Source organism: Muntiacus reevesi, chromosome 6 (genome assembly GCF_963930625.1).
Source record: "Muntiacus reevesi chromosome 6, mMunRee1.1, whole genome shotgun sequence".
NCBI classification, from domain to species: domain Eukaryota; kingdom Metazoa; phylum Chordata; class Mammalia; order Artiodactyla; family Cervidae; genus Muntiacus; species Muntiacus reevesi.
In genome coordinates this window covers 73,193,716-73,261,660 of record NC_089254.1, presented here as the reverse complement: position 1 = coordinate 73,261,660, position 67,945 = coordinate 73,193,716, and the positions used below count along the sequence as shown (strand labels likewise).

The 67,945-nt window shown below is 54.3% G+C and overlaps 4 protein-coding genes, 1 long non-coding RNA gene and 1 other non-coding gene across 6 annotated transcripts; 1 reads left to right on the top strand and 5 right to left on the bottom strand.

Annotated features, from left to right (window-relative positions):
- Positions 1–5,198: 5,198 nt before the first annotated feature.
- Positions 5,199–15,644, bottom strand: LOC136170446 (uncharacterized). The gene is made up of 3 exons (XR_010663635.1): positions 15,510–15,644; positions 9,142–9,307; positions 5,199–7,623 (listed from the first exon to the last, which is right to left on the bottom strand). It is a non-coding gene; the product is annotated as an uncharacterized lncRNA (long non-coding RNA).
- Positions 8,725–8,863, bottom strand: LOC136171282 (small nucleolar RNA SNORA70). The gene has a single exon (XR_010663824.1). It is a non-coding gene; the product is annotated as a small nucleolar RNA SNORA70 (small nucleolar RNA).
- A 2,220-nt stretch (positions 15,645–17,864) lies between the features above and the next one.
- AEBP1 (AE binding protein 1) lies at positions 17,865–27,285 on the top strand. The gene is made up of 21 exons (XM_065938615.1): positions 17,865–18,185; positions 19,854–20,240; positions 20,782–20,844; positions 20,972–21,043; positions 21,188–21,322; positions 21,399–21,479; positions 21,927–22,004; positions 22,125–22,208; positions 22,318–22,371; positions 22,998–23,107; positions 23,185–23,324; positions 23,641–23,725; positions 23,817–23,961; positions 24,066–24,151; positions 24,317–24,440; positions 24,715–24,911; positions 25,006–25,185; positions 25,400–25,751; positions 25,832–25,971; positions 26,121–26,220; positions 26,406–27,285. Exons 1-21 carry the CDS (start codon positions 17,933–17,935, stop codon positions 27,035–27,037), a joined length of 3,498 nt encoding a protein of 1,165 aa, XP_065794687.1. The 5' UTR covers positions 17,865–17,932; the 3' UTR covers positions 27,038–27,285.
- A 104-nt stretch (positions 27,286–27,389) lies between these two features.
- On the bottom strand, positions 27,390–35,134 carry POLD2 (DNA polymerase delta 2, accessory subunit). Its single transcript, XM_065938616.1, has 11 exons — positions 35,058–35,134; positions 33,574–33,833; positions 30,581–30,702; positions 30,254–30,377; positions 29,978–30,092; positions 29,607–29,805; positions 29,255–29,335; positions 28,949–29,106; positions 28,609–28,736; positions 28,019–28,120; positions 27,390–27,650 (listed from the first exon to the last, which is right to left on the bottom strand). The coding sequence occupies exons 2-11, from the start codon at positions 33,791–33,793 to the stop codon at positions 27,496–27,498; spliced, it is 1,404 nt and encodes a 467-aa protein (XP_065794688.1). The 5' UTR covers positions 33,794–33,833; positions 35,058–35,134; the 3' UTR covers positions 27,390–27,495.
- A 12,696-nt stretch (positions 35,135–47,830) lies between these two features.
- Positions 47,831–49,844, bottom strand: MYL7 (myosin light chain 7). The gene is made up of 6 exons (XM_065939235.1): positions 49,737–49,844; positions 49,467–49,542; positions 49,112–49,216; positions 48,614–48,692; positions 48,357–48,405; positions 47,831–47,932 (listed from the first exon to the last, which is right to left on the bottom strand). Exons 1-6 carry the CDS (start codon positions 49,770–49,772, stop codon positions 47,831–47,833), a joined length of 447 nt encoding a protein of 148 aa, XP_065795307.1. The 5' UTR covers positions 49,773–49,844.
- Positions 49,845–53,598: 3,754 nt separating this feature from the next.
- GCK (glucokinase) lies at positions 53,599–62,852 on the bottom strand. The gene is made up of 10 exons (XM_065938482.1): positions 62,810–62,852; positions 61,999–62,229; positions 61,300–61,454; positions 60,071–60,190; positions 58,413–58,508; positions 58,107–58,206; positions 55,934–56,117; positions 54,886–55,041; positions 54,020–54,253; positions 53,599–53,765 (listed from the first exon to the last, which is right to left on the bottom strand). The coding sequence occupies exons 1-10, from the start codon at positions 62,850–62,852 to the stop codon at positions 53,621–53,623; spliced, it is 1,464 nt and encodes a 487-aa protein (XP_065794554.1). The 3' UTR covers positions 53,599–53,620.
- Positions 62,853–67,945: the final 5,093 nt, after the last annotated feature.

Genomic DNA, 67,945 nt, shown 5'->3' with positions numbered 1-67,945 from the left:
CAGTCTTTTTCAATCGAACGGCGTTAGGACGACTGGCCGGCCATTTGGAAAAATAGAAGTTGGCTCCCTCCCTCACGCTTAACACCAAAATAAAATCCAGATGGATCATACTTTCAAATCTAAGAAAGAAACAACACAAAAATTGTGCTGGGGAGTCGATGAATGTTTTTTTAAGCCCTAAGTATCACAATAAACCTGGAGACACTAAAGGAAAAAAATAAGTTTGACATACATATTTTAAATTATTAAAAAATTTAAAGGCAAACGGGGGGATACTGTGACACACCTTGAATTTAATTCCTGTAATTAAGAAATTGTTCACAGATAAATAAGGAAAATACAATGAGCAAGAACACCAGTAGGCAATTTACAGAAGAAAGGCTTCTCAAAAACATACTAGGGACTTTCCTGGTGATCCAGTAGTTAAGATTCTACCTTTCCACTGGAGGGGGTGCAGGTTTCATCCTTGGTGGGAGAACTAAGATTCCCCTGTGTCCCACAGCCAAACAATTATTTTTTTTTTCCCCTTTTAAAAACAGAAAAACACATACCAGATTGCCTGATGGGTCCAATCACCACACAAGGGCAAATTTAAATGAATATTTTTACCTGTCACATTAACCAATGTTTACAAATTGATCACACATGAGGGAATTGGCAATTTGTAGGAGGGACTTTTTGGAAGCCAATTTAGCAACCATACCCAACAAAATGAAAACAGAAATCTCACCCCACAGTTCCTTTTCCAAGACTGGTATTGCATTGAATCTCTAGATCAGGTTGGGAAAGCAGACATCTTGACAACATTGAATGTTCTGTGTGTCTCTCCTATTTTCAGGCATTACATTTTGGAATCTCTTTGTTATACCATCTGATATCCTTCATCTCCCTCCCCTCCCCACACCCCACAGCCCTTCACTAGTCAGTGGGCACAGGGCTGAGGGAGGCAGGTGCCTGAGCCCAGGTCCCCTCTGGGCCTCCCCACCAGCTCCCAGTCTGCCCTCCTGGGCCCAGCACACACACTGTGAAGCTAGGAGGCCTGGGATGCAGCCCCTCTCTCATTTCCCATGCTCATTTCTCCTCCTGCCATGTGGGAAGGGGGAGCTCGCAGTTTCTTTGTAAGGGTTACTTCCCCATCTGCGGGTGCTGCCTTTCCTCAGGGAGCAGTAGCCTATCCCCTGAAACCAGTCCTGTTCCTTTTAATGGCCTCTGGCTCCATTTTGGTTACCTGAGTTCTCTCCTGGGGAGGCAGAGGCAACTTTTAATGACCCATCATACTTAAAACACTGGACAGCTTGCAAAAATGAGGAACACAGGGCTTTCCATGGGCCCAGGGAGGCTTTATGAGGGGTGATCCTTGGTAACCACCCAGTGGAGGCCTGGGAACCAATGCATTAAGGCCATGGCCTTGATGGTTGCCCTTTTCCTCTTCTCCCCTTCCTGGACCACTAGGTCACTGTCCAACCAGCTGAGAAGTGGAGACCTCAGCCCTCTCTTTCCAGTAAACCTGGCTTGGAGTTCCCAGATGTCTAAGTCCCCGGCCTCCTGCTGCCCACACTGAGACCAGCCCCGGGAAAAATCAGAGGCTGCATAAGCCCACTCAGCGGCCCTGAGGGTTGCAGTCCGCCCCCTGCTCTGCACTGTGGTATCTCATGCTGTGTTTTGGATTAGTTTTACCCAGATGTATGAGCTTGCATTTTTCCAAGATGAATCTCATTTAGCTATTTCCTGTTCCCACTTCCAGTTCAGAAAAGGCCCCTGGGGGTGATTTTTCAGGCCTTGTGACCTTCGCAAAACCTCCCCACGGAGCACCTTCTTTGAAGTTCACTTCAGTGCTGTTGGCGCCTATCCTTGGCCTGTTGGGGCCAGGACTCTGCCCTGGCTCTGAGGCCCAACCCGCCCCCTGCCGGTTCCCGTCCCCTGCCGGCGACTTGCCAGCAGCATTCCAGAGGGCGTGCGGTCAGACTGCTGATGCTGCTGCTGGACGGGAGCGCCTGCGGGCCACTGGCCCAAAGCTCTGGCCTCAAGTGCTGGCCCTGTACTTTCCTGAGCTACTCACCGCATCTCTGTGGCTTTGGCCTACCTGGTCCACTCAGGCTGACAGAACAAAATACCACTGACAGGGCAGCTTAAACAAAAGAAACATTTCTCATTGTTTTAGAGGCCACGATCTAGGATCAAGGTGTGGCAAGGCAGGTTTCATTCTGAGGCCTTCCCTCTTGGTTTGCAGGCGGCCACCATCTCCCTGTGTGCCCACGCAATCTCTCTGGGTGTTCGTGGAGAGAGAGAAAGATCTCTTCCTCTCCCTTAAGGTCACCAGTCATATCAAATTAGGACCACACCCCATGACCTCATTTAACTTTATTACTCTTAAAAGCCCTTTCTCCAAATACAGTCATTTTGAGGGTTAGGGCTTCAACAGATGAATTGGAGGGAACACAGTTCAGCCCACAACTCCTGGTGTATTTGGTCCTGTGGCTGCTATAACAAATAAGCACAAACTGGGTAGCTTAAGACAACAGAAATGCATTCTCTAGCAGTTCTGGAGACCAGAATTCTAAGCCATGTTCCCGCTGAAAGCTCTAGGGCAGCTGTCCCCAACCTTTTGGCACCAGGGACCAGTTTCGTGGAAGACAGTGATTCCACAGACCGGTTCATGGTGGCGGGGGCGGGAGAATGGTTTCTGGATGATTCAAGCATATTACATTTATTGTGTACTTTGTTTCTATTATTATTATTATTATTATTACATCAGCTCCACTTCAGATCACCAGGCATTAGGTTCCGGAAATTGGGGACCCCTGCTCTAGATGACTATCCTTCCCACCTCTTGTATCTTCTTGTGGCTCCCAGCATTCCTCGGCTTGAGGCTGCATCCCTCCAACCTCTGGCCCATCTCCAGTGGCTGTCTTCCCTCTGTCCCTTCCACTTTGCTTACATTTTTTAAGGTTTTTGAATTTTTTATATTTAAAAAATTTTTGGCTATGGGCAGGATCTGGAGTTGGAAGACCAGACCAAGGGGTGGAGAAGAATCCCTGACTCCCTCTCACCATGGGAAATTAGCCTGAGAATGATGGAGAAGAGATGTCCTTAAAATGAAGGCCCTTCGAGTTCATTAGGGGCTTTCCAGATGGTGCTAGTGGTAAAGAACCCACCTGCCAATGCGGGAGAAATAAGAGATACAGGTTCGATTCCTGGATCAGAAGATCTACTGGAGGAGGGCATGGCAACCCACTCCAGTATTATTTCCAGGAGAATCTCATGGACTGAGGAGCCTGGCGGGCCATGGTCCATAGGGTCACAAAGTCGGACACGACTGAAGAAACCTAGCACACACGCACTTAGAGTTCATTGATCCAACCAACCCTAACTCAACATGATTAGCCATGGGAGGGGAAAGGCTAAGGGGTCTGGAAGAATTACAAGAAGAGGGATGTTTGCTGGGCACTTAGGAATAAGAGCAAAGAGCTGAGTGGCCAGGCAGAGTGAGCAGGGGCGGGACAGGAAGGGAGGCCCATCAGCAACAGGCAGGACTGACTTCTACCTAGAACTTGGAGGACAGGGGAATGTGATCCCATTCACAAGAACACCCTGCCCCTGTTGCTGTCTGGAGAGCAGACTGAGAGGTAAGAGAGGAAGCCAGGAGACCCCTCTGATCCAGGTGAGGTGGAGGTGGGGTGACTGGACCAGGCTGAAGCATGTGAGTAGAACAGACCAACCTGGTAAGCGGGTCAGATCTGACGGTCAGAGACAAAGAGGAGAGACTTGCTCCATGTCCTGAGATGGGACAGCCTGTGGGGAGCTCAGGAGTGGGTCTGCAGACCAGGTCCCTGAAATTCAGTAGAAACAGAGGCAAGGGTTCCAGTCTGACAGCTGCAGCCAGCACTCCGGGAGGGGCGAGGTCTATAGCTACACATTAGGGATTGCTGGGGGCCAGGAAGTCACCAGTAGAAGATGTGCAAGCACTGAACCCCAGATTCCCCCACATTAGAGGTTAGAGACTGTCCCCCAGGGCAGGGGGTGGGGCAGGGCGAACTGGGTAAGGTGGTGTCCAAATGGAAAGGCTTTCGCAGCAGAAGGTATGAGCGATTCTATCAGATGCCTGGAGGGTCACCTGAGAAGTGACTGGGTGTCTGGGATTGACCCAGTTTTTAGTGGTGATGCCAGGTTGGTCCTGCCCTCATCTCCTCTAGATGCCCTTTGTCATCCATCCTCTTTAGGGTGGTACGTGGTTTCTGTCACCAGTTATTTAAGTCACTTAATCAACCTAAGCCCCAGTCTGCTCATCTGTAAGCGGGAGTAATAAGGTACCCTTCTTCCCAGGGCTGATGTTCAGACCAAATGCAAACTGATAGATTTAAGAAACATTGGTCAGTCACAGCACATGGGCCTCATTTGGATCTAAGTAAATGGGCCTCATTTGGATCTAAGCACATGGGCCTCATTTGGATCTAAGTAAAGTGTAAAAACTAAAACATAGGGGACTTCCCTGGAGGTCTAGTTGTTAAGACTTCCCCTTTAAGTGCAGGGGGCGCGGGTTCGATCTCTCATTGGGAAGTTAAGATTTCACATGCCTCGCAGCCAAAAAACAACAACAACAACAAATCAAAACATAAAACAGAAGCAATATTGTAACAAATTCAATACAGACTTTATAAATGATCCACATCAAAAAAAAAACCTTAAAAAAATGTATGCTGCAATCAGAAAACATGTACCCTGCTTGATATTAACATCATATATTAAAAGAAATGTGGTTGAGAGTTGTCACATGTAGCATTGGTTATGTTAGAGCAGGAGAGAGAGAATAAGAGGCAGGCAAGAAAGAACAAGAGGAGTTCTTTCATTCGTAAGTACACAGTAAAATATTTCCTGGTGAAATCACATGATGTCTGGGATATGCTTCAAAATTAAGATGGGGGAAAGGGGAGGACTTAGATGAAACAAGATGGGCCTGGAGTTGAGAATTTTGATGCCGGAGGTAGGCGGGAAGTTCGGCACATCATCTCTCCACTTCTGCATATGTTTGAAATTTCAATAATGAAATGTTTTTTAAGCACATGCGCTTACACAGGATGAGATCAGTGCCCTGCCAGGAGCAGTTCTAAGCCCTTTACACGTGTCAGCTCATTCAGGCCCAGGACATTCTTGTCCGCAGACGACATCCATGTCCCCATCTTGCTGGGGAGAAGAGAGAGACACAGAGAGGTCAAGTGACTTGCCAGAGTTTGCACAGCTGGTGAACAATAGCTTTGGGATGCTGTCTTGGAAAAACACTCCTGTGTTCTCCTTTACTCTCACATGATACTTCTGACACTTGCCATGGATTTTCCACACCCGGCAATTCTCCAGCACCAGTTGGGTGTCCTAAGTTTAACTCAGTTCTGACACTGACTGGGGTTAGTGCAGAACCACCCCCCCCCCCACACACACACAATTCAGATGCCAATCTCAGATCCAGGTTGTCACTTTGATCTTGAGTGGCCTGGCCTGCAGTGACTTGAAATGGGGGTTTTGGTTCCCAGCCAGAGATTGAGGTCAAGTCATGGCAGTAAGAGCACCGAATCCTAGCCACTAGACCTAGTGACAAGGCTCTGGCTCTTCAGCTTTGCAGAAAAGAACTGCCACAAAGACGGAAAGTAGTGAAACAAATAAAGTGTTTATTAGGAGGAAAAAGAGTACAGTCCATGTGGACAGACACACGTGCGCGCTGAGACATTCACACCCTCATGGTGGTTTGAATCACTTTTGGGGGCATTTCTTTCAGATTTCTTTTGACTGGTTTTGATTTTCCTGGTTCTGTGGCCGTATTTGGTATATCTCAGGGTCCGCTCATGTGTGTGTGCTCATCCCTCAGCCAAGATGGAGTCTAGTGAAGAGGCTCGTGGGTGGTTGACATCACTTACTATGAGGTGTCATGCCCTCCCTTTTTGACCTCCAAGGAGTCTTTCTGCACATATGTATTCAGGGAGGTCTCCTTAACTTTGAGGAGGAGGAATATGTGGTCTTCTATCTCTTATCTGGGCAGGGCCCAGCCTTCTCCATCATCTTGCTTTTATGCAGTTTCTGCTATTATGGAGCTTCTGTCCACAGGGGGAAGCTGTCCAGCCTGGGGCCCATCTATCTCCTCCCTCAACCTGTGCTTCTGACTGATAGGCTATTAGTTGGAGTTCCCACCATCCCCTCCTCCAGTTTGGTAATTTGTTACAACACTTCACATGACTCAAGACTACTAAATTACCAGCTTATTATAAAGGATATTGAAGGATATGAATGAATAGCCAGATGAAGAAATAGATAGGTTGGGGTCCAGAAGTGTCCTGAGCACAGGAGATTCTGTCTCCATGTAGCTGGGGCGAGCCCCTCATACAAATGTGTTCACCAACCAGAAGCTATCTGAACCCCATCTAGGGATTTTTATATAGGGGCCTTCATCACATGGGATGATCAATCAATAACTCATACTCCAGCCCACTCCTCTACCCAGATGATTGGGAGCAGGGCCAAAAGTGTCAAGCTCCTAATCATGGCTTGGTCTCTCTGGTGACCAGCCCTGATCCTGAAGGCATCCAGTAAGCCACTCACAGTCACTGAATTAGAACAAAAAGATCCTTCTTTCTGCCAGTAAATTCCAAGGGATTATGAGCTCTGTGTCACGAACTGGGTTCAAAGATGAAATATTAAAACAAGAAATGCTCCTAGTGTTCTTATCACTCAGGAAATTCCAAGGGATTTAGGAACTCTGCACCAGGAACCCAGGGCAGAGACCAATACATATTTTTTTCTATCATTTCACAGATGTGACCCAGGAGGCCTTAGCTCCCTCCCAGAACTCCTGGTCTTTGTGCTTCCAAAACTCCCACATGAATCTCTGTCACAAACTTACTTGTTCCCTCTGGAGGATCAGATGGTTCAAAATTCAATAAAACATATCATAGTCAGTTTGGTTATTTTGCCTACTGTGCTTTCTAGTTTTTCTACAATGAGTACACACCACTTGCATGATAAAGAGATTTGTAATAAGAAGAGTTTTTGATAGACACAAAGCCAGTAGCAAGGAGGCCAGGTGCTCTGGGTGGGCTCAGGGCTCCCACCCACTAGGGTGCAAGGGTTGCAGGGGAGTTACCCTGAGGCTTCCCAGGCCTCACCCCTGTTTCTGATGGCCCACAGCTGGCAGGATTTTAGACCTGGCCACAAGGTCAGCAGGACTGCTGGGTGTCCAGCCCAGCACACGCACTTGGGGCCCATTACAACCCTGCCCTGTGAGGGGCACAGACTAATTTTGGGGTGTGGCATCTCGAAGGGCAGGGGTAGGGTGATCCCTGAGGCTTGGTGAGAGTGCCAGGTGCAAGAACAGCTGCATGGAACTGAGGAAGTGGAACAATGAGTGTGAACAACTCCTTCAAGAAGCTTGGTTCTTAAGAGGAAGGTCAGGGTAGAGAGGGCAGCTATGAGTTCCAGCACTAAGAACTCTGGGCGCGATAGGGGCTTTGGGGAACATTCTGGCTCTTCATGCTAACGGCAGGAGCCATGGAGCTGGGGTTACAGCTGCTGACGGTCCTCTTCCTCCAAAAGAGTTTGTCACTACTTCTTGTTTTTGTTGGCGGGGCTTCTGGCTCAGGTCTGCAGACAAACATGCAAGAATGTGACTACCTTACACACAAAAAGATTATAAAATGGCTAATATGATGACGTGTTTCTTATTCTTATACTTTCTTGGAATTTCAGCTTTTACACCTTCTTCTACCAGATACTACTTTTTTTTTTTAAACACTTTTCTAAAATCTTGGTAATCTTATCAGACACAAAAGTGAAAATAATATCATCTGTAGCAAAGACTGTTCATTATTCCTCAGTGTCTATTGTCTCATTCTTATTGAATAACAGAACTCCTGACATTTAGCTGGCACATGGTCATCAGTAAAAGACTACACTTTTTGGCTTCCCTTGCAGCTGGGTGTGGCCCATGACTGAGATCTGGCCAAGGCCAATGGGATGAACTTGGAGCTTTGTGTGAGCTTCTAGAAAAAGTTCTTAAAGGAAGAAATTGTGCTCTACTATTCCTTTCTGCTGACTGGGATGATGCAATGATGGCTGGACCTCAAGCAGCTGCTGTGTACCATGACATGGAAGCCAGATGCAGAAAATGGAGGCACAACAAAATGAAAAGAAAGGGACGCTGGACTGGTCTTCATCTTGAAGACAGGACTACATCAATTATCGAGGCCTATTTGGTGCTCACCCACTGCCATGCTCCTCACAAGTTCTAGTACTACCCTCTTTCCCTAATCAGTTCTTTTTTTTTTTGAACAGGAAATAGCATTTATTGGTGAGCGTGATTAAGGAGGGAACAGAGCTGATGCTCATGAGTGCAGGGCCCGCCATTTGTCCAAGGGACCACGATTAGGGATGTATTTGACCCCACAGCCGTCCGGGATGAGTCGCTTTTCTGCCACCATGTTCTCAAATTCATCCGCATTAAACTTGGTAAATCCCCACTTCTTGGAGATGTGGATCTTCTGACGGCCAGGGAACTTGAACTTGGCCCGGCGGAGGGCTTCAATCACATGCTCCTTGTTCTGCAGCTTGGTGCGGATGGACATTATGACCTGGCCAATGTGGACCCTGGCCACTGTGCCCTGGGGCTTTCCAAAGGCACCGCGCATACCTGTCTGGAGTCTAGATTGAGAAACAGCAGGCCAGTCATGAATGCCCACTAGGAAGAGTTGTCTCCAAGGTCCCTTAGGGCTACCTGTACAGGCAACAGGTTGCATACACTACCAAGGAGGCTGCTTGCTGTTTGCAGCCATCGCACACTGGGCCCCCATGGGGAAAAGAGCACAGTCAGCTTAATTGGCTGCAAACCCTACTCAGTTCTGACTAGTTCCAGGACTGTTGTCTGTCTCACAAGATTCTGTTAAGGTATTTACCCTATATTTAGCCATTTAACAGATATTTACTCAGGACCTCTGCATGCCAGAGAGGTCATAGTAAATGTCACAGCCCCCAATCCCCTGGTCTTGTGACACTGGCAGTGCTGGTAGGGAGAATGATAATAAACATCTGAGATAAGTGTTAGCTATTGCTGAGTAACCAACCACCCAACTCAGCAGATTAAAACAATCACATTTATTAGCTCACCCGCCTGCCAGCTGCCTGGGCAACTCTTCGCATCTGAGCCCAGCTTGGCTGCTCTTGCTGGTCTCCCTCTTGTGTCCAGCCTGTGGCAGCCTGTCTTGCATGGTCCCAGCTTGGCCCCCTGTGGTCTTGTCCTTCAGCAGGACAGCCCAGGTGTGCTCACACAGTTCTGGAAGTTTGGAGGAGAGGAGAGGGGATGCCACAAGCAGTTTTTTCAAGCCTCTCCTTGGACTGAGTTTGTTCCTGCCTGACTGGCCTAAGTCATCAGAGGGCCATGCCTGTAGTCAGAGTGGGAGGCTCCTACAAAGTTACAGGGCACAGAGCAAAGGAAGGCTGCTTAGCTGGAGCCATCAGCACCATCAGTATAGCCTAATGGGTCTATGTGTCCGAAATAAAGTAGCCATGTGGGAAGCTGGATAAAGGCCCAAAGGTATGATGTCTGAGGAAAGGGCACTGCATGCAGAAAGAACAGCAATACATCCCGCATGGCAGGACGCGCTCATGGTGTTGGTGGGATTTCCTCCCACTAAATCAGGAATGTGTTGTATTGGTCTGGGGAGGAGAGCCAGGGAGGCTTTCTCAGGGGCTAAAGCAGCACGTCATTCCCAGGAGTCCCTGTGGACAGGTTGGCCATCCCAGGCTCCTCACCTCCAGAGCCACAGGCTCCTTGCGCCTAAAGGTCACAGTGCACCACAGGGCAGGAGAGTCTGTCCTCGATGTGGGGGAGGGTTGTAGATGTTGGGTCACATGCTTGTTTATAAGGCTGGCATCCAGCTTCCCAAGAAGATGAGCCCAGGGCCTACCCAGCCCTGGAATCCTCTCATGGCTCCTTGGGAGGTGGCTGGCACACGGCCAATCCCTCCAGCAGCTGATTGGAATAAGGCACAGGGTAGAGTCCCATTGCCTGGTCCGAGACCCCTCTGGCAAATGCATCAAGCTGAAGTCCAGACTGAAGTCCTGGGGTGTGGAGGGGCGCTGGGTTGCAGAGGGATTCAGAGGCCCTCTGTCCTACCAAGCACCTGTGGGATGATGGTCTGCTGGGGCTCAGCTGCTTTAGCGGGTGTATTGGTCAGGGTTTTCCCTAGAAACAGAACCCACAGGATACATACACAGAGCGTGTGTGCTAAGTTGCTTCAGTCGTGACCGATTCTGCAACAATATGGACAGTAGCACACCAGGCTCCACCAGCCACATGGATTCTCCAGACAAGTTGGGTTCTTCTCCCACAAGAGTGGGTTGCCGCGCCCTCCTCCAAGGACATATACAGAGAGAGACTTACAATGAAAGATTGGTCACATGATTAGGGAGGCTTTAGTCTGCCATCTGTGATCTGGAAGCCCAGGAGAGCCGGTGGTGCAGTTCAGCGCAAACCTAAAGGCCCAAGAACCAGGAGAGCCGATGTCCAAGGGCAGGAGATGGATGTCCCAGTTCAAGCAGAGACTGGGGCCACTCACCCTGGGGAGGGCCATCTGCTATTCTCAGTCCACTGATTTAATTCGACAACTCTCTTTCGGAAGTAGTGTCACAGACACATCCAGAAATAAAGATTCACCAGTGATCTGGACATCCCTTCCCTGATAGCTCAGAATCCACCTGCAATGCAGGAGACCCTGGTTCAATTCCTGGGTTGGGAAGATCCTCTGGAGAAGGGAAAGGCTACCCACTCTAGTATTCTGGCTTAGAGAATTCCATGGACTGTACAGTCCAGGGACTCGCAAAGAGTCAGACACAACTGAGCGACTTTCACTTTCATTAGCCCAACCAGGGGACACACAAAGTTAGCCATCATAGTGAATTTCTGTTCTTTGTAACAAATGATCCTGAATGACAGCGTTTGATTTCCCCGGTACTGCCTCTACCAGGAGGGTTTTAATCTTTGGGAATTTGATATTGGAAAATGAGTCCTCAGTGTATTTTAATTTGCATTTGTATATTTTTTTGTGTGAGGTCAACATGTTTGCATATGTTTACTGGCCACTTACGTTTCTTCTTTTGTGAACTGCTTATGTCTCGGGGCTCACTTGTGAAAATGGTAGCAAGGTTGGACTTCCCTTGCGGTCCAGTGGTTAAGACTCTACACTTCCACTCCAGAGGGTGCAAGTTTGATCCCTTGTTGAGGAACTAAGATCCCACATGCAGCTCAGCCAAAATAATAATAATAAAGGAAACAAGGTCAAATTAGCTTTAAAAATGTTAAAAAAAAAAAAACAGCGGGGGCGGGGTGGGGGGGGCGGAGGCTTCCCTAGTGGCTCAGTGGTAAAGAATCCACCTACCAGAGCAGGAGACATGAATTAGATCCCTGATCCAGGAAGATCCCACATGCCTCACAACAACTAAGCCCATGCACCACAACTATTGAGCCTGTGCTCCAGAGCCTGAAAGCTGTAACTACTGAGCCCCTGTGCTGCAATTACTGAAACCCAAGCACCCCAGAGCCTGTGCTCCACGACAGAAGAAACCACAGCAATGAGAAGCCCGAGTGTCACAAGTGGGGAATAGCCCCCACTCTCCGCAACTAGAAAAAAGCCCATGCAGCAACGAAGACCCAGCACAGCCAAAATAAAATAAAATAAAATAAGAATGGCTTCCCTTTATTGAAGAATTAGTACTTTTCAGTCACAGCTTTCTAGATTTATTTCAATGAGTACTTGTGCCCTTTTCACAAGGGAGTGATAGAGTTAATATTATCCCATTGTACAGAGGAGAGAAACTGAGGCTTGGAGAGAAATTCTGAGGCTAGGGACAGCTCCTAAAATGTTTTTCTTTCTGATCTCGGGGTTGCAGGTATATTTCCAGTGTTTTGTTTGCCTTTTAACTTCACTTTCAGGATATTTTGAACAGAAATCTAGAGCTTTTATGCAACCAAAATTCCGCATCCTCCTACAGTTTCTACTTGGAAAGACTTCCCCCACAAAAGTATAAGCACAGATTCCTATGTTTTCTTTTGCTACTGTGATGGTGTCTCTGTCAACAGCTACATCTTTAATCCATTGGGACTCAATTTAGATGAAGGTGGGAGGAACGATTCACATACTTTTTTCCACTAGAGCCCGTCTGGAACCGAACAGGCCCGGCTGATGGTCACATGACACCATCGCCCTCATCCCAGTCTGCGGGCTGCAGAATTACTCAGGCACTGGAGGCCCCCGCCTCCCGCCCCCTCGGCTCCTCAGCCCCCCTGCGGCTGTGGTGACCCCCCAGTCTCCTGGGGGCTGGGTCCTGTGGTGAGTGGAAGGAATTCTGGTGAACTCTGCTCACTCAGCAGTCCGGGCCTAGGGAGCTGGGCGGGGGCACAGGACTGTGGAAAATCACATGTGGTTTTCAAGTTGTCGGAAACCAAGAAAATCATTCGACCAGTTGTGCGGATGACTAGACACTGTCTGGGAGACCCCGGGTCCCCTGGCTCTGGGAACCAGCCTCCTGGTGAGCCTGAGCAGATTTATCCCCTGGTAACATCCAGACTGCAGACAGAGGGCGTTTCCAGGGCCCCCCTGAGAAGGAGCAGAGAGACCTGGTGGGCCTGGGTCCTTCTTCCTTGGTCCCTGGAGGCAGACTCAGGACTCCAGGAGAGTGGGAGAGCCTGGTGCCTGATCCCGGTGCCTAAGGTCCAGAGACCCAGCTTCCAGTTAAACCGCTCCAGTTACACCCCTCACTGGCCCCCATCATTCTGGCCAGCTGGGCTGCGTCTGAGCTGCTGCCTTGGGGACCCAAACCTCCCGGTGCTCTGCGGCTGCCCCAGTTAGAACTGGGACACACTGGTCCTTTTGGCAGGTGAGTTTCCCAACTCTGCCCAGGTTGAGGCACTAGGGTGGTTCCTGGTGATGCTTAGGTCTCAGCAGGATGGGCTGGTGGCCCCGTGGCCCTGTGGCCTGGTGCCAGAGACTATGGAAACTGAAGGGAAAGAGCTTTTGGTCTGGCTTCACAGACATACCATCACTGACGAGGACACATCTCTTCTCCCTGAACCCAAGTTTCCTCACATGAATATGGGGGAAGCTGCTGCATGTGCGCCACAAGAACCGAAATCATCATTACTGTCCAGTCCACTGCCCACGTGCTGGGGTCCAAGACGTGGGTGATCGGTGTGAGGAGTCTGAGCCTGGAGAAGCAGAACCTCTCCCACAAGTAACTCCCTTCCCTTTTACTCATGGGCAGAGCTCCACATCCCTGGGGGTCAATGTCTGCCCCTGTGCCCTCTGTTCTGGGGAGTCTAGTCACTCATATCCTGACCTGAACGTCTTCAGAAGAAGGCTACCTCCACAATTGTTGGGTCTCTGGGCCACACTCAGACCTGGACCTTGTTGAAAACTTTGTGGAGACCTGCCTAGTGAACACATGACTGCAGTCAGAGTCACACACCCACAGTCACGTGCTCAGATTGCTGGGGACCCAGAGTGGAGGGGCTGGTGCTGTGGTGGGGTGGGGACTGGGAGGTGGAGGGTGATGAGATCACCCACCTTCTGGCCACAGTGACTTGGGATGAGGCAGTTCTCCTGCTGACGTGGCTAGCAGTCCTGGCAGGACGGCCTGGGGACATCTTCTCAGGCACTCAGGAAGCTGAGACGTGGTGCCCCTCGGTGCAGAGACTCTGCTGAGATCGTTAGAATGGACGAGTTCCCCGAGAGGCCCATTAGAGGCTCTATTTAGGGAAAGGCACCCACGACTTGGAGCATCCTCCTCTAGGGACTCCTAACTTCCCTGGATGCGGACAGTGAGTGCTTGGATGGAGCCACTGCATCATCTCCCCATCTTGTGGGGAGGGTGTGGTCACCACGTTTGTTGGACAGGAACTCTGAGGTCTTGTGGTGGGGGGAACGGGGTCAAGGCCACCTGGGATCCACTCCAAGAAGGAACTGACCCTCACGCCTCCTGAGGCTCAGGCCAGAATTGCCTCGAGTTCCAAATTGTCTGATGTGCAAAGACAGATGCTAATCTTGCTAGACACAGACTGTCTGAATGGGAGACCCTTCCAATTGGGGTGGGGAGCCACTAGTGGTCATGGAGTCACCCCCTCAACTTACAGCCTGAGAAAATCAAGTTATTCAAGGTCATAGTTTTAATAGTGGCTTCTGAGATGAGCTGGAGGAAGCAGGAAAGCCCTCTCCCCCATGCCCCGGGTCCATCCTGGGTCCCTCTTCTCACTGGGGAAGCTGTCACATCTGAAAGATTAACAAGGCAAGCCCATTCTGCACTGATTTCTTATCCCTGTATGAGTGACCCTACCATAGTGGGAAGAGGGTGGGTTCCATTCCTTCCCATCTCTGCTCCACCTCCTCACCCCCTCCCAATGTGGGAGTTTCTGGCTCCCCCCCCTCCTGGGGGCATTACTGAAAGGGGCAAAATGGCCTTGGTGCCCCAACGTGACAGCTTTGCCTACATGTCCACCCCCCTCCTGCCCTTCACTGCAGCCCACAGGGCCTCTACACTGCACCGTTCCTCCCAGATGGACCTTGCTACACACCTCTGCAGTGTCCCTGCTCCTGACCCGAGGTGGGAGCACCCCGCGCCCCTACCCCAGTCTCTCCTGGGGCCCTCCACCCTGGCAGGCAGCCCTCCTGGCATGGTCTTTCTCAATGGCTCTCAGAGGTGAGCTCTTGGCCCATGAGTTAAACAGGACCCATCCCAGTCTGGTCAGAGCTTGGGAGCACCGGCCATGCCCCTTCCTCTCCCCACCGTGGCATCTGTGGGCTCCACCAGCCTGACCCTCACAAGGCTGCAGGAAAACTCCACGCACACTGTCTCCCTCCCTCCCCAGCCCATGTCAGCTCCCCCCAGAATGCCCCTTCCCCACTCTGGAAGCAGCAAGGATAGGTCCACCAGGGTGATAAGTCCACGTCCAGTCCTGTTGTGGCCCCTAGGGCAGGCTTCACTGTGCCGGAGGGAAAGGCCCAGGCTTCTCCTTAGGAAGCTGGAGGTAGGGGGCCCAAGATGTCCGGCAGACTCCCAGACTGGCTCAGGAGAATCCTTGGACTTGGATACAGATGCCTCACCCGCTGGCAAGGGGTGCTGGACCCCAGGAGGGTGAGTGGCAGCCACAAGAGGCATCAAGCCTCCCACCTCTTGGCCTGCCTCTTCCTGGCCTGGGCTGCTGCCCTTGGGGAGTTTGGTTTAGATGACAGGGCTCCTCAGCAGACAGGCGTCTCCTGACGGGCCCAGGTCTGCGCGACTTCCTGAGTGCAGGTCTGAAAGCTGAGTGGAATCCCAGCCCTGCTCCCTGAGGGGAGATACGGGCTTGGCAGGGACATCAGTCACCAACCCCTCACCTGCCCAGACCCTCAAGGGAGGCAGGGATGGCCCCCAGCCCCCTGCCCACCCCACTTCAGGGCCCAGCTTCCCACAAGTCCTTGCTCATGTTCCCGTTGGTGACTCACCGTGACTGAGGAAAAGTTTCTATTTCTTTTTAAATTTTCTTATGGCTTCTATTTTCCCTGGCAGAGGATGTGGAGCTCAAATCTGATCCATGTGTGAGCCAGCTGAACTTGGGAGCTGTTCCCAGGGAAGTGACGTTCTAGAGCTGCCCCCTCCCCCGAGCCTCGGGCCTCCCTACTTGACACACTCGACTGGGGGCCACAGAACAAATTCCAAGGCAGAAGTTTTGAGAGTGATGATTCAGAGGCTCGCAGAGGACATTTATGGGTAAGAGCTTGCTTCATCCTACTGCTGCCAGGACAGCAAGGGCATGGACACACAGGGACAGGGAGGCCTGACTGGGGCGGGGGTGAGGCACGCTCCGAGAGCCCAGGTGGGCGGCCTTGGTCTCCTCAGGGAAGTGACAGGAGCTGGGAGTGAAGGAAGGGCCTTGAGAGAGAGAGGGGAGAGAAGGCAGAGCCCCCTGGGTCCTGCCCCTGCCCCCAGGTCGGGGCTGAGTCAGCAGCCCCCACAGCACTCCTCGGCTGCCTCCTGTTCATCATCTCAGGGCCTCCTGAGACAGACAGCGCTGGTTCAGGGCTGAGTGCTGCTAAACTTGGCCCATAGGCTCCAGGTATACTTTTCTTGCTTCCTCATCCCATCAAGGAGGACTGTTCTGGGAGCTCTGGCCTTAGGTGTCAGGCCCATGTGGGGCCAGCCAACATCTGCCCTTTGAGAAGCCATATGGTAATACCAGGCACACATGGCAGCACATGGCTGCCCATGGCAGACATTACTAATCGATCTGGGAGTCTGTGACTACCCGATCTATGTACCACAACCCCACAGACATTACCGCCCTCCCCCCACCCCCCATCAATGTGATAGAGGGAGGTACAGTAAACACAGTTTTAAAGGACTGGGATCTGGTAAGAGGAAGGAGAAGAATGCCTGTTTGTCCTTGTTGGGATGTCAGCTGTTGGGGAAAACAGTGTATTCCTAGAGGTGAAGCAATGTTCACCAAGGAAACAGTAAAAGAAACTATAGGGGATGGGATCTGCCCAAAAACATCCATGGCTTCTTTCGGGTGCTGAGTGATCTGTTCCCATGGCAGGTTCCAGCACACAGCTTGGTTGTGTTGAAGGCACCCACCAACTCTCTCAGCTGGTGCATGTCCTCAGGGGTAGTGTCTTATCTCCTGCCTCCTGCCTCCTTTCTAGGGTTCTTAATCTGGGATGCCTCCCTCTGTTGCTGGGAGTGCAGGAGAGGGCAAAAACTCCCTGAATTTGTATACAGATTGCTGTGTCAGGGCTGAGTCCCTCCATGCCCCTGACAGCTCATTCCTATGAATGACGCATACAATTTAATAAAATGTGAAAGGCATCTCCTCCCTCCTTGCTCCATCTCTGACCCCCTCCAAACTTGTCCTTGTAAGTCAGTATCCTCGGAAGGGAGAGGCAATCTTAAATGGGGGATCCTACTTCCAACAGAGCAGTTAGCCCGTCCTCAGGGCAGTTTTGCACCTGTCCCTGGCTAGAGTGAATTCCCAAAGTGTGGTGTCTCCCTGAGGGCCAGCATAGGAACGGGCTCTCATGGACCTGGGGGGTTAGCTGGATGTCTGACTGAAGACTCCAGAGAGAGGAGAGGATGGGTTGGGACTCTCCTGCGGGTCTGTAGAGGGGGTAAGGTCCTCGAGACCAGAGTCCATGGCTTGGCTCTGCTCTCAGGGTTCCTGCTCACCTCCAGCAGGCTCTGGAGGGGCATCCCTGGGGCACCGACTCCATTTCCCATCTGGCTTGGAGGTGGTATTGCAGACACGAACGGGGCAGGGGCGTCGGGGCCCTCCCACCAGCACTCTCAGGACCTCACAATCCTTCCAGCCCTCCTTCCCCGGGGGCCTTCCTTCCTAGGCGCGGGACCCAGGTCCGGGACACCGCCCGCAGTTCCCACTTCGGGAAGTGCCAAGCGCGCGCTGCGCCTGGACTACTCAGCCCCCCCGCAGCCCCTCCGTCCACGCCCGGCTCCTCCTCCTCCTCCTCCTTCCCCCCGGGTGGGGAGAGCCGGCTCCGGAAGCCCCGGCGCCCCCGCCCCGGCCGCCACTGGCGCTTTGGAGAAGGCGGTCCGCGCGGGAGCGCGCCACGCGGGACTTGAGCTCCCAGCCGCCGCCAGCGCCTTGGAACCCCCTGATCATCCCTGAGCCCCCACCGACCCCTGAGTCACTGCCTGGCCCGGAGCACCCCCGCGCCGCATGCCTGAGTCCCCTACCCACCCCTGATCCTCCCACCCGCCCCTCCCCGAATCACCCCCCACCCCTCCCCGAGCAACACCCCCCGCCCCGCCCCGGCCGCTCCGAAGCCCCCTGCCCGCCCCTCCCCGAGCCCCTGCCCGCACCTCTCCCCCGGAGCCCCCTCCCCAGCGCCCCTGCCTCCCAGTGTGTGCTGTGACCATGGCGGCCCTGCTCCGGGCGCCCCTGCTCGGCTGCCTCCTGGTGCTGCTGGCGCTGTGCCCCGGGGGGCACCCGCAGACGGTGCTGACCGACGACGAGATCGAGGAGTTCCTCGAGGGCTTCCTGTCCGAGCTGGAGTCCGAGCCCCGGGAGGACGACGTGGAGGCCCCACCGCCCCCTGAACCCACCCTTCCCGCCCGCAAAGCCCAGACAGGGGGCAAGCCGGGGGCGCGTCCGGGGGTGGCCGAAGAGGGTAAGAGCTTTGGGTAGGGGTGGCCCTTGGCGTGATGGGGGGCCGCCGGGACAGCCCTGCGCCACAGGTGAGAATGGCGGGCCTCGGTAGGGTTTGGCCGATGTCCAGTCTGCCCAGCGTGAGGAATGACTCGGTAAGGCACAAGAGAGCCCAGATGTCTGGCGGGACAGTGTGCCAGGCAGAGGTCAGCGCTGGCTGGTAGCCCTCTGAGGTTGGAGACACATCCAGCAGGTCCGCTGCCCAGTGGATTGGGTCCTCCCAGTGCCTGTTACACAGCCCCCAAACCCCTGGAGGGACTAGACTCGCGCTAACAGGGGACTTGGCGGCCCCCTCCCCAGGGCGGTGTGAAGGTGAAGGGCCCTGCTGTCTCAGTGGGGCCACTCAGCCTGATTGTGGCACACACTGTCCGAGCCACACCACTGCCAGAGACCCAGCCTCCAGCCTTCCCTGGGAAGGATCTGCAGCCCTCTGCTGCCTGGCCTCCTACTCCAGGAGTACAGAGGCAGGGGAGGGGGTGCAGAAGACCTCCTGTCTCCTCAAGGCTTCCAGGAGCAGAGGGGCAGTGGTCTCAGGTTATTGTGAGGATTAAATGAGGTGATACATCACCAAAGCATTTAGCCCAGTGCCTCTTATATAATCAGTTGTCAATAAATCTTAGCTGTTTATCATGACCTTCTGGAGGGTGGGCAAGGGTCTTGCTGATCTCTCTCCCAGGAGACTTCCAAGGCACCATCCATCATTCCTGAGGTCAGCGGCCCCTCCCCTTTGTCCTGCTCTAGATCTTTCCTGGCTCCTCCCCTACCCCTGGGGGACGGGTTCTGGAACCCATCTCAGCACCCCTGTCTATTCCAGGATTGCTGCCCTGGCCTCTTGCTTGCTGCTAGGGCAGCTCTATTTCTCCTGGCTGTCTGCATTTTGTAAATTTTCCTGTATTTCAGTCATGTGGCCCCCACAACCCCATTACATTTTCAGCGGCATTTGCTTAGGGTCCTGGAAGATTCCTACAGGCAACCCCAGGCCCTGCCCTTGCTCCCTACCTCCCCCAGACTCTGAGATGGGCAAGCAGCTGCAGTACTTGCCTGTCCCTCTGTCCTCTGCATGGCCCCAGGATACCCTGTGGTTATGGCTTCCAACCTACCCCAGGCTCCTTAGTCCTGGACAGGGGATCGTGCATGCGTATCCCTATTCTGTGAAGCTTTTCTAGCTCCAGGGAGGCCCCAGGCCCATGCCCTTTACTTTGTGTGAGAGGAATGAGACTGCCTCCCCCTTCAGACTGGGTGCTCCTTCAGGCCTGGGTGACTTAGTCACCCTCTGCTGTTTCCATGACCAGCGCAGAATAGTGGGCCCTGACTGACCAAGGGGCCGTGTGGAGAAAGAGTGGATTGTGAGGTGCTCCTTGGGCAGATGGGAGGGTGAGGGCCTGCTCCTGAGAAGCTGAGCCACCCAGGTCAATGTGTGGTGTCGACAGCACGTCTCGCAGACAGAAAGCCTGGGTTCCAACCCCAGCTCTTCCATGACCACAAGTGGCTTAACCTCTCAGTTTCCTTGATTTAGGAAACACAGAACTACCAACAGCCCCTTTGTCCAGGTTGTGGGCACCTTGCGGGGGATACCTGGGGCATAGAGGGGGCTCTTCATTGATTTGACCTGAATCTGCATCTTGAATAGCGCCTCCCGGAAAAGCCAAAGACAAAGGGAAGAAAGCGAAGAAGGACAAAGGCCCCAAGGCGACCAAGCAGCCCCCAGAGGGGTCCTCTAGGCCTCCTAAGAAACCCAAGGAGAAGCCCCCCAAGGAGAAGCCACCCAAGGCCACCAAGAAGCCCAAGGAGAAGCCCCCCAAGGCCACCAAGAAGCCCAAGGAGAAGCAGCCCAAGGAGAAGCCCCCCAAGGAGAAGCCCCCCAAGGCCACCAAGAAGCCCAAGGAGAAGCCCCCCAAGGCCACCAAGAGGCCGCTAGCTGGGAAGAAGCTCCCCACCCCAACCCCCTCTGAAAGCCCACAATGGCCACTGCCCCCACTCCTCAGCCCCGACCACGAGGAACTACCCCAGGAGGGAGGTGTGTACTCGGCTCTTCTGCGGTTCGGGGGCTCTGACCTGCTGGGCTGCAGAGGGGTGGTGGTAAGGGCAGGTTCCTGAGTCCCTGCCTCTTGCAGACCCTCAGACCCAATGGGTGCTGGGTCCTCATTGTTGTCACGAACACAATTCAGCTGAGGCTCCCTCAGTACCACTCCTTCCCTGGGGAGGGAGTGCTTGGTGGCCTTGTGGGTGGGGCTAGCTCTCCACCATCCTGGGCTCTGAGCCTTGAGCCCCACCAAGAGCTACCTGCCCGTGTGTCACTGGGCTGTGAGCCTACAGGGTGCCCCTCTGCTGGGGCAGCAGGTCCTCCCAGACAGCGGTGCCTGGATTCCCCAGAAAGCCATCCAGCTCTGTCCCTCCAGAAGTGCCAGCAGGGTGTGAAGGGCCAGAGCAGCCCAAGCCTCCCTGGGAGTGAGCTGTTCAGAGGGTGTCAGCAGGGCCCAGATCTTGTGGAGCCTCGCTATGGAGCCAGTGGTCAGGGCAGGCCTCCCATCCACACCCCCCTGGGGTCTGTGTTGCAGGGGGACCCCTCCCAGATCCCTGGGGGGGTCCAGGAGAAGAGACCGACGTGGAACACCAGCCTGGTGAGTGGGCACCAGCCGCCTGGCCTCACGGGACCAATCACCCTGGCCTGCTGGGTTTCCAGGGTGGGGCTGGGTGGGGGCATCGGGGAGTATCTTCCACGAGGTGGCCACAAGCACTTTCCCCCAGACCTGGAGGAGGAGACAGAGCAGCCCACGCTGGACTACAACGACCAGATAGAGCGGGAGGACTATGAGGACTGTGAGTAGGATCCGCTGTCTGGGAGGCCTGCCTGCCCTGCCTCCCCAGCTAGATCCCGACCCCTGGCCCGGGTTTATGATAGTCCACTTGGAGGCCCCACCTTCCCTGACCTTGGCCCGGCTCAGACCCCACCCTCTCCCCTAGTTGAATACATTCGCCGGCAGAAGCAGCCCAGGCCACCCCCCAGCAGGAGAAGGCCAGAGAGGCCCTGGCCTGAGCGCCCTGAGGAGAAGGCTGAGCCGCCTGGGCGGGGCTCTGAGGCCCCAGAGGAGAAGATTGGTAGGATGTGGGCAGACTTGGGGTGGGGGTGCCAGGAGAGGGGGCTCTGGCCCACCCCTGCCTCCCACCTCCACAGAGCCGCCGCCTCTGAAGCCCCTGCCACCCCCGCTGCTCCCCGACTATGAGGATGGCTACGTGATCCCCAACTATGATGACAGTGAGTGCCCACGGCCCCCTGCCTGCCACAGCTGCATCCCAGGGCCAAGCTGCCTGTATCTCCAGCTTGGTGGCAGTGATCTCACCAACCCCACTGCACCCGCCACCCCCTCCAACCTGCCTGCCCTCATCTGATCTCCTCCGTCAGGCTGGATCTTCCTGGCTCCTGAATTTAGCTCTTCCCCATTGCCCTCGGTTCTGGCCTATTCTTCCTAAGCTCCGTGGGCGTCACTCTCTGACCCTCCTGAGCTCCCGTCCTAGCCACCCCTCACCCCTCGGGACTTCCATCCCTTCAAAGCTGCCGCCTTCCTCTCCCTCCTGCATGGTCTCTGTGGACTCCATTCCCCTCCTTGTCTTGCCCACTGGGCTCCTGTGAACCTGGGAGTTCCTGGGGTGGGATCCTGGGACCAGCCGCAGACCCTCTCATCAGGGCTCTCCCTCCCCACAGTGGACTATTACTTCCGGCCTCCCAGGCCCCAGAAGCCCGACACTGGCCTGGAAACAGATGAAGAGAAGGAAGAGCTGAGTGAGTGGACCCAGACTGTCCCTGCCCCCGGGCCAGCCCCCAGGGCAGGCCTGACCCCAACACCTGCCCCCTGAACTCCGAGGCTAAGCCAACAGGACCCTCTCACCTTCCATCCTTCAGAGAAACCCAAAAAGGAGGGCAGCAGCCCCAAGGAGGAGGAGACGGATGACAAATGGACTGTGGAGAAGGGCAAGGACCCCAAAGGTGTCTCTGGGGGCTGGGCCTACACAGCCTGGGTCCTTGTGAGAGGCCAGCCAGACTCCCAGATGCTCTGGGACCCTTATCACCACCTCCTCCCTTTGTTGCTCTCCAGGACCCCGGAAGGGTGAGGAGTCAGAGGAGGAGTGGGCTCCAGCAGAGAAAATCAGTGAGTGAGGGGTGTAGAGGCTAGGGTGTATAAGGACAGGGGGGTTGGAGGGGTTGCAGGATGGATGTGGGGACGGGGTGTGGTGGGGGGCGTGGGTATGTGTGGGGGCTGTAGGGTGGGTATGAGGGCTCTGGGGCGGGGCAATAGCAGCTGGGTAAGCATGATGGGAGAAGTGACCCATCCAAGGCCACATGTGGGTTCCAAACCCAGATTTCCTGATGGCACTCTAGGCCTCCAGAACTCTCTCCTGCTCTTAGTGATGCAAAAGGGAGAGACCCTGGAGTGTCTGCCCTGGGCCTGACCCCAAGGACAGAGCTCGGGGCACAAGGCCGGTGTGCAGATGGCCCTGATACAGACAATGCCTGTGATGGGTCAGGCCCTGGGGTGGCCGTCCCTGTGATTTCATGTAGGCTTCATGGCCCCTTGGCACCCTCAGCACATTCCCCGGAGATGGAAGCTGAGGCCCAAGGAGGGGAAGTATGGGCTGGCGTGGAGCTGCCCTAACTGGCACCCCCTGATGTGAGGCGAAGTGGGTACTGGGCTCCTCCATTCTGGGTTTGGTGAAGGGAGGGACCGATGGAGGGATGAAGCCAATGGGCCACTAGCCTGGGGTGCCATGTCTCCAGAGTGCCCCCCCATCGGGATGGAGTCGCACCGCATTGAGGACAACCAGATCCGGGCCTCCTCCATGCTGCGCCATGGCCTGGGCGCACAGCGGGGCCGGCTCAACATGCAGGTGGGTGTCAGGATGGGCCCGTCTCCCCGCTGCATAGGGGCTCCCTGCCTGCTCAGCCTCCCTGCTGTCCCTGACAGGCCGGCGACACTGAGGACGACTACTACGATGGGGCGTGGTGTGCTGAGGATGACTCCCAGACCCAGTGGATCGAGGTAGACACGAGAAGGACCACCAAGTTCACAGGCGTCATCACCCAGGGCCGCGACTCCAGCATCCAGTACGTCCGCCAGGCTCACAGGCACTTGCAGGGGGCGGGGGGCTCCAAGTTCTGTTCAGAACCTTCCAGTGGGCTCTCGAGGGCCCCCACCCTGACTCCTTGGGTGTGGCCGGTCAGCTCCCTGAGTCCAGATAAGCAAAGCAACCACCCTCAGCCGTGCAGCAGGCATGGCAGCCTCTCCTGATCCCCAGCTAGCCCCACAGGTGCTAGCTCTGGGTTCTTGGGCCCAGAAGAGGGGGCTCAGACCGCCCGAAGGCCTGGGCCTTAGCCTGGGGTGGGGAGAGCAGCCTTGCCCTGACCGCCGTCTGCCCCCCAGTGACGACTTTGTGACCTCCTTCTTCGTGGGCTTCAGCAACGACAGCCAGACATGGGTGATGTACACCAACGGCTACGAGGAAATGGTGGGCACCCGAGCCCTTGGCTCTACCCTCCTGGGCCACAGGTGGGTCTCAGCCGGGGTTGGGGGCTGCTCTGAGGCCTGCCTCTCCCCAGACCTTCCACGGGAACGTGGACAAGGACACGCCCGTGCTGAGCGAGCTCCCAGAACCAGTAGTGGCCCGTTTCATCCGCATCTACCCACTCACTTGGAACGGCAGCCTGTGCATGCGCCTGGAGGTGCTGGGGTGCCCCGTGTCCCGTGAGTGCCTGGGGCTGGCAGGGGCACGGACGGGTGGCTGGGGTGACCTGGGCTGTGCTGGCAGGTGGACTGCTCAAGGTCCTGCCCGCCTGCCGCCTCTGCAGCTGTCCACAGCTACTACACACAGAACGAGGTGGTGACCACCGACGACCTGGACTTCCGGCACCACAACTACAAGGACATGCGGCAGGTGGGCTGCTTGTCCTGAGGCTGGGGTCCTGTCCAGGGGCTGGGCTTAGGGCTGAGGCGTGCTTCCCCACAGAACAGATGGGGCCGTGGGAGAGGCGTGGTCACTGGGGGTGGGTTGGGGGCAGGGGGGTGGGCTGTGTAACGCCCTGTCGTTTCTGGCACCCAGCTGATGAAGGTGGTGAATGAGCAGTGCCCCACGATCACCCGCACATACAGCCTGGGGAAGAGCTCTCGAGGGCTCAAGATCTATGCCATGGAGATCTCAGACAATCCTGGGGATCACGAGCTGGGTGAGGGCCCCCACAGCCCCCTGGGCCCCCTGGAAGCCTGGTCCTCCCCAAGCCCAACAGATAGAGGCAAGGCCTTGGTACTGCAGTTGAGCCTGCGCTGTTGACGTTGCCGGCTCACCACCTCCCGCCTGTGTCTTTGGAGCCCCTCCTGGGCCCTGCAAGCCTCAGCCACTCCCAGTATCCTGGGAATGAGGCCCCTTTGCATCCTCCCTCAGATCCCCTGGGCCTCAGGCCTCAGGAGGCTGGCTGGTTGCTGAGGTCCCTACCCTCACAGGGGAGCCTGAGTTCCGCTACACAGCTGGCATCCACGGCAATGAGGTGCTGGGCCGGGAGCTGCTGCTCCTACTCATGCAATACCTGTGCCGCGAATACCGCGACGGGAACCCACGCGTGCGCAGCCTGGTGCACGACACGCGCATCCACCTGGTGCCCTCGCTGAACCCTGACGGCTACGAGGTGGCAGCGCAGATGGTGGGTGGAGGCAGGGGGGTCAGGGCGGAGCCTGGGTGGGGCGGGGCTGGGAGTGGGCTGCTGATGCCGACCCCCTCTCTCCCGGCCTCCCCAGGGCTCAGAGTTTGGGAACTGGGCACTGGGTTTGTGGACCGAGGAGGGCTTTGACATCTATGAGGACTTCCCGGATCTCAACTCTGTGCTCTGGGGAGCCGAGGAGAGGAAGTGGGTCCCCTACCGGGTGCCCAACAATAACCTACCCATCCCCGAACGCTACCTCTCTCCAGATGCCACGGTGAGGCCACAGCCTGGCCAGCAGGGCCTGGGGGAGCAACCCAGACCCGGGGTCCGGGTGGAGCTCGGGACTTGGGGTGGGCTAAGGGAGACTGCTGGGCTGTGCTGAGACTGCAGGGGCTCCGAGGGGCCAAGGGGATGTGAGTTCTGCTGCGGGGTCTGCAGGGCAAGTGATGGAGGCTGTGGACCAGACCTCTCCCCCCGGCCACCCCCAGGTATCCACGGAAGTCCGGGCCATCATTGCCTGGATGGAGAAGAACCCCTTCGTGCTGGGGGCAAACCTGAACGGTGGCGAGCGGCTTGTGTCCTACCCCTACGATATGGCCCGCACACCCAGCCAGGAGCAGCTTCTGGCTGCGGCCATGGCGGCTGCCCGGGGAGAGGATGAAGAAGAGGCATCTGAGGCCCAGGAGACCCCAGACCACGCCATCTTCCGCTGGCTGGCCATCTCCTTCGCCTCTACCCACCTCACCATGACCGAGCCCTACCGGGGAGGGTGCCAGGCACAAGACTACACTGGCGGCATGGGCATCGTCAATGGGGCCAAGTGGAAACCGCGCTCTGGGAGTGAGTTGGCCTGGGAGGGTCTGTGGTGGGGCATTTGGCATGGGCAGGGATGACTGCTGCTCTGTGTCTGCCCTGCCCAGCTATCAACGACTTCAGCTACCTACACACCAACTGCCTGGAGCTCTCCATCTACCTGGGCTGCGATAAGTTCCCTCATGAGAGCGAGCTGCCCCGAGAGTGGGAGAACAACAAGGAAGCTCTGCTCACCTTCATGGAGCAGGTGTGAGGGCCACCACGAGGACTGGCAGAGGGGTGGGGCAGCATTTGGGGAGAGGTTGGTGAAGGGCTGGGGGACCTCGTGGATGGGACAGGGGAACAGCAGGCCCTGTGGGGTCTCCATGTAGACACCACCTTGCCTCCTCCCTGCAGGTTCACCGTGGCATCAAGGGGGTTGTGACAGACGAACAAGGCATCCCGATAGCCAATGCCACCATCTCCGTGAGTGGCATTAACCACGGAGTGAAAACAGGTACACAGTGTACAACTATACCCCACTTCCCAGGATGCGGGACCAAACCTGTGCATGCCCTTGGCAAAGCAAGCCTGGCTTGTCCTGCCCTGAAGTCCCCGCTCCTCTGGACCCCGACCAGACAGAGCTGGGGCCTGGGAGGGAGGGGGGACTCCCAGGTAGCCAAACCCATCCTCCCTCTGCAGCCAGTGGTGGCGATTACTGGCGCATCCTGAACCCTGGTGAGTACCGCGTGACAGCCCATGCAGAGGGCTACACCCCAAGCTCGAAGACCTGCAACGTGGATTATGACATTGGGGCCACTCAGTGCAATTTCATCTTGGCTCGCTCCAACTGGAAGCGCATCCGTGAGATCATGGCCATGAACGGGAATCGTCCCATCCCACACATCGACCCATCGCGCCCCATGACACCCCAGCAGAGGCGCATGCAACGCCGCCGCCTGCAGTATCGGCTGCGCATGCGCGAACAGATGCGGCTCCGACGCCTCAATGCCACCACGAGCCCGGCCACCGCCCCCACGTCGCCCCCCACCACCCCAACACTGCTTCCCACCGCCGACCTTGCCCCCTCCCCAACCCCAAGTTCTACGCTGGGGCCTTGGCAGTTTCTACCAGAGACCACAGTCAATTGGGAGGAGTCGGAGACGGAGACGGAGATGGAGACGGAGACCTACACGGAGGTGGTGACGGAGTTTGGGACAGAGCTGGGGCCTGAGGAGGAGGAAGGGGAGGAGGAGGAAGGAGAGATGGTCACAGGCCCGGACTTCCCCTTCACTACAGTTGAGACCTACACAGTAAACTTTGGGGACTTCTGAGAACAGGTCTGCCAGCGTGCGAGCTTCCACCAGTAGTCACACTGCCTTGGGCAGCTCCACGGCCATCAGCACAGGGAAGGCCCCCCCGGTGTGGGTTCTGCCAGGAGGGGGCATGAGTGATAGAGACCTAAGAACCAGGGTTACCTGCTGCTCTGCTGCAGGGCTGGGATGGGGCCGGACGAGCGAGTCCCGGGGCAGACTTCTCAACCACTTGCCCAGGCCACACCAATAAACCAAGCTCACTGGCAGATGTATCACTGACCACTTGCCATCCTGACCAGCCGCGAGAGGGGAGGAGGGAGGCTGCCTCCACAGAATTGTCCCGGCCCCGCACAGGGACTGCCCAGCTCAATACCAGTAAATAGTTAGGCTTTATTTACAGAGCCAAAGCTGTCATGGTGATGACGCCACAGGGAAAGAATGGCCAGGGCTGCTCTGGACAAGGCTGCCTTTGTGAGTCAGGGACCCAGACCTCCCAGGTCCTCGTCCTCTGCCCCGAAGCCTGAGAAGCTAATGGGCTGGCAGGCCAGGCTGCGCAGATTCACGAGACAGGCAGTCTGGGTGGTGCTGAAGTCTGGGACAGCCACCAACAACACTGTCTGGTCTTCGGGGCCTGCAAAGAAGCCAGGTGGGAGCCCATCTTAGGTTCTGGGTGAGCCCTGTCTCAAAGGGAAGTCACAAGAGGTAAACAGGAGCCCTCCCCCACCTCCTGCCATCAACACCATGGAGCGCTGACCACAGAAGCTCCTTGAGACTAGAAATGAAAAAGGGCCAAGAACACCGTAAAGGTCCAAAGCTAGAGCCACACTGACCAGGATGAGCTCTGGGCAAGGACAATCTCAGCCCTTGCAGAGCCTGGCCTGTCCACCCCACGGGGGCCTGGACACCCCAACACAGGCCTTCTCTGTGAGCCTTGGCCCCAGCTGAGAGCATGTCCCTCGTGACAGCCCAGGCCTGGGGCCCCCAGAAGACAAAACTTACCTTGGATGATTTTGGAGCCAAAACTGGGGGTGTTGCCACAAAAGTAGACGTGAGGGCACTCCGGAAAGATAAATGGGTCGGTTTTATAGAAAGGGTAACAACCTGGAGGAAGAGGAGGTATAGCTGAGAGTGGGACTTCTCAGCCTCACACAGGAGACACCTGCACATTCGGGGTAGGGCTGTCCCATGTAGGACACGGAGCGCCATCTCACACATGAGACCCTGCAGCTGTCACAACAAAAATCCCCCCAGACTTGGCCACGTGACCCCAGAGGCAGGGCAACGTGTTGTGCTGCTGCTGCTTCTGTCCTTCTCGGTGGGCAGTGTGGCAGGGTGCAGGACTCTTGACTGGCTCAAGCTCCCAATATGTTCCCATGGCCTTCAGCCCTAAGCATGGCCTTGGCCATAAACAGAGATAAGACTCCAGAGTAGCTCCCAAAACAAAGGTCAGGCTTCGGGGCTTTTCCTCAGACAGGTCACAGCAAGGCTGGTGGGTGCAAATCCATGCTGGGAACCCTCTGAGCATCCTTGGAGCCTCTTTGGTCTTTCCCGACCCTTTGCTCCCACCTCACGTGTCTAAGCCCCGTTACCTAGGGTGTCAGGGGCTGTGGGGCTGATGTGCCGGACTTGTAGCGTCCACTCCAGGATCTCCAAATGGTCCTCCATGCTGCTGTATCGGAAGATGTCACTCACGTTCTGTCCCGACGTCCCCAGGAATCTGCAAGTCAAGGCTCGGCTGACCCTACCCTGGGGCGGCCACCACCTGTGCTCCTCCCACAGTTGCTGGCCCAGCGCCCTCACAGCAGGTTCCCAAGCCCGCCTTGAGAAAGAGCCCAATCCCAGGTGGGCTTTCTTGCAGCCCTGGGTGCCATCCTCCCCTCTTGGTGTCACCAACGCAAAAGGCCAGGAATCAGGCTGGAGTGGGGCTACCTGACTCCATCGATGGTGGCTTGGTAGGGGTTGGTGACCAGCTGGAGCGTGGAGTAGGCAGTGGCCAGAGGGAACATGCAGGGGTGCAGGGGCTGCTGGGGGAGCGTGTAGTTTGTTGGGTCAAATTCGCCCGGCATCACGTCCACGGGCACGGAGGCCTAGAGGGCACAGGGGCAGGGGAGCTTATGGGGCCCAGCGCCCTCCAGTCACCCCGTTGGAGTCCGCTTCCCCTGCCCGCCTTCCAGTGCCCAACTGCACTACCAGAGACTCCTGGTCCCAGGCGCTGGCCTGGTCCAGCTCACTCACGCTCAGCTGCAGGAGGATCTCGTCTAGCATCTTGACAGCCTCCACGCTGGCGGCCTGGGTTTTCTTGGTCAAGTACTTGGCCTGGGAATAGAAGTCCATACACAGGCTGTCAGGTCCCAAGGGATACTTAGATCAAAGGGACACCCAGAGTCCCTGCTGAGAGCAGAGCGAAGCCCCACTTAAAAGTAAGAGTTGTGGGCCTCTGGCCCCATGCTGCCCTCAGAAGGGAGGTTTGCGAACGAGGTTGGGTCCCCAAGCATCTGAGATTCCTGGGTCATCAGACCTGCAAGACCCCATCCCCAGCCCTCCGCGGGGAAAGTGGGGCTTGAATGCAGGCAGGTAGGCGCCATACCTTGTTGATGGAATCTCTGCTCTGTGTGTTGTGGCTGAGGAGGTTCCCGGCAAGGATGACCCGGGAGACGTGGGCGGCGCTGCACTGCTCCCCTTCATCCCCAAGCTGCCCCGTCACCACGTCCACCAGCAGCTGGGTGCCCAGCAGGCTCTCGCCCCCGCCTCCACCCAGGCCCAGACCAGACACCAGCAGCACAAACCTGCCAGAGAAGTCAGGGTCCTCTTGGGTGCTGGGGAAGCAAGGGGGTCTCCCAAGAGGGCTGTTTGGAGCTACTGGTGGGGCTCCTCACCATCACAAGGAAGCGGGGGGATAGAGGCAGCGACTGTGACTCCCCTGGACCACTGCCCAGACCCTGGGCCCCTGATCCTCACCTGTCCGTGTCGAGGGGGTGTGTAGGCTTCTGAGGGGCAAGCCCTGCAAAGCAGTGGTCCTCCACCAGGAACTTTCCGTCATCTCCCGCAGAGCCCAGCACAGCCAGGACTGTTCCTGGGGAGCAGCAGGGTCAGGTCTGGGAGGAGCCTCTGAGAGGCTACCACCCAACATGCTACCATAGTCTAACCCTCTCCCTGAACCCAAACTCATTGCTCCGGGAATGCAAGCGTGAGCCAGCACCCAGATGCACAGGCCGCCCCCTCCCTACTCCCTACCTGTGACCAGCTTTGACACGTTGATGGTGCCCTCCAGTTTGATACGCTGCAATTCATCTTCCAAGATCAGTTCATCATCTGGGTGGATGTATTTGCTCCGAGGAGGCTGGGGGAGCAGGTTGTGCTGGAATTCAAAGATGACAGTGGTCACGAGGCCAGAGCCCAGCAAGGCTCCAGTGCTGGATCAGTGAGATGGCCCTGCAGCCAGCAACCCCATGGGCAGAGGCCCAGCCTTGATTCTCTGTATCCAAGGCAGGTAGCCCCATCGTGCCCTCTGGGATGGGAACACTGTTCTGGGGATGGTGTGTGGGAGCCAGCTGGCCTCACCTCTTCACTGACTTCCCGTAGGATGGAGGGCTGGAGCGGCATGGCCTTGAAGAGGGTCCCCACCACACAGCATTTCTCCCCAGGCTGTAGTTCACACAGCTTCTTCACTAGGACTCCACTGCCTGGGGCACAAAGAGAATGTGCTCAGAGACCAGGTGGCCCTCCTCTCCCCACAAAGCACTGGCCCAGTCCTCACTGAGCACTGTGGCCCTGGGGCCCTGGTCTCCATTAGGAGGGAGAGAACATCAAATGCAAGGACCCCTTGGACCTAAAGGATCAGCCCCAGGAGGAGAGAGGGACTCTGGATGCCAGGTGTCCTTGCAGGAGAGGCAGACATGCAGAGAAGGCAGCGTGACGATGGTGCAGGGGCAGAGACCAGAGGGATGCGGCCTTAGGCCAGCAGTGCTGGGTCAGTCACCAGAGGCTAGAAGGGGCAAAGAAGGATCAGAGGGAGCGTGGTGCTGCCGACACCTGGATTTTGGACCCCTGGCCTCCAGAACTGGAAGGGAATACATTTCTGCTGTTTGAAGGCACATAGTTTTGGCCTTGTTGTTTATGACAGCAGCCATGGGATGCTAATGCAGAGTTCCCTCACTTATACCTAAAGTATAACACTGATTTTTAGAAAGAGGTACGCCAAGTCTCAACACAGCCCTGCCTGGACAACACTATAATTTCCTTCATGAGTTTAGATTCTTTTATTGACCCCACAAGTGCCTTGTCTTCTGAAAAGAGATACCCTAAATTCAAACTTCGTATACCCATCCACCCTGTTCTGTTCTTTGTAAAGTCAGACAGCCCTGTTCACTCTGAGCTCCCGAGATCCCAGAAAGAACACACAGGAAGCATCAGGGATGAGGAGCAAGACAGGCGTGGGAGAGCCATGGAATGCAGGGGTCACTTGGGTGGGCAAGAGGGAGGAGCCAAGTCCCCGAAGGCCTGAGAGTTTGTTAGGACTTAGACCCTAAGCCTGGAGAAAATGCTAACGGGGTTATGGGATGATGTGGACTTGGGACCGGCCCTTTCCTTAGCCGGGTTCTCCAGCACAAGCCCTTCTTGCCCTAACCTAACCAATAACATTCCACAGATGTACACCCTGGGGAGCAAAGGAGAGTAATTCAGAGTAAGATAGGGAGGGTGGCAGTACTAGATAGAATGCCAGACACCAACGGGAACAACAGATCTCAAAGCCGTGATGTCCACTGAGCCTTTACTCAGCCCTAGGGAGCTGTGCCCAGCACTGAGAGTGGAGCTCTTCTACCCCCGACGACACATCACTGGAGATATTATCACACACTACCTGGCTGAGGAAACTGAGGCACAGAGAGATTAAGTAACATGTCCAAGGCTACACAGCTGAGATCCAACATGTATGTCTGAGCACCAGGCAGAACTGCACACCCCTGTGCTGATGGGAGGACATCCATCCTTTCCAGCCTGTGGGCACCAGGCCAGGCTCCAGCACTGAGAGTGAACCCGAAGGCCCATCCTTGCTCTCACTGAGCTTCCGGTGCAGAGGGAGAGGCAACAGCAGGAGATGAGGGATCCACTGCTGGGACAAGTGCCACGAACAGATGGGAGCGAAGGCAACAGATGCTGAGAAGGCCCTGCCGGCCCAGGCGGCCTCTCAAGGCACAGGACATTTAAACTGAGGTTGTGAAGGAAGCCTGGGGATGGAGCATGCCAGGCGCAGGGAGAGTCGACGGCAAGAAAGGGCTTGAGGTGTTCAGGAAACTTGTGAGTAGAGAGGAACTCTGCCAGGGGCTGAGCTCTGGGGAGGAAGCTTGGCCACATGGAGAAGCCACGTGGTGAGTGAGGGATGCTGCCCCACTGTCCATCATCCAGTCAAGGCCCCACTTATCATGGGCCCCTGTCTGAATTCCTGGCCCTACTCCGTGAGCAGAATAAACTGGCTGTTTCCTGTTACTGGGCAGCTTTGTGAGAAGAGAGACCTGGTACCACAGCAGGTTAAAAGATATGACATTGACCTTGGGCTCGAGGAGGATGTCCTTGAGGGCGTCATGGAAAGCGAGAGAAAGGCCAGAGGAAGGAGACCCTTCTTATGTGGTGGAGAAAAGGTGAATGATACTTCTGCCTGAAGTAAAGAAAACGGAAAACATCTTTAATATGATGATGTAGCTAGGAGATTGGGTCACGTATTCTCCTGACTGCCTATAATATTAATAAAACCAGAGCTTCCCAGGTGGTGCAGTGGTAAAGAATCTGCCTACCAACGCAGGAGATGTGGGTTCGCTCCCTGGGTCAGGCAGATCCCCTGGAGTAGGAAATGGCAACCCACTCCAGTATTTTTGCCTGGAAAATCCCATGGACAGAGGAACCTGGTGGGCTACAGTCCATAGGGTCACACAGAGTCAGACATGACTAAAGTCACTTAGCACACACACACACAACCCAGCTAATCTAATGGGACAGAGTGGACCTGGGAGCCAGAGCTTTACAAAGCTTTTCAAGTGCTTCCAATGTGCAACCTGGGCTGAGACCCAGCCACCCAGGTGGCAGTTGGGGGTGGGGGGAAGGCAATAAAAATGAGTAAGACACAATGTTACCTACAAAATTTCTGTTTAAAGGCCTAACAGATTAATTCAAAACTCATGGAAAACCACTCTTTTTTTTTTTTTTTTAAATTTTTTGCTCCCCGTGTGGCATGTGGGATTCCAATTCCCCTACCAGGGATCAAACCCATGCCTCCTGCATTGGAAGCGTGGAGTCTTAACCACTGGACCAGCAAGGAAGTCCTGGAAGCCACTCATAAATATTAAGAATGCGGTGATGCAGCATCACTTGAAAGTTGAATGTGGGAGTCCTGCTTCACCAGGAATAACTTAAAGCAGAAGAGATCACTAAGGAAGAACCGGGAAGAAAGAAAAAGGTCTGCACTGTCCAGGTCTTGATTAGGAAAGACAGATGACCCCAAGGGGCAGGAAATACATACCCAACAAACTCAGAAGCATTTCCCCAACCTCAGCACTTACCCCAGCGCTGCTGGGCCCGGCTCACCAAGAAGGGCCTCATCTGGATGAGACGGGTGGCATAAATGTGGGCATACTGCCGGCTAAAGCTGCGCTCTCCCAGCCGAAAGGGCTGCGAGGAGTTGGTGTAAGTCACCACAGGCACCCGGGCAAAAGTGGCATTGCTGGCTGATGGTGGGGACAGCAGAGTGTGGGCCCTCTGGGCAGCCTGCTCAGAAAACATGGCCCTGCTCGATGTGTCCAAGCCAAGGAGGAGGTGATCCCTGTGAAAACACAAACGCAGTCCTGCAACCCCAGCCCACATGCACAGCAGACAGCAGCACCTGGAACTTACTGTGTTGGCTACCAACGTCTCACCCAGTAACCTGCATCCAAAAAGGGAGATGGAGCAAATTAGGGAATGCATCTCCCACCTAGAGCTCTCGAAACCCGGCTCAAGTGTCCACTGACTGCTCCACACATCTACCTGGATGACTATCAGGACTTCAAACTCCATACGCCCCACATGAGGGGATTCCTCATCTGCCCCCATCCAGCTCCCTGGCACCTGCCCCATTTCAGGGTGTGAAGACAGCTTTATTATTATACAAGCCTACCATAAAATAATTAGCTTATGATTAAATACCAAAACATACATCAGTCACTCCTCTGCTCAAAACCCTCCACATGTCCCCCGTTTCATGGAATAAAACCCCAGGTTCCTAGTGGCCTATGAGATCTGCCCCACTGGTCCTGCCCTTCTGTCCACCGCCCCCTCACCCCAGGAGCGCTGCTCTCCGCCCTCCCATACAAGTATGGTCCACTGCCACCTCTCCCTCAGGTCTGCTCAAACCTTCTCCATCTGCATCCCTCCCCTGGCATGTCTGCTCCTCCAATGTTTACTGTTTTTCATAGCATTTACCTTTCAACAAACAATTCCTTTTAAGCTTATTGTCTGCCTCCTCTGACTAGAATAAGAGCTCTAGGAGACCAGAGGTAGCAGCATTTAAGCCCACTTTTCAAAAGCAGCCCCGAGCCTGAGTGAGATGTGCTAAGAACGTCAAATCCACAACAGGTCCCAAGATCAATTCATGGAGCAGCTCAGTCTATACAGACGTGCTGGGATAATAATAGTTCGCATGTAATGGGTTAAATAGGATGTGGTACTAAAACCGGTATCTATCCCCACCCCGTTTTTTTACAGCTATAAGTGGCTTGAATTCTAACCCTACCGAACAGATTCTGGGCCGGGACTGTATCTGAATTAACTTTCTGCCCCAAAGTGCAGGCAGTGGCAGCACTCCGGCCGCAATCTCAAAGGAGCCTCTCGGTCTGAAGCCCAAGACCACGGCCCAAGTCCACACCCAGGGGCCGTCTTGGGGGATACAGCAAAGACCCTGCTCAGACTTCCCTTGCGAGATGCCGCTTAACCCGCCGCCACGCGTGAACACCAAGAGAGTTACCCCCCCCAATCTCCACGAGGTCCAGGGAAGCAAGACCCCACTCACCTCTCCTGACGCCGCGGCCCCGCCCCCTGCCGCGCGCCAACTCCCGCCAATCCGCGCGCCTTGCCCCGCCCACAGAGGCATCCCACCAATCACCGCGCGCCCCACCAAGCTCATCACCGCGGGACCCGCCCGCCGCCGCGCAGCGCCTCCCGCCACTCCGCGCGCCTCGCTCCACCTTTGCTGTATCTCACCAGTCACCGCGCGCTTTATTATGCTAATCACTACGGGGCCCGCCCCCCGCCTCGCCCCGCCCCCCGCCAATCAGCACGTGCACTGTCCCAGCCAAGATACGTACCCCGCCCCTTAGCCCTGCGCATGCGCAGGGTTACGCCCCACAGGTTGCAGGGCAACGAGGGGCGGAGCCAGTGGCTAGAGACCCGGGCGCTCGCTTGTGTGTACCGTCGCACAGATCCCGGCCCTTCGTGAGGCTTGTCCTGAAGTCACCTCGCTTTCTCGAGAACTGGCGCCCTTTTTCCCACCACAGGACCCCGCTGGGTGCCCGCCTCTGCAGTGGACACTGCTGACAACAGGGTGGGCGGATTGAGGCTAATGGTTGCACCGCCCACGGGGAGCGATTACTCAGCCGCAGGCCCGAGGAGTAGGTGGGGCACTGGGATACTGGAAGTCTGGAGAGGGTTTGAGTTAGGGTCAGGACTAGGGAAACTGGATGTCTAAGGCCCTATGCACAGGGCCAACAGGCCTCCCAGCCTCCACCCAACACTCCTCAGTCTCTGATTTCCTCACTGACCCTCATCTTTCTCACTCCTCCCTACCCACCAAGACTTTCCCATGCCATCCCCAACTTCATGGGGGCTCTTTTCCACATCTCCACCAATCCACAGAATTCCAAACGAGCCCTAGTGGCCCTTGCGCATTAAGCTTCCTATTGGCTTCAACCAGAGCCGGGATTCAGTCTCATGCCCTTCTGGTTCACTCTGCATCTGTTTCCCAAGTACCGGTCTTGTGTTTGGAACAAAGTAGGTAATAGTTACAGATAACACATAAAAGCCCTTTCTGTGGACCTGACCCTGTTTTAAATTCTTGACACATACTAATTCAATCCTCAAATAACGCTTTGAAAATGCGGAAACTGAGGCACAGGTCACATGGCAGGAGTCACCCTGTGAGTAACAACCAGGATTCAGCCCGAGGCAGCCTGACTCTTCGGCAGCCTGACTCTTCGGCAGCCTGACTCTTCGGCAGCCTGACTCTTCGCCTTAACATCCTATGTGTTCTGGCCCTCTTGTGCAGGTCAGCTGAACTTCCCATCTAATTATCCATTACTTCATTTTGCCCCTGCCATTTAATTAGGCATTTGTCAAACATCCAATTAGACTGAACTGGAGTTTGCCCTCAGAAGATGTGTGGAAACCTAGTCTAGTTCACTTACCGCAGTACTTGGCACATGGAGACTCCCAGATCTGCTTATATTTATAAGGTATAAATAAATATAAATACAAATAGGTGAGCACTTTTTGGGTGCATATTATATACTAAGTGTCTTAAGAGTGAGGTCAGTCCTAGAATTTCCATTTTATGGAAAGATTCATAGTTGCACAAGGTCACACAGCCAGGAAACCAGGACCAAAATTGGAGCTAACCTGCCTGATTCTCTTGCTTAGACATAAAGCTGGGCGGCCTCTCCACTGAGCTCTGCTACTGGCAGGCCTGTATCAGGCACACAGTTGGGGCAGCTAAGGGGGTCTGGGAGAGACCCCCAAGACAAAAACCATAATAGGAATGATGGTGGCTGGTAATGGGAGATGGACAAGTGAGTTTAGTTCCTTGGGTGGCTTGCACTTCCCAACTGTCTTCCCCTGGCTGACTGCAAGGATGGAAGGGCTAAAGTGTTGACTTTTTAGGCCTCCCTGGCAGTCATTGGTGATGGTGAGATCAGACCTGGCAGAGACATAGGGGAAGTCTGGCAGGAATGGTTGGAGGGGGGCGGAGCGTGCGGAGGCAGGTTGGGCTTCTGAGAAATCTGGTTTTGTGATAAAAAGGAAAAGCACAGGCCTGGAAGAGAGGGGAGTTTGGGGGGAGACTGGGTATATGTATATGTTTGGCTGAGTCCCTTTGCTGTTCATCTGAACCTATCACAACATTGTTAATCAGCTGTGCCCCAATACAAAATAAAAGTTTAAAAAAGAAGAGACATCAGAGAGCTTTCTCTCTCCTTACCACATAAACACACCAAGAGGTCATCCGAGCACACAGTACTTTCTCTGCAAACCGGGAAGTCTTCATAGAACCCAAGTGTGCTGGCATCCTGATCTGACTTCTAGCTTCCAAAACTATGAGAAAATAAATTTCTCTTGGGTAAAAAAAAGAAGAAGAAGAACCACAGTCTACTCCCTTTCCTCCTTCTTTCTGTAATGAATAGAGTTCCTGGCAGTGTCCTGCCAAAGATGCCAACCTGGATACCACTTAGCTACTGGATCAGGACCAGCAATTGCTAACTTATTTCACTTATCAAAGGAACCCCCTAAAGTTTTCTCCACTTTGAGTTTTCTGAACATGAAACTAATCATAGTCTTAAATGAATTATGTAAGAACTTCCCTGGTTGTCCAGTGGCTAAGACTCTAATGCAGGGGGCCCGGATTCCATTCCCTGGTCTGGTAACTAGAACCCACATGCCACAACTAAGAGTTTGCATGCAATGACTAAAGATCCTGCATGCTACAACAAAGATCAAAGATCCATTGTGCCACAGCTAAGACCCAGTGTAACCAAATAAATGAAAGTTTTTTTGAATGGAGTATGTAGGTACATAAAAGAGCAGAGGTCTCCTAAAAGGCTTAACAGAAACAGTGTCTTTGGGGTTGGGCTTCAAGGTAAGTCTCGTTTCCACTGAAAGCAAGGTCTGGGTGGAATGACATTATAGGGACAGGGCTTTCTGTGATGCTCATTAATGTGTTTTTATTTTTTAAAATGTTTTTAATTGTGGTGAAACATAATGTAAAACAGTGTTTTAGCCATTATGAAACATAGAGTTTATTTGATGTTTTTGTTTTTCTGTCGCTTAGTCATGTCTGACTCTGCAACCCCGTAGACTGCAGCACGCCAAGCCTCCCTGTCCTTCACTATCTCCTGGAGTTTGCTCAAACTCATGTCCATTGAATTGATAATACCATCCAAGTTTATTGGCATAAGTATATGATGTCATTAAGTATATGCAACCATCACCACTGTCTGTCTCCAAGTGTTTTTCTTGATCCCAAACTGAATCTCTGTATCCGTTAAACAATAACTCTCCATTCCCTCAACCCCAGCCTGTGTTACTCTCAAATCTACTTTCTGTCTTTGTGAATTTGCCTATTCTAGGTACCTCATATAAGTGGAAATTATATTATATGTCTTTTTGTAGCTGGCTTATTTCAATTAAAATAGCTTCAAGGTATATCATGTTGTAGAATGTGTCAGAATTTCATCCCTTTTATGAACAAATAATACTTGGTTGTATGTGTATAACACATTTTGTTTATTTATCCATTGATGGACATTGATTTGGGTTGTTTTCATCTCTTGGCTATTGTGAGCAATGCTGCTAGGAACAGGGAAATACAACTATCTGTTTGAGGTCCTGTTTCAGTTCTTTTTGGTATATATCCAGAAGTAGGATAACTGGATTAAATGGTAATTCTGTTTAGTTTTCTTAGGAACCATCATACTATTTTCCACAGCAGCTCTACCGCTTTGCATTCACACTAAGAATACACAAGAATTCCAATTTCTCCAGTCTTTCTACATCCTCACCAACACTTGTTTTCTGGGTTTTTTCGATAGTAGACTTTTGCTCCTTGGAAGAAAAGCTGTGACCAATGTACACAATGTATTAATAAGCAGAGACATTATTGCTGACAAGGTCCATGTAGTCAAAGCTGTGGTTTTTCCAGTAGTCATGATGGCTGTGAGAGTTGGATCAGAAGCCGAAACTCCAATACTTTGGCTACCTGATGAAAAGAGCTGACTCATCATAAAAGACCCTGATGCTGGGAAAGATTGAAGGAAGGGGGAGAAGGGGATGACAGAGGACAAGATGGTTGGATGACATCATGGACATGAGTTTGAGTAAGTTCCGGGAGATAGTGAAGAACAGGGAAGCCTGAGTGCTGCAGTCCATGGGGTCACAAAGAGTTGGACACCACTGAGTGACTGAATGACAACAACAGCAAGCCATCTTAATGGATGTGACACAGTATCTCCTTGTGGTCTTGATTTGCATTTCCCTATTGATTAGTGACATTGCACATTTTTTCATGTGCTTGTTGGCTGATTCATGTCGATAAATGGCAAAAAAAAAATCACAATATTGTAAAGTAATTATTCTTCAATTAAAATAAATTAAGTTTTAAAAAAGAAATTTTCATTCATGTATCTTCAATTTTTAAAATTGGGTTGTGTTTTTGTTGAGCTTTAGGATTTTTTTATATATTCCAGATGTGAATTCCTTATTAAATATGTGATTTGCAAATATTTTCTTCCATTCCATGGGTTGCCTTTTACTCTGTTGATGGTGTCCTTGGATGCACAAAAGGACTCGGCAGTGTGAGTAGACACTGTAGAAATCAAGCAAGCAAAATCAGTAACTATTTGAACACTATACAAACATTCTCAGTTTCCTGTTGGAGAAGGAAATGGAAACCCAATCCAGTACTCTTGCCTGGAAAATCCCTTGGATGGCGATGCCTGGTAGGCTACAGTCCATGCTGTTGCAAAGAGTCGGACATGACTGAGCGACTTCACTTGCACTTTCTTTCGGTTTCCTATATGGCCTAAGACAAAGATTGAATTTCTTGACAGTGATTCTTGAGTTCCTAAAAGTTGTTTCTTCCATAGGCCCAATGATAAGTTTGTAAATTAGCATAAAAGGAAGAAAAGTTATCACCATTGTTTGAAACATTTTTTGTATGTAATTAGTATGAGGTAGAAGCAGAACTGGATACACAGTTGGCAGACTGGGTGGCTCTCGGCTTCCCTAGGGAGATAGGAGTGTCACTTAAAGGCCACAGTAGGAGACAGGCTGGTTTGATGTCTAAGCCCTGTGGCAGTGTGTGTAGGATGGAGCCACATCACTGGGCGGGGCAGCTTGGGAGCCATAGTGGGGCAGAATGAACAGGAGAAAGAGCCAAAGCAAAGGTCAAGGTGCAGTGGACCAGGGCCAGTAAGCCTGGAGGTAGATGACCCAGACAGGAAAATCTGGGAGGTAAGGTGGGGGACTCTGAAAGCCAGGATGCTTTCAGCCATTCTTTGGTCATGAAATACCTGGCTCAAGACATGGTGGACATAAGACCAAGATGGTGGCCATCCTCATGGCTGTGGGATCATATACCCTGAAGGGGACTGAGGCTTGAAAGACTTCAGCCCTTGAAAAGTGCTGAAGTCGGGCAGAGTCAGCTGCAGTTCAGTGTATCATGTGGTCATGGTCAACTTAAACCTAAGGTAGTTGATTAGCTGGATATCAGGGATACACAGCATTGGTGGGAGGTTGGAGGATGGGTTTGCAAACAGATAGGGCCCATAGGAGAGCCATGGAGCTGGGAGCACAGCAACCGTCTCCTATCAGGAATTCTCTGATCTGATGCCAGCCCTGGGATGGATAGCCTCCAGAATTCCCACTTCCCTTGGATTTACTTGCTCATGAAACAGTCTGGGAGAGGTGGTCTAGCTGACTGGCAAGTGCCCACTGCCTGCTGTGTAGAAGAGGTCTGAGCCCCTACGTCTCTGTAGGGTTGGTTACCAGGAACTACCCCCACCAGAGTCACACACGGTCTGAGAGAAGTTACTCCCCATGGGAAACAGTGCTTTGGGAACGTGGACAAGCACTGAGTTGGTAGATGACCCCCTGTCCACTGCAGGCCACCTCCTTGCAGTATGAAAGCAGAAAGCTGTGGGCATCTGTGGGAAGGGTCCCAGGGGTCAGGTCAGACCAACAGCTGGAGTTGGAGTGCTGGAAGTCCCCGGAGGGGTGACATGGGTTAGAGCAAGATGAGGCTGGCTTGGAAGGAGGTGTTCTGGATGGGGGTGTGGGGGATGTGCAGGGGAGATTATAAGGCTGGTCTACTTCCCAGAATCAGTCCTGAAGTAAGGACCTGGGTCCTGATCACAAGTCACGGAAACCAGCTGGAGGCAGATTAAGCACAAACTAGGTCTCATCACAGGGGAAAGCCCCACGGGACCATGGGCAGGACGGGCAGCCCCCTCCTGTCTGTCACTTGACCTCAGGGCTTGTGTCTCTGCCCCTGTCTGATCCCCTGCCTCTCTCTCCCCCTCAGACCTGCTGCCTCTGGTCTGTGTGCCTTTGGGAGCAATGGTCACCCCAGTCCAATTGCCTGGGCCAAGGCAAAGTCCCCATCTCCTAAGGGGGCCACAGCAAGTAGAGGCTCTGAATATAACCCGGTGGGACCTCAGTGTGGCTCAGACTAGGCAGTGCCTGGAGGGGGCAGGAGGACCAGGTCAACCGGGGCACTTCACTGGGGCCTGGGGTGGCTCTGGGGAGGGCAGCCTGGTAGGGGGAGTGGCAGGAGGGGGAGGAAGTGGAGCATTAAGGAGGGGGTCCCAGGAGGAAGATGGGAGAAGTGTTGCTGACGGCAGAGCAGGGCAGGCAGGGGTGATAAGGTTCTATTTTGGACCTGGGTGTCTCAGCACGTCAGCAGAGCATCTTGTGAGGAGAGGCAGGGCTAAGGCAAATTGGCAGGTGGGAGGTCAGAGCCTGTTCCAGAGCCCTGGGGTGGGGCAGACAGGCACTGAAGGGCATCAGGTGGCAGAGCTGGGGGTGCGGGAGAAGAGCTTTCCCTTCTCCCCGAAACCACAACTCCTGCCTCTTTCCTCTGTGCCCTCTCCTGCAGCCAAAGCCTTGCTGGAGAGAAACCAGAGATCCCGCCCTCCAGGGACCCACAGAGTCTACAGAGCCTCCTGGTCTCAGGCTCCAGAGTCTGGAGATTCATAGTATCACCTTAACTATTCATGAGACATTCCCTGAGTACCTGCTACATACCACACTTGGTGCTCGGGTGGGATAACTCTCATCTGTCCTTTTGGTGCTGAAGTTGGGAAGCTGGGCCGAACTCAGGGTGGGCTGGATGAGCCCTAGGTGGAGCATGGCCCAGACCTGCATCAGGAGAGGGCTTCCTAGGGAGGTGACACCTGTGCTGGGGCTGAAGCCCAAAGAGGCCAGATGCAGGATCTCCGAGGGGCTGGGCACAGCCCAGATGACGGCCAGAGCTGTTCCAGCACCTTCTGGCTCAGTTCTCTCCAGCCTGGACTCTGGGCACCTCTGTGTCCTGTGTCCCCCATCAGAGGCGATCACAGTAAGTCTCCAAACTAAAGCCATGGGCACCTGGGCTACCAGTGAGCCATGAGTCAGTTGGAGTGGGTCTCTTTTCCAGTAACTGAAAGTCAAAATGAAGGAAAGAATCTCAATTTTCAGTTAATATTTCTTAAAGTTTGGAGAATGCTACAGTTGGGGCTCAGGGCAGACACCCCCAAAATATGCCACAATGGCATGTTGATTATTTTGAGTTAAAATCACTTAAGAAATGGCCAATGCAGGAGGGACACCCCAAGCCTCCTGTCTCACTGAAAGCAGGAAGTCATCTCTCATGTGAAAGGTGTGCTCCCTCCATCTGGACGGAGGACACCCTTCCCGATAGAGATGGGGAATTCGGGCGAGAAGCCTGTATGAACACATCTTGTGACTCCTTAAATTTACTACCCTAAACCCAAACCCTGCTTAGATTCTTCACCAATTGAGCACTCAAAACCTGTTTCTTCTTGCTGTTAATACCTCCCAAATTTGTTTCTTTGTCTAAAAAGTATAAAAACTACCTGCTTTGGGCACTTCTTAGGGCCCCTTGCCATGAAACCTCTATGGGCAGGAATTAAAATGTGTTTCTTTTTCTCCTGTTAATCAGTCTTGTGTTGATTTTATTATTGGTCCAACTACAAGAACCCGAGAGGGGGAAAGTGAAAGTGTTAGTCGCTGATTTGTGTCCGACGCTTTGTGATCCTCTGGACTATAGCCCTCCAGTCTCCTCTGTCCTTGGAATTCTCCAGGCAAGAATACTGGAGTGAGTTGCCATTTCCTACTCCAGGGAACTTTCCCAACAAGAACTAGAGAGGGAGAGTGGTGGAAATTTCCTCCTCCCAGACATTACTTTAGTATATAGATAAGATGCTGGATGGCATCACCAATGCAATGGACATGAACTTGGGCAAACTTCAGGAGATGGTGAGGGACAGTGAGACCTGGCATGCTGCAGTCCATGGGGTCGCAGAGAGTCAGACACGACTGGGCAACTGAACAACAACAACAGCATAGATAAGATGGATGTGTGCTCAGTCATCTCCCACTCTTTGTAGCCCCATGGACTGTAGCCTACCAGGCTCCTCTGTCCTTGGGATTTTCCAGGCAAGAATACTGCAGTGGGTTGCCATTTCCTACTCCAGGGGATCTTCCAGACCTAGGGATTGAACCCGCATATTCTGCACACTTCCTGCATTGCAGACGGATTCTTTATTGCCGAGCCACCACCAAGGAAGCCCAATAGATAAGATGATGTACTCCTTATGTTCAACTGCAAAACAAACCATCCCACATCTTACTGGCTTAAAGCAACAATAGTTTCCTATTTCTCGTGGTGCAGTGGGTACCCCAGCTGCTCATCCTCTCTTCCTGCTTGAGCTTGGACCAGACATTTGACAGGAACTGGGGGGGGGGGGGGGGTCCGACCATCTCAGTTCAAAGTCCAGCCTTAGGTGGGTTGGCCAAGGGCCAGATCTCCCTCTCGTGTGATCTTTATCCTGGGCTTTATCTCAACACAGTGACCTCTGGGTTCCAAGAAAGTGAGGACAGAACCACAGGCTGCTTGAGGCCAATAAGCCATAAGCCAGCCCAGATTTCTGGTTGGAGAAAATAACTTGGTCTCCTGATAGGAGCAGCTCTGCCCGAACGTGACATGCAGAAACCCTTGACTATGGTGTGATCGCTCCACTGTGGTGAGTGGATGAGCTACGTGGCTCCTAGGGGCTCTGTCATCTCAAGGCAGACAGCAATCCGCCAACTTACCACCCTTTCAAGGTGCTCTCTGTCCCTCCTCTTGTTGCTGCTAGGAAATTGTCATCTGTGCAGACAGCACCTGTGAACTGTCTGGGGTACCAGTCTACCCCCAAGCCATCTGCACGTTCCTCCAGCTGCACATTTAACCAGAAAAACAAAGTCAAGGGTTGTAGTGGCCCCTCATTTGCTGCTTACCAGCACGGCCCAGAAATACACATGTGGGGAAGTCAGTCACAGATAAATGTGGCATCTTTTTTTGCTGATATGACAGGAGATATTCCATTTCACACCACCCTTGAAATGACTGTACAGAAGTGAAACAAACACATTCCCCTGCCTGAGGCTTGCCATTCTAGGGGACATTTGCAAGGATTGAATAGTCTTTTTACTTTGTTTCCTCACCCCCCCCCCCAATCTCAGATCCATAAAAGAACCTGGCATCCAGGCCCCCAAAAGATGGCTATTGTGAGGCACTACCCTGCCATCTTCTCAGCCAGCCAGCTCCCCAATAAAGTCCCCTCCTTATCCCAAAACCTCATTTTGAATTTATTGGCCTATTGTGTGGCAAACAGAGAGAGCCTGGACTCCGTAACATATTTAGACCTAAATTGACTAAATTGACTGGTCTCTCCAGGATCACTGTATTCTTGTTGCGGTGAAATCAGAGCAAAGCGCCAACACCACCATCTCTCAGATCCTCTCTCTCAGCCTGCTGGGAGAGGCCCAGAGCAGAGGATGGGCAAGGTGGGCTGGGGACCATGACAGCCATCAGACCCTGTCGGCTAGTCCTCCAGACAGGCCACGTCTTCTGCAGAAGCAGACGGATCTCAGATTTCTCATGCCAGAGCTGGTCTTTATCAGTGGTGTTAAAATAGCTAAAGAAAGAAAGAATGTACACCCTGCCTCCAAGATGGAGTGGGGGCAGGGCAGGGACCAAGGCCCGGATTGGGGGCTCAACAGTCTCAGGATAAATTTAGAAAATACAGTGAACAGAGGCCTGGATCCACACTGCCCACCCAGCCAGGCTGGTGAAGCCACTCTGCCCCCTACTCCCGCCCCATCCACTTCCACCCCCACCATCCAGGCCGAGGCTCTGGTGGCATGGGACCAAGCTGAGGAAATAATTCAAACAAAACGTCTTGCCAATCCAGAAAACCTCTCTACCAAAGTCACAAGAAAGAAGGCAGATGTGGCCCTGAACAACCACTAAGCCCGGCCCTGTGCTCATCTCAGAGACATCAGACCAGGAAGTAGTCCCTCCCCTTTCAAGGCAGTTCAACCCATCCTTTCCCAAGAGAAACAGAAACCAGTCCTCTCACATAGCTCACCCCCCACCCACCCCCGGCCCCACTGGGACTGGGGGGTGTTTACTGATTGCCTTATCTGGAGGAAAAAGAAACTTCTCATCTCTTTACAACTGGAAGTACACTCACAAGCTAGGCCATGGTAGTCAGGCTTCTACATCCCAGGGAAACTGGACAAGGAGGGTACTACTCTCTTCAGAGAGATGTCCCCAGGTCCTTGGGAAACATTTCAGGGTTGTCACACTGGCGAGAGGCTGATTTAGCTTTTAAACAGATTTATACACACATGCGCACACACACTCACACAAAGGAAGGGAAAGAACTTACAGGTTTTCTAAAGGAAATGCTCTAAGAAGAGGGAGGAGAGAAATGTTTACTTTCTTTGCATCGGGGAGTATTAACGTTTTCTCATTTTTAATTTGCATTTGCCTCTACAGCCATCTCTGCATGCACTCAAAGCCCAAGGGACTGAGCAGCACAGCGGGCTGGCCCTGGCTCCAGGCCCTCCTGCAGGTCTCACCGGGGACCCAGCCTGAGAGACAGCTGATAGTTAGCTCTGAGGAACTGCTCGGAAGAGGAAGGGGAGAGGCCAGTTTCTATGTGATTTTCTCTTTTTTTTTTTGGCTAGAAAATACCTGCAGTCAAGGATACATCACGGTAAAAGAGTACTGCTAGTCACAAAGAACAGACATCTCATGGTAATGATTTAGGGTTTTTCCATGTTTGGGAAGAGATAAGACTCTGGGGTCATTGGAATCCTTCCTGAGATACGCATCTAACTATCTAGGGGCCCCGGTTATCCACAGCACAGAGTGCTTCCTTCTGTTTCCGTCCAGATGGTGGGTGACTGCTGTGGGTTGTGAGTTAACCCTTGTAGAACTGGGTGGTGAATGTTACTTTTTTTTTTGTTCACACATCTATGACTTTTTTGGTCTGTTTCAGAGTCTTTCACAACTTTTCCTTGTAGAGGCTTGAATTATTAAATCATCCCTTACTTCTTTTTTTTTTTAATATTTATTTTTATTTATTTAGTTGCACCAGGTCTTAGTTGCAGCAAGCTGTATCTTGGGGCATCTGGGCTCTAGTTCCCTGACAAGGGATCAAACCCAGGCCCCCGACACTGGGAGCACTGAGTCTTAGCCACTGGATTACCAAGGAAGTCCCCATCCCCCACTTCTTGAAATCAGTTTGATGAAAAAGCAGAACTCATGAGCTAGAATCATAACACATGCTTGATCTTATTCACCCATCTTCATAGCAAGCATGCTGGGAGGGGCAGTTTGCTTGCTGCCTGATGAAGATTCAGGCAGTGCCATGACTTCTGTGATCACAAATAAGCAGTAGAAGGCACCATTGATAACTTTATATCTGAAGTCTCAATGTAAGAATTAAACTTGCCAAGTCCCAGGTAAACATCAAAATTGAACACCTCTTGGGTGAATTGTTTTTCCTCTTGTTTGCCTTCTGGAGGGACTGTGGTCATCTCCCCCTTCTCCCTCACCTCCTCCCACCTCCCTAGCCTATAGTGGGGTTGGGGTACTGCATCAGGGCTTGGAGTGGGGGAGGAGTCAGGCAGAGAAGGATTTCCTGTGTTCTAGGTCTTGCCTTCCCCTCTGTACCCTCCTGCCCTCTCCTCTCCCCTTCTCTGCTGCTGACACTCTGGAGGTTGCCCTGCTGCCCCTCCTGCTCCTACGATGAGGCTGGGTGCCCCCAGCTCCCGGTTTCTGCAGGTGAGGTGGGGGACGAACACGCACAATTCCCTCCAGAGAAACCCTCTCCTCTCTCCAGCAGCCTCATCTTTTCACCCAGAGGCATGAGGCCAGTTTCGGCGTACTTCCCTTACAAACTGTGTGTGCTCCAGCCTCTCCGTTGGTGTCAGGGCGCCTCACTTGTGTTTTCACATGGGTCCTTCAGTGCCTTTCACACAGAGCCCAGCACACCACACACATGTGCAGAGAGGCCCACCTGAGTCTGGGTGCAAAGATGGGGGCTGTGAGGGGGAGGGGGTTCCCAGGAGGGCAGAGTCCCCGGGCCATTGGCAGGTGTTTGCTGAGCCGAGAAACCTCATGTGGCTCATTCTAGGCCTGGTGGAGATGGGCATAAAGGCCCCCGTTTCCTCTCCTAGAGGAGCGGCCTTGGGGGCCATGCCCACCCTCGCAGGCCTCAGTGTCCTCATCTATAACCTGGGCACATCAGGGTTCGTAGGTCACAGGGCAGTGTGGGGTGCATGCAGGGGGCTGGCAAGGGCCAGGCTGGTTGTCACGGCAATCTCTGCATTGGCCCCTCAGCTCACCTCGGCGCCCCCACCCCATCTGCCACAGACAGGCCACCACTGAGATCTAATTCGGAAACAGCATTTATTGAGGTGTCCCCACAGGCCTGGCCCTGAGTCCCAGCCGCTGGCACCTCGGGCTCACTCCTCCTTCTCGTCCCCGTGGGTGATGATGTAGCACAGGGACTTGTAGTCGATGTTCCCCGCCAGGTCCATGGGCGTCAGGGCGAACATCTGCTCCACCTGCGGAGGCGCTGGGCAGAGTGATCTGACAGAGGCCTGTGACCTTTCCCTGCCCCTGGGGCCATGCACTGCCCTTCAGCTTTTCAGGCAGAGGGTTGGGGCAGGAATGAGTGGTGCAGTGGGCCACAGGGCCCACCCTTCTCACAGAGCCACCCTCCCTCCTGTGTTGGAAATCTTTCAGATGCTAAGGTTCACTGCGCTCTCACCCCTGGACCTCTGCACACAGAGCTTGCCCAGCCCGCACACCTCTGACTCCATGTCCTTCACCTTCCAGATTTCAACAGAGGCAGCACCTCCTCCAGTAAGTCAGGCTCTAAGCCCAGGAGGGGAGTGGGTCACTGAGGCCCCCACCCTCCGGACCCTGTGGGGTGGAGCCCTGTGAAGGGGCCCAGGAGGGATGGTTGAAGGAGCCCAGAATCCTCACCTCGGCTGGAGAGAACTTGTCTGCCTGGGTCAGGAGAAGCTGCTTGAACCTGAGGGAGTAAGTGGGGAACAGTGGGGAGAGCCTGGTGAGGCTGGCTGCACGGGGAGAGGATGGAGGCTCTTACAGCCCAGATGATCAGCTCCCCCCAAAAGCAGAGAGGACCCCAAAGGACAGGTGGCCACCCTCCCAAGGGGACCCACCTCCCTCCCTGCTTCCGGCACGGTGCCCCCAGCCATCCACTTCGTTGTCCCACTTACTCATCCTTGTTCACCACGCCTTTGCCACTGGGGTCAAAGAGGCGGAAGGCGCTCAGGATGGCTTCTTCAGGGTCTGTCCCTGGGAGGCCAAGGCAGCCAGGTGAGCACCCACACTGCCAGCTTCCCAGCCCCACCGAGGAGGAACCCGGGGTGCGAGAGGGAACCTTCCATATCACAGAGAGGGGGGAGGGTACCCGATACAAAGTGCTCCTTGGGGCTCAGAGAAGCTGGGATCGGCTCTTTCTGAAATGGTGGGCTTGGCCAGGAGGTTGGGATTGGGGATTTGGGAGTGAAAGCGAAGGCATATTTCCCAGCCCTGAGGCTTGGGGTGATCGGTGCTTATGGAATGCAGAGGTGGGTCCCACATCTTCTGGGTGGGCAAGGGCCAGATGGGGTCTGGACAGGCTCTGGGTGGGATTCAGGCTGGGTCCAGGCAGGGTCCAGGTGGAGTGCACACTTGCTGCCCAACCAGGGACTCCAGACCTGCCCCGGGCTCACCATTGAGCTTCTCCCCAAACAGTGTGAGGAAGACGGTGAAGTTGATGGGCCCCTTCCCTTCCTGCAGCATGGCGTCCAGCTCCTCTTCTGGAACATTCACCTTCCCTGTGGGGATGTTAGATGGACACAGGGCCCTTGAGTGTCCCTGAGTAGGGCTGGGCTGCCCTTCCCCCATCCCAGCCACCAAGGATAGAGAACGCTCTCTGGGTGGGGGAGGTGACGTGGAAGGAAGGTGGTCTGGGGGTGGGTGGGTGGTGTAAGCCAGGACAGGAGTAGAGGCTGGGCCAGCCAGCAGCTCTGAGCCGGGTCCCTGGTGCGAGAGGGGCTGGGCCAGGCAGGAGACGGGTGCCCTCACCGAGCTGGGAGTAGGTCTCTTTAAGGTCCGACTTGCAGATGATGCCATCACGGTTCTGGTCGATGCAGCTGAAGGCCTGTGAGGTGGGGGGGTGGGGTACAGTCTCCAGTGGGAGCAGCCCACACCCCAGGCAAGGCAGGAGGTGAGGGGGTCCTAGGTGGTGGGAGGAACAAGGACAGGGGCCAAGACCCCTGATCTACAGGGAAGAAGGGATGTACTGGGGGCATGGTGCCCAGATGGGGCCCAGGCTAGTGGGAGTGGGGCACTCACTTCCTTGAACTCCTGGATCTGGGCTTGCTCGAACATGGAAAAGACGTTGGAAGAGCCTCGCTGGGCCTGCTTGGTGGCCGCGGCCTTGCCCCGTGTCCCTGCCTTCCTGCTGGCCTGCAACACCACAGGTGGGGACGGGTCCTCTCCCCAGCTCCCCAAAGACTCCCTGCCATCAACAACCCTAGGACATTCCCAGAACCGGGGCTCCTGCTTCTCTCCCTGGAGACCACCTCTCTGGGCCCAGCACAGGCACAGAAGTACCGGCTCCACGCCCCCAGCCCAGAGGACAGCACCTGGGAGTCCGCCAGCCTGGAGTCCCCCACCTGGCACTCACCATCCTCTCTCTCGGCAGCGGCCTGGTTGCCTCGAGGGGCCCACAGCCCCCTTTATGTCTCAGCCTTATCACCTGGAACGCCAAATAAGGACAGGAGGAGAGGATAGGCCCAAACTTGGCAGCCTCTGCTTGGGCTGGGGGAAGAGAGGGCCCCCGAGCGGATTCCAGCCACGTTCCCAGCGACCTTCAGGCCCCCGACAGACGTGTGACATGCAGTGTCCACCCGTCCCAGCACTGCCGAGTGCACCGCCTCCTGAGAGAAGAGCAGGCTCGCAGCTCTCGCCGCTCCAGGGCTGAACGAGGGGCCCCTGTTACCCTCACCAGACATCCTTCCTGCAATTCCAGCCCAGGCCACGGGGACAGCTGGGCTTGGGAAGGGAGTCAGTGGTTCTGAGGATGGTCTCTGGCCCAAGACCCTCCCCCCAGGGATTCCCCGAGGTGAGGACACTTGGCCCTGGCCTCTCGCCCCTCTGACCAAGGGGCAAAAGCCAGCCGTGAGCTATTGGTGACCCTGACAAGAACTTGCCTGTGATGCTGTTGGAGCTCGGAGCACTGCCTGGACCCGAGCATCCCCTGTGACCCCCATGGAAGTGGGTCCCAAGCCCTTCTTGTGGAGCTTCACTACAGAGTGAGGGGCCTGGGCTCCCTCCACTGTGCCAGAGCAGCAGCCTCTCAGCTCCCTGTGGGTCCAGGGCAGAAAGGGGCTGGGGGGCTGGGAACTTGCCAGAGAAGGAAGAGTGGGCAGTTGGCAGCTCCCCTGAACCCAGAACAGGAGAGGGCCCATGGCTGTCCCTCTGCCCATTGAGGCGAGGATGCAGGGAGGCCAGCTAGGAGAGCAGGGTTCTTGTCCGTCAGATCCAAGGTCCCTTTTGTGTAACAAGTAGCTTGTAACACCTCTTTTACTCTCCTAAAATGAAATTCATAGGCTATACCTATAACCTACCTCCATGGAAAATTTTAAACAATCAATACAGGGCCCTGAATTATAACATAAAGGACACCTAGAAAATAATTTATGGTAACGTGAGATCCAATACTGTAGGTGAATGCTGGAACGTGAGTACATTAGTACTGATAATGACATCATCAAAGACTCGAACAGACTTCCAATGCATAATTTAGACTTGAGAGAAAGAAAAAGATCAGAAGTAATTCCACATGTGGCATACCATAAAATGGGACAGCATCTCAAGGAGGACATGAAAACTCAAAATCACAACTTTGGGTTAAGTACTGAATGAAACAACATAGTCATTCCAGATTTGCTGGTTTCTCTCATTGAAAAGTGAATGTAATACACACTACGCATGTGTGCTCAGTTACTTCAGACACGCCCGACTGTGCAATCCTATGGACTGTAGCCCACCAGGCCCTTCTGTCCATGGGATTCTCCAGACAAGAATACTGCAGTGGGTTGCCATGCCCTCCTCCAGCAGATCTTCCTGACCTAGGGATTGAACCCATGTCTCGTGCATTGCAGGTGAATTTTTTTAACCAATGAGCCACAGGGGAAGCCCTACTATGTATAAAATAGATAATCAACAAAGACCTACTGTACAGCAAAGGGAACTCTACTCAGTATTCTGTAATAACTGAGAGGGGAAAATAATCTGAAAAAGAATGGCTATATGTATAACTGAACCACTTTGCTGTATACCTAAAACTAACACAACACTGTAAATCAACAATGTGTTAAGTCTCTTTAGTCATGTCCGACTACTCCAACATAAAATAAAAATTAAATTAAAAAAGATAACAGCATCCAAAAACCTGGGAAAAAAAGTGAGTGTATGTTAAAATCTTACATGTTCGTATGTAACTGGGTTTGTGTGTAAGAAAATCTTAGCCCTGAGGCTTGGCTAATATGAAATAGGCATTTCTTTCAGGAGCAAGCTTGAAAGGATCATAGAAATCATATGACTTCTTTTAAAAAAAATATTTATTTGGCTGCACTGGGCCTTAACTGCAGCCCGCAGGATCTTTAGTTGCAGCATGAAAACTCTTAGTTGTGGCATGTGGGATCTAGTTCCCAGACCAGGGATGGAACCCAGGCCCCCTTCATTGGGAGTGTGGAGTCTTAGCCACTGAACCACCAGGGAAGTCCCCATGTGACTTCTTGTAATTCTGTCTCCAACCCCTTCCATCACTGTCACAACCTAAGTGGCTCCAGGGACTCCCTGCTGAGACCAATCTGCAGCAGGACCAGTCCCCAGAGATCAGCCCTGTTTGCCTTCTTAGAGTAACCCCACTCCCTCCAGGATTGCACCTGAAGTTCTCAGAGACCTCAGAGCTGCTGAGTGATTACAGACATGTGGAACCACACCCTGAATCCCACAGGCTGGTGGGCAGAGGCCTGGTCAAGTCCAGGACCCCTAACCACAGCCCCCACCCTGCCCCCAAGCCATTCCTGTTCCTGCAGCCTTGTGTGTTACTCTTCATACTCCCCAGCATGGCTCACCAGAGAGGATGGCAAATTTCAAGACACACCTTGGCCTGCAGAATGTCTGTGTGCACAGGATCACGCCTGTATCTGTGCTGTCCCACAGTCTCATACACAGAGGTCAAAGAACAGTGGACAAGGTCATGTTTTAAACTTTTAAAACTTTTAATTAAAAAAAAAAAAAACAAAACCACACAGTTTCAGGTTGGGCATGGATATGTTGGTGTGGTACATGGAAGTCTGCTGAGAAGAAAGAAGCCTAGCCTGTCCCTTGGGGTGTGTGCTGAGTGCTGCTGGGCTTTTTGAGTGCCCAGGGCCATGGGAGCCAGGGACTCGATCTCAGAGATGCTCCCAGGTCTGTCTGTGGGTGGGGGGACTCCTCCTTTTCCTGGGCCCCTCTGGGCAGAGGCTTTGGGGACTCTGTCTCCTGCATCTCCTGTGAGGGTCCATCCCAGAACCACAGACCACTCAGGGATGGCAGGATAGGAGGGAAAAGGCTGCCATCTCCAGGCCTCAGGGTACCCACAGCCTCCACTGTGGAGCTTGCCCCTTCCATTTCCTGGGCCTGAGTGATCAGCAGCTCCCCAGGGCCCCTGTGGAATCCAGGTCTAGGTCTGGCCAGGTGATGAGGGCTGTCTCCCCACACAGGCTGAGCTCATGGGGAAGCCAGGCTGTAGTAGGATCCAGAGGGCACCCCCTTCTCAGAGCCAGGGCTGAGCTAGGCTGAAAGCTCCAAGAGACAAGCAGTGCAGAAATGCAACAAAATCCTGAGTGAATAACTCCCTTCTGGGTCCTTGATTCCAGCAAGAAAGGCGAGGTACTTTGAGGGTTCTCCATTCCTGTTCATTTCTGCTCCCAACCCAGTCAGGGCCCTAGGGCTATCTCACCAACTGACCCTGAGAGAAGAGGCCTGCCTGGACCCTCCGCAACCTCTCCAGAGGCTTTCCCCCATCTTCTGGGAGTGACAGCCCGGATGGAAGGCATCCAAGGTCCTCACAAGGAGAAGCCTCTCAATTGGGCCAGGTCGGGGAGACTTGTAAGGAGAGTGTCCCCTGGCGCCCAGGTCCAGTAGCCGGCCACAGCTTCCTTCCTGCCTTGCAGCCTTTCTTCTTACTGGCCCAGCATGCAAGCCTTCTTGCAGGCCACCGCGGAGATCAAGGCCGCGCCCCGACCGCTGCCCTCCTCGGACTCAATGAAGGTGATTTCACAGCTGGGCGTTAGCCTGCGCACGATGGTGTGGAACCGCTCCTTGAAGCTGCGTAAAGGGGAAGCTTGGCTGCTGCTACCACGCTGAATGCAGCGCAGGGGGTAAAACAAGGGAACCCTCCTCCTGTGTCTGGGGGCCAAGGGAGTACCGAGAGTTTAAGAATTCTCGGGACCTCGGAGAGCTTCCATCTCAGCCTGCGTATCATAGATGGAGACCAACGCCCGGGTTCTGCCCTAAGGATGCAAACTCACAAGGCGCAGGCTGGACCAGGGTTGGACCGGCAGAAGGCCGCGCGGGCTCACCTGGGGTGCAGCTTGTACACGGAGCCGTCCACGCCCACGGTGATGCGCATCACGTCCTCGCTGCGGCTCTCGCGCATCCGGTTGATGACGCCAGCCAGGCCCGCGGCGCACATGTGCGCGGCGCGCGTCGACACGCTCTCGCAGGCTCGGCGCACGATGTCACAGTCAGTAGCCGAGGGCCGCAGCCCTAGTGTGCTCAGGATATTGTAGATCTGCTTGCGGTCACCGGAATCGCTGCAGGGAGGGGGTGGGAGGGCATTGAGGGAGGGTCTCTTGGCCTGGGACCAGACAGATCCCCACCGCGGCGGCCTCTGCCCCTCCCCCTGCCCACCTCTCCCAGGCAGAGAGCCTTGGTCCCGAGGGGAGCGGGTCTGACTTCGCCAGGGACCAGCAGTAATTTGGTCAGTACTCGTCTCTCTAAGCCCAGGGTCTCCACCCTAACGTGGACGATAACTGCCGCGCCTCTGGGCTGTTGTGTGGATGAAATGAGCCTAGGTCCACGGCGTGTCGGGGAGCCACGGAGGGGAAGCTTGGTTTCCGTCGACTGTCCCGCAGGGAGTTCCCTTGGAGCCGGAAGGCATACCCGCCTCCAGTGCCCCATCCCGGGACCTTAGCCGGTCCTGAGCCCCTGCGCCCTGAGCCTTGCCCTCTGAGCCCGGCTCCCCGCACGCGTGCCAGGACCTCACTGCTACCCTGGGACCCCAACTCGGGTCCCAGCCCCGCTCTCTGCCCCCCTGAGCTCCGCCCGGGCCGGCCCGCACTTGGAGGCCCCCCCTCCCCCCATGACTTCCGCGTCTGGGTCCTGGAAATTCTGCGTGCACACCACCACCGGTACCCGACCACTAGCCCCTGAGCGCCCCGCGCACCTCTCCACCTGCGACACGAAGCGTGTCTCGAAGGCGCCGCGCGTGCGCAGCTGCTCTGAGGCCTCTCCGTGGAAGAGCAGATTCTCGTCCACAAGCTTCAGCAGCACAAGCCGCACCAGTTCGCCCATGTACTTGCCACCGATGAGCTTCTCGTACCTGGGCAGAGAACAGCCGGGTCATTCCCCGCAGGGAGGTCCCCACGAGCAGACGGAGGTCGCCCACCGCCCCCATCACAGCCAAGAGGAGGCCGTGTGGGACGCTGTGACTCTGGGTTCAGGCCCATTCCGGCATCAATCCACCTGTGCTTTGGGGCCTTGGGAGAACGCTCCATGGTGGGGCCACCGTTCAGTCCCTCTAACACCTTCCTCCAGAAGGACCCTGAGCTGAGCCCACTTCGATTTCCCCGCATGTATGTGATAGGAGCTCTTCTCATCACCCAGAGACAGTTGGGTAAGCTCAGGCTCAGAGTGGCTAGTGGCCAGCCTGGAGCGGGCCTTTGCCCACTTGCTGTGCTCCTGGAATCCACCAAGTTGGCACGTCAGCCCTAGAGTCTGTAGGCCTCCAGTGTTTTCCTCTTTCACTGAATACTACTGACCCCGCTGAGGTTTAGGAGAGCCAGAGAAGAAGCTCAGGTGCCTGGTGCAGACTAGGCAGTTGATAAAGGAAAGCCCTGACTCAGGACAAGCTCTGTGAACCCGTAATATCCTCCAGGTTACTCCAGTTCATTCTGGCAAGTTGTTTAGAGCCGGACTTTGGGGACCTCTGGATTAAGCCCAGTCAGCGTTGCTGGGGGCTTCTCAGTCTTCCTGTGCCAGCGGTCACCTGCTGGAACGGGGGAAGTCCCTGCTCATCTGTCCATAGACCCTCTTTTTAAAGACTAATCTTGGCATTTCTCACTATTTCCAGTTCACAGAGGGGCACTCGTGTCTGAGCTGAAGGATTATGAAGAGATTGTCAGTTTGCTTTTCCCCGGAGCTGTTTAAAAACAAGCCCATTATCTGCTGGCAGGCCCCATCTGCCGCGCGGTCGGGGGAGGGGCGGTCCTTACAGCTGCTGCCCTGGGTTCAGGGAGTTCTCATCCACCACGCGGTCGTACTCCAGCAGGAACTCGTCCAGCTCGCCTGAGTCCCCGAAGGCGCCCCACTCGGTGTTGACACACATGCGGCCCTCGTCCCCTTCCACCAGCTCCACGTTCTGCATCTCCTCCATGTAGCAAGCGTTGCAGCCCGTGCCTATGGGAAGTGGCATCATCAGACCCCATCTGGGATGCCAGTTGTCCTGGGTGCATCACCCCTGCAGGAAGCCCTATGTGGCCCTGTCTTCCCAGCTTCTTTGAGCCCTCCATCCTCACCACTCCCTCCATCCCGCTGCAGCAAAGGAAAACCTGCTCTCCCAGGAGCTGGAAGGTCAGGGTTTGCTGTGTGACCTCAGGTTGATAAGCCCTGGGTGGTTCCTCTTCCCCAAAAGGGGTTGGTAACACCCACTCCTCCTGTTACCTGGAGTTGAGAGAAGTGAGGGAAAGAATGTATGTTAAAGTGCTTTGCCAATTACAGATGTGAGTGGAATGTTATGATTTTGTCTTGTCTGTGCATCTCTCTTGTTTTCTGGCACTTTCTAAACATTTATTTGAGCTTCTCTGTCTCAGCCTCTGTTCTTTTTTGAGGGGAGAGTCCACCCAGAGGTAGGGCTTCCCAGGTGACTCAGTGGTAAAGAATCCATCTGCCAATGCAGGAGATGCAGGAGGCATGGGTCCAATCCCTGGGTTGGGAGGATCCGCTGAAAGAGAAAATGGCAACCCACTCCAGTATTCTTGCCTGGAGAATTCCATGGACAGAGGTGCCTGGCAGGCTACAGTCCACAGGGTCACAAAGAGTTGGACACAACTGAGCAACTGAGCACGCACGCACACACCCAGTGGTGGCTGAGGCAGAATGTGGGTCCTTGGGAGCAGCACACGGGCCACTGCAGGTGGGCCTGGCTATGGAATTTATAATCTGCAGGGTCCCATGCAAAGTGAAAACATGGAGTCCTTTGTTCATAAATTGAGTTTCAAAATGGTGACAGCAGAGCATCAATCTGAACGTGACTGCACACCCCTCAAGCTGTAAGGGACAGCCACTCAGCCATGCCAACCTCATACCAGCAGTGGAGCAGCCTGGGATCCAGGCCCAGTGATGCTGGGCCTTCCAAGATTTTGTGGGGGAAAAAAATACAGAAATCCAGCCTTTGACGTGATTCCTCCCAACTTTTAACTCTTGGTAATTATCATAAACGTGTTTAACCACAGAGCAGAGACACCTAGAGTGTTGCAGGGCAAATGTGATCACGAACCACTCTACCATCTCTGCTCCAGGAGCAGAGGCCATCGGCCACAGACCCCAGGTGGAGGTGGGCTGGGGAGCTGACCCAGGCGGTTCTCTCTCCTCTCAGGGAGGCGAGAGCCAAGGCCCCTGGAGCTTCTGTTCAGGGGTGGACTTAACTTTCAGCTGGAAGGTGAAGGTGGAAGGAAGAGATGTGAGAAACTAGAGGAGAGGCAGAGTCCACCAGGCTGCCCCTTAGGACATGTTCATACAGTTGCAGAGGGATGGTAAGAACATGAATGCAGACCCCTCAGGGCTGACTCTGAAGGGGCCGTAGAAGCAAGCAAACTTAACGCTGCCTTCCTAGGTAACCAGGGCCCAGAGAGTCCAGGGAAATACCCACATGCCTGTGCGTTCAGGCGTTGCAGTAAACATTGTAAAGGCCTCGGGAACTTCTGGGAAAGGCCCACGGTTGGTGGGAAGGGCCCACTGGGGCCCACATTGTCCCCTTTCCTGGTACCTGCCTTCATTTCCAGCAGGGTGGCCGGCTGCCCTGGGGTGTGGTAAGACTGTCCAGGAAGGGATGACGCCACTCGGGTTTATCCTCTTCCACTTGGACAAATCTGTCCACACTGGTCAATTTACCAGATGAGGTGATTTAATTAAATCCTGACGGGCCAGGTGGACATGCAGCTGGTGTGCCATCTGAGGCAGTGACTTGTGAGTATTGAAATGCTTCCTACCAATAAATAGCACGTGCATTTGGGACACCCCTGCTGCTCACAAGACCACCCTGGGCTCCAGCACCTCGGGTGGCTGTGACTGGCGCAGAGGCCCTGTGCAGCCTGCTGTAGATGAGAAGCCTCAGCTCTGTGTTTGGGTGACTGGGGCCCCTGGGTCGGGCAGCGTGTGCATCCTTACCCACAATCATGCCAACCTCACACCGGCGGTCTTCATAGTAGCAGGAGATCATCGTGGCCACAGTGTCATTCACCATCGCCACCACGTCCATCTCAAAGTCCTGCCAAGAGGTGGAGAGATAGTGGTGATGGGGCTGGATGGGGGTGGGGGTCTCAGCTTAGTGGGCTCCGAGCTGTTCCAGTCAGGCACAGGAGGCAGAGAACCCTTTCTGAGGGGACACCCAGCAGGCCCTCACTAGCATCCTGGCCTAAGGTGAGGGGAGGAGGGTCCAGGGCAGTCACAGGGGCAGGTGCAGATGCCACTTACACCTCTCCGTTTGATGGCATCTCGCAGAAGCCCCACGATGTTATTGCCTTCTGCTCCCGAGGCCTTGAAGCCCTTGGTCCAGTTGAGAAGGATGCCCTGTGGGGAGAGGAGGGTCTCAGTGACTGCTGGATGCTAGGGTTAGATGTGAGGGTATGGGAGCTAACTCGGACCACAGGGATGTGCACCAACTTTATTTATTTATTTTAAATTTTTGACCATGTGGCTCAGCATGTGAGTTCTCAATTCCCTGACCAGGGTTCAAACCTATGCCTCATGCATTGGAAGCATGGAATCTTAACCACTGGGTCGCCAGGGAAGTACAAGGTGCACCCACTTTAAAGCTGAGGAAACTGAGGCTCAAAGCAGCCATATAACTTTGAAAAGTGTTGGAGACAATTCTCTATCCATATCTCATATTTCTGCAGAGCTGGGTTCCAGCCAATTTAAGAATGGCTGTATAGTTAAGCCTAGAGTCATCATCCCTGAGTGAGAAGGAGGTCCGGAGGGGAGCAGCCAAGGTAAGACCAGGGCTCCTCTCCTGTGTGTGAAGGTCCCATCTGGCCCCCAGTGTCCAGTGGGGACTCAGGATGGGAAAACCAACATAAGATGTTGCTCCCACAGCTGCTTCTGCCAGGAGTACTGACTTTGGCTTTCTCTCTGACCCAGAGGTCTCGTGTGTTGTGTATAAGTGTGTGTATGTATGTATGTATAATTCACATACATGTATATATATTTGTATAATCAATATGTGTAAATGAGTATGTATCATTTACCTGTGAATGTGTGTATATGTATATATGATCACATGCATATACACATGTAGGTATGATTGACATGTATAAATATGCAGGTGTAACTTACATGTGTATATGTATACATACTTGATGTGTATAATTTACATGTATATATGAATGTATAATTGACATGTGTAGATATATACAAATATATAACTGACCTGTGTGTGTATATATGTATGTGTAATATATTTATGTATAAAAATATGCATGTACAACTTTGTGTTTACATATGTATAATCAGCATGAGTGCATACATGTGTGTAATTTAAACACATGCAGTGCATGCATGTATAATTTATGTGCACACATGTTATTCACATGTGTAACTTATGCACACACATACACATAATTTACATGTGTCTGTGTGTGTGTGTGTGATTTACATATGTGTGCGTATGTGTGGAGGCATATATAACTGGCAGGCTAACTTACCTGCCAGAAGGCAGGGTAAAGCTGCAGCCCTGGGACATTGCCACCTCCCCAACAGAAGGTATAGTGTAGTGATGACATGCTGGTGTGTTGGGGCCTGGCTGCCTGAGTTTGAGCCCCAGCGCTGCCACTTCTCACTGTGGGCAAGTTGCTATGCCTCAGTTTCCTACTCTGTAATGGGGGTGTTATGCATACCTCATAGGGTTGTGAGAAGGCTTGAGTCAAATAGTAAGAATCAGCTAATATTATGACTATTTGCCAGAGTCTCATAGGAGTTAAGTGATGGAGCTTGTTTGAATCCAAGGCTCTTTCCCAACATGGGGTGCTGCATTTGAAAGCAGCCCAGGGCAGAGTTCATGGGCCCTTTTTTCTGGGGTACCTGTCCACCCATCCATCCACCTCCTCCCCTGCCAACCTCACACCTAGCCCCACCTTGTCAATGTCTTCATGCCTCACGGGAAAGGAGAAGGTGAAGCCCAAGGGCAGCTTCTTATGCTTCATCTGATGCTTATCCAGGAAGTCAGAGATGCACTCAGAGATGTAGTCAAAGAGCTGGAAGACAACACCAAGGTGGCCATCGACTGCAGAGGGCGAGCCTCATGCCAGGATGCTCCTCAGCCCTTGCTGAACTGTAGGTGCCTGAAAGCATGGCCTCTGGACCTGCCCTCAGTCCCCTGCTCCTGATCACCACCACTTATCGGGACTCAAGCAAGCCCTGTGTGCAACCCCCATGCCAGAGTCCCACAGACAGCAGTCCTCAGGACAGGCAATGCCAGGACAATGGGGCTGGTCCCCAGCCCAGCTGTGCTCTGCCAGTCTGGCCCTCCCAGCTGGACCCAGCAGCATCTAGCCTCAGACTTTAGACAGAGGTGTATCCCTGGCTATAACTATGGTTTCTGGCTTCAAAACCCAAAATGTTCTTTGCTGCCTCCAAGTGTCCTGCCCGCCCAACCTCTGGACCTGTGAGGACTGGCCACCACCCCACTCACATAGGCCTGTCCACAGAGCTGGGCATTACTGAGTGCCTGCTGGTCGATTAAGCTTCCCAGTGGGTTCCAGGCCCAGGGAGGCAGCAACCCATCCTGCTTCCTTGATGCACGCCCCGTCCTTCAGCATTCCAGGGTATGGCAAGGACGAGGCTGCCATGGGCCTGTCCCTCAAGGAAATTGGCTCTTAAAACCCTGTGCCTCAAGGAAATTGGCTCTGGCTCCATCCACGTCCCCTAGGGCTCACTTCTGTGGTCCTTCTTGAGTCCTCCCCATGGGCAGATATTATCATTGCAGTCACGCCACCTGGCATCTATGTTGGTGGAGGATGAGGGAACGCCACGTGGGGAGGAAGTAGAATGCGTGCATGGTCTGTGAGCCTGTTGGACCAGAGTGTTCTCTTGACTGTCCTACCATGTTTCTTATCCTTCTGGGAAACTGGGCAGGGGTGCGACTTTCTGGGGCCATGCCCCACGGCCATCCACCTAGGCCTCTCAGCTGCTTCCCTTTCCTGTAGCAGGGCCCCCTGAAGTTGGGCCCACAGCCACCTGCCCTTGATAAACAGGTAGGCCCTAACACCAGGACTAACCAAGCTCCAAGATCCTGGATGGCCTTGACCCTGGTCACTGCACCACCCACCCCCGACCCCCTTATCCCCTAGCCCAGGGTGCTCACCATCTCAGCAGTGCCTGTCATGGCATCCTCGGGGATGGAGTACATCTGGTGCTTGGTTTTCACACTCCACTGTCCCGCCTCGCCTTCTCCCACCTTCACCAGCATCACCCGGAAGTTGGTGCCACCCAGGTCCAGGGAGAGGAAGTCCCCAACTTCTGCAGCCACAGACAGAAGTACATCAGTCTCATGGGCACCGCCTGGCAAGACCCCTGAGACTGGAGAAGAGGAGGTAAAGGCATGGTGGGGGCACCAGAGGGGCCCCTGGTGCCGGACCCCAGAGTAAACTGTGGAAAGGGTCAAAGGTGAACTGGGTAAGTCAGCAGGAATTCCTTGCCTTGGACTGAAGTCCCCCCAAGCCCAGAGCCCACCCGAAGATCTAGGAAAATGGTCCAGACTCAGGATTGGGCTAAGAGTCCCCCAAATGACTATAGGAAACCATGTTTCTCCTTGTGAAATGAAAAAAACCAGTTTCTCTGAGGTCAGAATGAGCCTGAAGGTCCCAGGGTTGGGCCAATGGAGCCGAGTAAAAACAGGCCAGTGTCTGGGGCCCAGCACACTGAGGCTGCTAGGGACAGTCAGGGCTATTAGGAAGGGCCTAGGGCACTTCTCCCTGCTGGAGCCAGGGGACAGCTGCCTATGGTTGAGGACCTGCTGGCTCCCCTGTGGGTTCCATCCCAGCCCTGTCCTGGACCACAGTACCTGAGCCCTCTGGGGTGGAGCGCACGTAGGTGGGCAGCATCTTCACACTGGCCTCCTCGTGGGTCTCCAGCCTCAGGCCTCGGTCCATCTCCTTCTGCATCCGCCTCATCACCTTCTTCAAGTCCTCCTCCTGCAGCTGGAACTCCGCCAGGATCTGTTCCGCCTGCATAGGGAGGGAGATGGGGAGCAGTTGGGTGGGAGAGGAGCTGTGCAGAGTTGGGGAGGGGGGACCTGCGGAGAGGGTGTTTTCTCACCCACACCGAGGGTCTCCTTTTGCCCCCTAACCCTGAGTCCAGGATGACCCATCATTTCAAACTACCACAGTTAAAACCAGTTGGAAAATTAAGACAGTGGAGTCCCAACACCCCTTCTAAACAAATGCAGCCTGGGGGTGAGGGGCAGAGGGCAGATGAGGCACCTCCCTTTGTACCCCTGATCCAGGTCAGGGGAAGAGGGAGGTGCTAACCAGGAGAGTGGGTGAGACACAGGCTGGAAGAGCCTGTCTAGAGGGCGATGGGCAGCTGGCATTATTGTCTAAAAGATCCGATCATTCTACCTCTAGGAGTTTATGCTAAGGGAGTAAATGGGCCAGTGGTGGAAATTTTCATTGTTAGTCAAGGCACCAGTTAGAGGTGACACCAGTTAGTTAGAGGTGTCTGTTGGGCATGGTGTCCACAGCCTGGAAGTTGCTAGAGGGAGGAAGGGTCCCTATGTATAAAAGATAGGTTCAATGTCACCATTCCTGTGAGTATGGACAGCCTGGGCGAGGGTCTCCTCCCAACACTCTTTGGAGGAGTGGCCACTCACTCACCCCTTCGTGGTGTCACGAGGTTGGGTGTAAACACAGTACCCATGCCCATGAATCCCCAGGAAGCAGAGACCCTGCTCTGACCTTGCATGTGGACAGTGGTATGGCGGCCCTTCCTTCTTTGCACAATAGCACGTATTCATGCAGAAAAGGCCATTTTGACTCCCTGGATATTTGGACCAAAAAAGAAAGGGCAGATACTCAAATAAAAGCCATGGATCCACTCTTTAAAAACCTCACCCTCTTTTGCTGGCAGTTTTCCATGTGAGCTCGGGGGTGGAGATGCTCTGAATTCCAATAAGGGGACGACACAGCTATTTGCTCCTTCTTCCTCAGTTTTGATAGCCCACATTTTGTTGGGAGACTGCCCCTCACCAGGCTGAGGGGACATCCCATGACTGAGCTAAGCCAAGCCCAGTTATCCTGTCCCGTTTTTGCTGGTGATTTGGTTAATAGTTGGGCGTGTGGCCCAGTTCTGGCCAATGGCAGGTGAAGGGAAGCCTGTTTTTAGCAGGAGGAGGGCCCTCTGGGGAAGATCAGTGCCCTGCCAACTTTGTGTGATAACCGGCACTGTAGCAGCTCTCCCGAACCATGAGGAGACAAGGCTGAAGAGAAAAGGCTGTTAGCATATTACAGATGGCAGTGAAGAGAGGCAGAGTGAGCTCAGCCCTGATGACATCACTGGCATGCTGAGTCAGCCCTGGACCCACACACCTCCCTGTGCTGGTTGTGGAAGCGAGCACTCATCACTTAAGGCCATGGTTAGTTAGGTTGTTCATTTCCTGAAACCCAAAGCATTCCTAATGGATACAGATCCTTACTTAGGAACCAATTCTCTTACCAAGACCCCTTGCTTAAAACTTAAACCCACAGAAGGTCACACAGGAATGGGGCTGACAAAGTCTACAACAATGCACACAGATTCAAACTTCAATGTTTGCTAAGCTATTCTGCAGCCCTGGGCATGAGGTGGGGTGCAGCTTGCCCCAAGGCCCTTCTCACAGGACACAGCCCTGGAGAGGCCCCCATGCTCTGTGAAACCATCCAGGCTGTCCTCAGAGGCCCACACCTACAGCTTGGACCCCTCTCTTTCTCACACACACACTTTCAAACATAAAACATGCCAAGAAGGAATAGTAACATTAACATTCGCTAAATCCTTCCAGTATGCCAGGCGCTGAGCTGAATATATGACACAAGCTGCCTCGCATCCCTGGCACAAGAGGAAGTGTTAGAGTCTGCTCATCTTTTAGATGGTGGCCACAGGCAGCCAACACACAGCGTGGGTCCAGCACCCAAGGCCAGGCACACAAGGGCTGCCTGGCATCTTTCCCCAAACAGGACTGTGGGACATCATGGGCTCTTATCAAAAGCAATGCTAGTCCTGCAGAGGCCCAGCCCTCAGGCTCCGCTGGGTTTTATCCCCTCTCCTTCCATCATGGCAGCCTGTCCAATAGCCGTAAGCCTGGCCCCATGAGGGGTCGTGACCCAGTGGCTTCACTCCCTGTGTCCAGGCCCATGTGGGCACATGTTTGGAAAGGGTCTGGAAGGTTCCGTGGCTGCAGACCAACACTGCAGGTGGCCATAGACTGACGTGGGGATCATCCTCCAAGACGGTGCAAACCCCTTCCTTGAGTATCTTCAGGCGCCACGCTTAGCCTGCAACCCCGAGAGGAGGTGCTCCTAACTGCACAGTCCCTCAACTCTCAAGGCTGTGTGTCCAGCTGGGTACAGGCGGGGTTCAAGTCACAGGGAAGAGGTCTGCCTCATAGACCCCCTGTGAACATCCCCAGAAGCAGGCACTGTGCACCAGACCCTGCCCAGGGCATCTCCAGTTCTCCTTTATGCTTAATCCCCTGGAACCCAAGCATTATTACCCCTACTTCCTTTCTGAGGCCACAGATCTAGACAGCTCAGATCTGGCTTTGCACCTGGGCACTGGCTCTGAGACCACCTCCCCTCCCCACCCCACTGGGCTGCCCAGCCCTTCCCAGAGCCCGGGCTGGGTGTCCAGGAGCCCTGGCTTAAAGGTCTTGTTGAGCAGCCTAGGGACTGCAGGGAGTTGCCTGAGGAACCCCAAGAAGCCACCTGTCCCCCAGGTCACACACAGAACCTGTCTCCCACTCTCACCCCACAGCTGCACCCCTGCCTGCTCACCAAGAGGTCACAGGACACAGCATCAAGGCTTACAGCTACGCCCGAATATTGTGTGTGTGGGGGGGGCGGGGGGTGTCTCTTGCCTGAGCAACTCTACTATGCTCCAGGCAGGGCCACCACTGCCATCTGACAGTGCCATGGCCCCCAGGATCCCGGCTTCTGGTGCCCCGGCCCTCTGGCTCTCCTGGGTGCTCCCATCTCGGCTCTCCTGGGATTCTCAAGGCAGGTCTGGGGTTGGCAGATTGGGGAACTGCTTCCACAGGAGTATGTGGCAGCTGGTCCAGGGTCACCTTCTGTGAGTACACAGCCATCCAATGGCTGCAGCTGGACGCACATGGGGCTCACACTGCCCTCCAGGGCAATGGATGGGCTCTAAAGCCCACAGGGTGTCCAGCATTTGCCCAGGGGTCCCATGCCCTGGCCCTCTGGGGCCTTCCCAGTACTATGCTGGGGTGGGAGGCACTCTCACACCTTCACCTGTCTCATCCATCAGAGGGAAGCCCAGCAGCATATCCTGCTTTCTTTCTTGAGCCAAGAAAGTGGGGTCCCAAAGCGCTGAGTATGGCATAAAGAGGGCAGTCGTCCTCAACCAAGTCCCACAGACCCAGCCCCCATCATCTCTGCCCAACCAACCTGGCCCCTCCCACTTTGCTTCCAACCTATACATCCAACGGCTTTGTCCAGACCTGTGGCCTTAAGGACTATCTGCATACTGATGGCTGCGCACTAGGAGGGGAGGTCCCACGGGCCGAGAAGTGTGGGTAGGGCTGGGGGAATCCACCTGGTCTTGGCATGTCAGTGTGTCTGCTAGTCAAGGGGAGATTGGTGCCAAGGAGCAGTTGGATTTGTGAGGCCAGAGCGCAGCAGACAGTCTGGCTCTGTCAGCCCAGGAGCAAGTCCCCAAGAAGACACTGTCCATGGAGACCCCTCCTAGAGAGGCTGGACAGTGGAGGAATCAGCTGCTGCCTAGCTTCTGTGCCTCCTTCCAGGGGGTCCAGCGCCACCCCGACCTCTGCTGTCCCAGCTGTGGCCCCAGGGACCACTCACCTAGCTTTGCAGTGACCCTCACCGGGTTCAAAGCTGTCGGGGCCTGGCTCGTTGTGGCTTCCATCAACACTTCTCTGAAAAGCCAAGAGGTAAGTTTCGGGGGAGGTGGAGACACTCGCGCCTACTGAGGCATAGGGCTGGCCTGTAGCCTGAAAGTCAGGGGCCCACATTTTGCAGGTATGGGCCTTGGAGCAAAGAGCTGCCCACTCAGGCTGCCCAGGGCTTCTGCAGAGAACATTCAGCAGGCAGCTGCTAAAATACTCTGCCCACTGCCACAGAGTCAGGCAGGGCCGAAAGAGCAAAGGAGGCCTGCATGGGGTCAGGAGTGACAAGGGCTGTGGAGTGGTGCCCCATGCCTTCAGCCCACGGGGTGGAGATTTGTTGCCCAGAGTTTCTGGAGAGGGGGCAGAACCAGTCTATGTCCCCTCCAGTCCTTGGACATCCAGGATGGACAGTCTTCACACTGCCCAGGTCAGGAAAGCACATTGAAGAGGCAGGCCGGGAGGGGGCTGCTGAGGGCCTGATCCTTTGTGGGATGAAGAATCTGGACCTGGTCTTGGTCTTGGACCATGGGGACCCCTGGCCAATTTTCCCCTGAAGTCTGTACTGCGCTTGGGAGGGGAGAGGCAGGCTGGTGACAGGGAGGCCTGGCCTGAGGACCTGAGCAAGACAGACTCCTTGGGAAACTGGGGTGCAAAGGGTGAGAGACCTCCTGAGACTCTCGGCTCCTCTCCTGAGCCCTCAAAGGCATCATTTGTCCAATCAGGCAGGTGGGTTGAATGAGGGTGTACCTAAGACATCATTTGGGTCATTGAGAGCCAGGCTCAGGCCTGGGCTGAGGCAGGGGTAGGCTGGGGGTGAGAGCTGATGGTTGCTGGGGGCTGGGGGTGGGGCCAGGAGGTGGGAAGGGGAGGGGTGGGGCAAGGGTGGGAAGTAGATGGAGGCAGGGCACCACTCTGATGACTGGCTCCACCCTTACCTCAGGGCCATGCCCCCTCCTCCCCGCCCAAGTAGAAAGTGCTTGTTTTCATCAAAAGTCTTCAACTGTAAATCATCAAAACCTGCCTCAAAAGTGGGGAAGGTCATTCTTGGGTTTGGGGTCTGCAAAGTCCAGGCCAGCACTCACTTTGAGAACCATCCCTCCTCCCTACCTCCCAGCTCCTTGCCTGGGAGTGAACTTGTCTAGTGGGACTTGCCTGCAGCTGCCAAGCACTGCTAAAATTAGCAAGAGCTCACAAGTGGGCTGGGTGTCTGGACAGAATGTCAGGCTTTCCAGCCAATGGCCAGTGTGGTCATCCCCAAGGAAGCCCTTGACATGATTGATCTCTTTCCCAAAATAGAGCAAAAAGGGCTTCACCAGACACACATGTGACAGAGCACTGTCCCACCAGACCCTGGCTCTGTGCCTCTGTCTTCACAGAGGGGGCAGGACTCATCCCTGGGTTTGGAGTCCCCACACTGGCCTTCTGGACGGGCCAGACCAAGGAGCAGCTGCCCTTCTATTGGTTCAGGCTCACAGCACCTGACAGGAGGATCAGAATCCCCCAGCTCTGTCCTCTGGGAGGCTGGGGAGGACAGGGCTGGGCAGAGATCAGTGGGTCCCTTTCTGGTTTGCTGGATTTCCGGGGCCCTCTCTGGCTTTCAATTTGACCAGTGAGCATCCTTCCCCAGACCCCTTTCCCGGGCCTCCCCCTTGCACCTGTGAGGGCAAGAAGGAAGGAGGGCAACACCCCCACTTGCCCACACTAGTTAATCCTCCAGAGCCAGACTCTCGTGCCTCAGCCAGCTCTCCTGTGCTCCCACCACAGGAGGTGTGCCCTGGCTCATTGCTTCCCTTTCAGGTGAGGGAGTGACACCAGAGGGTCAGCACTGGGCTGGAGTCAAGGATCACTGTAGCAAGCGACAGACCTGTCCAGGGGAGAGAGGCCAGGAGAG

Coding starts and splice junctions, on each gene's coding strand:
- GCK (XM_065938482.1), bottom strand. CDS start 62,852: ATGGGTACTGTGTTTACACCCAACCTCGTGACACCACGAAGGG. Junction 58,207..58,412: donor ATGCCATCAAACGGAGAGGT/GTAAGTGGCATC, acceptor ACCTCTTGGCAG/GACTTTGAGATGGACGTGGT. Junction 53,766..54,019: donor GTGTACAAGCTGCACCCCAG/GTGAGCCCGCGC, acceptor CCCTTTACGCAG/CTTCAAGGAGCGGTTCCACA.
- POLD2 (XM_065938616.1), bottom strand. CDS start 33,793: ATGTTTTCTGAGCAGGCTGCCCAGAGGGCCCACACTCTGCTGTCCCCA. Junction 29,336..29,606: donor GCAGAGATTCCATCAACAAG/GTATGGCGCCTA, acceptor TTCTATTCCCAG/GCCAAGTACTTGACCAAGAA. Junction 27,651..28,018: donor TGGCTCCAAAATCATCCAAG/GTAAGTTTTGTC, acceptor GCTTCTTTGCAG/GCCCCGAAGACCAGACAGTG.
- AEBP1 (XM_065938615.1), top strand. CDS start 17,933: ATGGCGGCCCTGCTCCGGGCGCCCCTGCTCGGCTGCCTCCTGGTGCTG. Junction 20,241..20,781: donor GGAACTACCCCAGGAGGGAG/GTGTGTACTCGG, acceptor TCTGTGTTGCAG/GGGGACCCCTCCCAGATCCC. Junction 23,726..23,816: donor CCAACGGCTACGAGGAAATG/GTGGGCACCCGA, acceptor GCCTCTCCCCAG/ACCTTCCACGGGAACGTGGA.
- MYL7 (XM_065939235.1), bottom strand. CDS start 49,772: ATGTTCGAGCAAGCCCAGATCCAGGAGTTCAAGGAA. Junction 49,217..49,466: donor AGAGACCTACTCCCAGCTCG/GTGAGGGCACCC, acceptor ACATCCCCACAG/GGAAGGTGAATGTTCCAGAA. Junction 47,933..48,356: donor ACAAGTTCTCTCCAGCCGAG/GTGAGGATTCTG, acceptor GCGCCTCCGCAG/GTGGAGCAGATGTTCGCCCT.